The following is a 68,726-nucleotide window of genomic DNA, read 5'->3' as shown; positions in this document are numbered from 1 at the left end:
AGATAAGTTCAACTTAGGACCTTTGTTAAACACCCCCAGCGGTTGCTTTCTTCGCCTCTCTGCACGATCACTGTTTGCCACGTGTGCAATTTTGCAAAAAAAAAAAATAGGCATCAATAATTGACGGAAGGATTGTTTGCACAACTGGCTTTCCAAAATTACCCCTTTCCACTTTTGATTAGCTCCATTGCAACCTTTTTAACACCAGTATAGATTAGTCTCCTCCTAGAAACAAACATCGTGAAGCATGTAGTATATCTATCCCATAATATAAACAATGTGGCTCAGTGGGGAGGGGGTATTATGTGTGGCATATATCGTAACGACTTACTACTTTTTAGAGTTACTAAACAGGGATTACGTCTTGGTCCCTGTAGGCATTACCAGAATGGTAGAGTCATCTACATCCGGGTCAGGTATCCATGACGATGTTCCATGAAGCCTAGCTTGACTAGGGCTATGTGTCTTATCTCTTTGACTGGTCGCAGAAAGACTGTTATCGGGTATCCAGCCACACTCCATTCCAAGAGGGATGAGACAATGACCTGTGAAAATGGTTACCAGTCACAAAAATGAAAATCATGATATACCAATGTTGTTTTATTCCCTTGTCTGGTGGTTGATTGCAACATTTTCTGACTCTTTCTGTTCTCAATTACTTCTAGATCTCTGGTTTCTTGGTTTTCCAATTTTCTTTTCTGTATTAATGTTACCTCTTGAAGGAAGGAAAATATTTTTGAATAACCTCAAAGTTTGAACATTTAATTCATCCTTTTGGAGATGGCTGCCATCTTCCTTAAAGTATTAGCGACCAATATGCAGACACCAACAGAACGTGTATTTCACTCAGAAACTGAACTTTGCAAGCCTGAATTGCGCATGTTATTAGCTTCCTTAAAAAGGGGCAACTTGTAAAGTAAAGTTGAAATAATACAATGATGTTTAGACATTATTGTCATTCTGTGTGATGACATTTTCTCCTTATCAAGATAATTGTTGTCAATAATTACAAAACATCTCTGAGCAAGATGTAACAAACCTTCTCCCTCGATAGGTCTTATTTCGAGTGCAAATCCGGCTCCTATTCCTGATGAATCGGAAGTGAACCTTATCCAGACTCTGTCTGACCAAACCACGAAATCTGATGGAGTAAGAAGGCCTGTGAATCTGCTCGCGACACTATTCGTGTCGTTTGAATCACTGCCGTTTCCAACTGACAGGACGTCTCCTTGATCCGTCAAACCAAAATTGATGAATCGGAGGAGGACACCGAAACCAGGTGGTACTTCGATGTTCCATTCAATGAAGACGTTGTTTTCGTACGGCATCGGGTAGGTTGGGGATTCCAGCATATGGACATCGTTGACATCGAGAACGATTGGCACTGAGTAAGGCGAATTGAAATAATTATTGAATACAGATTTCGTCATCATTTTCATTCGATCATCTGATTGGATGCTTTGTTTGATTGTGCTTTTACCTACATGCTAGGAAAGCATGTGTATGATTTCGAGTAAGTAAGCGGGAGATCGACTGCCTTTCGAGACCTCTGGTCTACCACTGAGCCATCGCGCGTGATTTTTCATGAACACAATTTACGGTTCTGTGACATAGATAGCTACAAATAATTGTATCACCTGGCCAAACTTAACCGTATCTGCTTCAATTAATCGAAATTATGTTTTTTACATAGTAACTTACAATTAGCAACTTAATCTAACAAATATTAACCCGATAGTTGTTTATTCTAGTAATCATCCACCTCTGATGCTCTGTGTTGAGTCAGATCTCTTTTTTGTGTTTTGTATTGTGTTTTGTGTACTATGATGTTTATTTTAAAATCTTTTTTTATTCGATAATGTTTCATTTAAAATACAGGGTAAATACTTAAGAACAAAAAATACCTTTGAAGAGCGACCCTGTAGGAATATTGCATATCAAATAGCATAGAAATTCAGGAATTACTTTAAATGCATGACATATATGAAATTCATAAATTACAAAAACACTATGTTTTTAGGACCTTCTAGGAATTTTTTTAAGGGAAAAAAATTAGTCAATTATTCATTGATATATTTAAAGTGACTGAGACTTTTAAGCTTATACTTAATTAGGCAAGATACCATGGATAAGATTTATTATTGATTCACTTGATGACGATCTTACTGTTCATATGTCCCGCCCGTTCTTGCCTCAGTTAAACAAATCCCTCCCATCAGTTATGGGATTTGAATATTACAAATATGTAGTCGATTTAACCCATTTCGGAAAGAGGTGTTATGTGCTTTTTCAGAGCTTACTGAATCAATTTTAAATGATATTGCTTGTCAACTCGTCTGGAATAATCATAGAATAAACGTGAATAATAATGTATTGTATTTTAAACATTACCTTTTTGTTTTAAACGGGTACGGTTTGTCAACCATATCTAAAAAAAAGTGGTCGTAGTTTCTCTCATATCGTTAATTTCAACATAAAATCTACTTTAAATTAACTTTATTCAATATTAAAGATAAAGGTGAGTTCTGGTAAAAAAAAAAAAATGAATTCTCACAGAATCAAACGAAACTTGTCACTGAATGTTCAAGATTACAAATAAATGTTTTTGCCAAATAATTTGGGTAGAAAATTTATACTGGCTGAGTAATGATCATAAAGAGATAAGGAAATCAAGGTAGGTAACCCCTACACAATTTGTGAAGTCCCATACACATCTTTCTGCGCACAGTGCTCGTTACTACCAAGACTGGGCCAAATTTATTATCATTTTGATGACTTCAGAACTTTGGAGTACACACCAATACTTACATGCTACATAATCAACTTTGTCTGATCCACTCCACACCTTTTCTTTCACAATGCAATCGGATGACCAGAACTCACCTTTATCTTTAATTCCTGTGTAATAGTTTTCGATCGGTTTTGATAATAGGTTTTATACTAATTGACGATGGAACCTAAATGCATTATTCCTGAAGAATTGCCAACTTACGTGTTATGGCGGAGATTTCTAGTTTGAATCCCTCATTCCCGTCTGTTCTGTCGGACGCGAAGTAGAGGTAAATGGCGTTTGTCTCGGTGTAGTGAGCAGCTTGGAGTCCATTTACAAGAAAAATCACTGTTGGATGGATGGATAACTGGTTTATTAATGAAAAACATAATCGCGGCACAGCCGAATTGCGATGATTTTACAAATATTCCTTTTTAAAAATGACATAAATACATTTGTACAAACGTTTAAAATACATTGGTAAGTATAAATTCAAAAACATATTGCATATATTCAAACTGCATCAAAAATTGATATTGTTATTATGATAATACTGTGGAGTGGTAGGATATAAGTTTAAAGTTTAAATTTAATATGTTGGTAAGTAATACGGTAAAGAAAGTTTAGTAAAAAAAAAAAGGTGTAGGAAGAAGATGAAGAAGAAGGGGAAAAGGGAACAGGAGAAAAAGAAGGAAAAGAACAAGAATAAAAATAGGAGAACAAGAAAAGGGGAAGAAGAATAAGAAAGGAAAGTAAAGAAAAAGAAACAAAAACAACATATTGCCTGAATAGTGGTTAACCTCCCTCCAGGCGCGTACACAGGGGGGGGGGGGGGGGGGGGGGGGGTGGAGGGTTAACCCCCACCTTTGGTAATTTTCTGTGTGTAATCCCCCCCCCCATAACCCCACTAAACCCCCCCCCCTTTGTTTTTTGTTTTGTTGTTTTGTTGTTTTGTTGTTTTTTTTATGAAAAAAAAAATTATTCCCATGGCTGACCTAAAAAAAGGTGACCTTAACCCCCCCCCCCCCCCCAAGGGAGTTGGTTTGTTCAGTTCCTTAGCAAATTGAAGCCGACAGATCTGTTTTCGTCGATCAACAAGGGTACATATATTCAGCAGGGTGAGAGCTTCATCATAATGTGTGAATTCACGTCCAAGGATGATTTTCAGTGCCCTTTTCTGGATGTTCTCATAAAGTTCCAACTGTGTGAAGATATTTATCATCATAGTAAAGCTAATGCCCGTCGCACATGAGGCGTCATCAGGGACTCTTCGATTTGCACGACGAGAACGTGGACTGCAACGTGGACTTCATTTTAAGGCACTACCAGTGCCTTAAAAGGACGTCACACGTCCACGTCCACGCAAATCGAGAAGTAGTTTATAGGCCAATCAAGATTATAAAGGCAATTTAATGCACACACTTGGACCTTGTTTCATAAAAACCTGTTATCGGTAACAAATGCTAAAATTCTATGATAGATTAGTTCTTAACCAATCAGATACCACGATTTTACTAGCTTATAACAGTTATTGTGACTTGTTATTGATAACAATTTTTTATGAAACAGGGCCCGGATATTCAACGCAATGTACAATGGCACTCTCACATGTTGAGTCAAAGGTAAAGGCGATTTTTGTGTCACAAGTAAGATGATGAACAGCCATCGTTGTCGGAAAGATATCATCATGATAATAAGGCTTCATTGCTTAAATGTACATGCCAATCGTAATATACTTGAGACGACAAATAGAGTCCAAACTAAGCAAATTAAGCAATGCTAGAAAAAATGGGGGTCTTACCACCAAATATGATTTTTTTTAAAAAAGAATTCCGCAGAGTCTAACCCCCCCCCCCCCCAGGTTTGGAAGTCCGGGAAAAAAAGACCTACACCTTACAAGAATTTGTACGTAACACAAAACCTCTTCCCTGCGACCTCGGAGGAAAGAATTCCGCCCCTATTCATTCAGTTCTAGAGATGCCACCGACTATGGAACGTTGCATGTGCCATTCTAGTAGAATAATTTGGAGGTGGATTAATTGCGGGGGGGGGGGGGGGGGCTTGGGGATTCGTTAATGGGATAAGACCGGTTTACTAACATATTCAATTTGTATACATACTTTTTAAACAAAGTTTGTTCTTGAAAACATGAAAAGTATCCCGAAGCTTGCCCGACATAGGATCAAGTTATTACGCAGACTGGATTCCAAGTTGTAGTTCATTCATTAACAACGGGTTAATCGAATAACTCGTCGCAAGGTCCCTATAAAAGAAACACCCATAAATTTGAATATGTTAGTAAACCTGTCGTTAAGTCAATAGGGACATTTAGATTTGCACGTCGACATAGTGGACTGTGTCGTGTCATGTCCTTTTAAGGCACTGGCAGTGCCTTAAAAGGACGTCACATTGCCTTAAAAGGACGTTACATGTAGCAGTCCACCTTGTCGACTTGCTAATTTAAAAGTTCCTAATATCAATGTTTCGCCTGTCTACCTGTTTGGATATTGAATCCGTCACCGAGTCTAAGAATACTATTCGGCAGTCGAAGGTCTAAAAACCTGAAGCGAATGATGTATCCTCTCGGAGCAGCCACCACCCAGTCTCGTTGAAAGTTGTTCGGGTACGGACCAGGGTAGTTGGGTGATGTTAGATAAACTGTTCCTCCAGCAGGGACGAGAGTCGGGGACAATTCACCTTTAACATAAATAATTCAGTTACGGCTTGTTCAGATTGGCCGCGGTAAACCGCCGCAAAAAAGATCTACCGCCGCGATTGTTGTTTACATAGATGAATGACAACTGCGCAACAGAGGAAATGTGCGTATTCCCTTAGCTCTGCGTTGGTTTTTAGGACGTACACCTACCCCATGGACATCCACCCCCGGATAACCACCCCCAGTCAACTATCCCCTAGGACAACTACCTTCTAGGACAACTACCAACTAGGGCAATCACCCTCTAGGACGACTACCCCCGGTACAACGACCCCCCCCCCCGTTAACTACACCCAAACAACTACCTCCTAGGACAACTACTCCCGGACAACTACCCTCCAAACAACTACCCCCTACGACAACCATCCTCTAGGACACCTACATAACGGACAACTATCCTGGGGGTAGTTGTCCGAGGGAAAGTTGTCCGGGTGGTAGTTGTCCGGGGGTAGTTTTCCTAGGGGGGGGGAATTTTCTGGGGTAGTTGTCCGGGTGTAGTTGTCCTAGGGGTAGTTGTCCTTGGGGTAGTTGTCCTAGGGGGTCGTTGTCTGGGGTTGTTTATCCGGGGCCCGCCACCTCCCCACTCAGTGTTATTTAGGTTACGCATATGCGTGTTCCCAGCGACCCCCCCCCCCCCCTTTTTCAGCAAAAGTCCGGTGTGTAATGTCAATAAGCCAGTTCACGGTTGCAGTCTGAGCATGAGCAGATAAAGGTCATTGCAGAACAAATTTTGAAATACACGGAGACGTAATACTGGATGCGTGCTCATGAAAGTTATGTGATCATTTTTCATTCATGCACATTCAGTGCACTCCATGATACACAGGTGGAAGTATTCTTTGAAAAGGGGAAACAAAGGCTATCTATATATCGCTGTAGGAATGATTATTTCAAAATGTACAAAGTGGGACGTCTTCATGTTTTGAAGATCTGTGGATATTCGGGGTCATTGCAGTGATGTGCTAACCGTGAACTGGTCTATACGGGTAGACCTTTTTCTTTTGTTACGAGCCGGAGAGTTTGGGAACACGCATGGTATCCGTTCACGGAGTGGGGGATCCGGGGGCTGGATGTCCAGCAGGTAGGTGTCTGGATACGTCATCACAAAAATGTCGTCATATCTAAACGAGGACTAAGTCGGATGGTGAGAGAAAAATGGAAAGATTAGTCCAGATAGCAATGCTACGTTGGACTACTAGAACATAGACATTGGTCTATAGAGTCTAACAATATCAACATGTAAATTGCCTTTAGATTGCAAAGACTTTAAGAAATCTAATTTTCAGGGTAATTTCAATAGCCTATTGATTTGATTTTAGAAAGCGTGTTTGGATTATGCCGTTCGCACATTTCAACAAGTAGCACACAAGACTACTGAAATCACCTAAGGTCGATTCCTCGAAAATCTTTGCGATCATAGAATGGTGAATTGTGACGTCATCAAAAAAAAATCTATTTTTGGAATTTCTCAATTGTTTCTTCATTTTCCAATGTTGTGAACTAGAGCACTATAACACTGAGTTCCCATAGGACATATTTTTATTCACATGGTCATATCTAAGCTAATACTCAACATATTCATTTGGTTTTTAAATTCGGATATTATTTTTGATGCTCTTTTGGAAAATGAAGACAAATTGGGAAACTCTAAAAATAGATTTTTATGATGTCGCAGCTTCGGTACTCTATGTTTTATTGTTTAGCGTACTTTTAATTTGACAAATAATACTCACCGGGTTGAGCCGCTCTCGCAGATACATTTATAACAAAAGAACCGTTTAGTGTATTCGAGGAGGCCCCGAAGACAATGTTCATTCGATTACTGAGGGAAACGATGTCGGCAGGTAGTTGGTTCCCGGTATACTCGAAGTGATACCGCTCAAAATTGAGAGTGCGAAGGCCATCAAATACCCCGAAGAACTCTAGGTTAGTGGCTAGATTGAACTCCAGGAATCGTATATCTATGATGGTGTCGTCAGGAGCTTCGATTCGCCATATTGCAACACTGAACTGACGATATGAGAACTCAAAGTTCGAATAGGTCGAATAGATGGTGGTGGTTTCGTCAAGGGAAAGGCGAATGTCGGCTGTTGATTAAAATATAATTCTTGGAGTGCTCTTATATTTCATTTTGGCAAAGGATCAATCGATCATTTTCGTATGTAACCAAATCTAATGCATACGTCTTTGAGAAGTGCCTCAATAAAAAATATTTCATTCACCTGTTAAGAATAATTGTATCTCAATAGTCAGAATGTGAATTACATACAATATGGGTTGCTAGGTAGGGTAAGCCATAACATTTGTCCTACCTAACAGCACATAATATATGTATTTTGCATTCTGACTACTGAAATACAATTATTGGTAGCAGGTGAATGACATAATTGGTATCGAGGCGAATCAAAAAGACATATGCATACATTTGATTACATAACGAAAATGGCCTATTGTTATATCATAAAGAAAGATTGGGGTGTAGGGGATCTTGTAAATGTCCTTCTTTATTCAGTAAACAGTTTGTTTCTTAGAGAAAGTGGAATGTTTGCGCTGTAGATGATAACATTTTTGGAGTTTAATGCTGTTGTAATTAATTTTGCATCGCATTTCATTTCATTTCATTTCTTTACCATTTCCATACATTTTATTTTATCGTATTTCCTTTGATTTCCTTTTTTTCCTTCATTTCATTTCGGTTCATTTCATTTATTATTCTTTTCAAACTTTTACATTGACATGTTAAAATAAAGGAGGCGAGGATTCCATAACGTAAATGCTTGCGTTGGGCGCGCCTCGATTCAATGCATATACTGATACGAAATGGAAGGTAAGACAAAGGTCGTTAATTTCTGTTTTTCATTTACGTTATTCCCTTTCCTTTTTACTAGATAGAGCTTACACAGTTCTTATCAGTTTATATTAGAAAATTTCATCTATATTGAAGTGAAGTGAACTTGTAAAACAAGTTAAGAAATAATTATACCAAAGTCATACTTAAGTAGATTCTTCTAAGTCAGATAATTTAAAAGGCGGTGTTTAGTGGGTCTTCCTCCGAACAATTACGTTTTTTAGGTTAATAGGGAATGGAATATGGAAATATCTTGAAAAAATGATGTCGCACAAACACATTTACCACTCCTGATTAATGTATCTTTAGAACTTTATTTTCGTAGATATATAGGCTAATGATGTTTCTGTTTTATTTGAGATTTCATGGCCGATAGCGATCTTGCCAAGAGTGGGCACAAACTAAATTTATATAAACTTTTGCTGGGATCGAGTGTATGTCTTAATATGTCAATCACATCGCCAAGCCGACTACAGACCAACTCGAAGTTGAACAGTTATTGGCCACAGACATAATGTAATGTATCAGGGCCCTGTTTCATAAAACCTATTATCAATAACAAATACTAAATACTTATTACAAATTTGCTCTCAGCCAATCAAATGCCACGATTTCAGAATCTTATAACAGTTTTAGTACCTTGTTATTGATAACAAGTTTTTTGAAACGGGGCCCTGTTCAGTCTCCTGTCGGTCTGGATCCATCATAATGTACTGTGTCGTTTCTGTTTCGTCTGTTGTCGGCCTGGATTCGGTCTCGTCGTTATGGCTTTGGTACAAACATGGAAATACCTCAGTCACACCAACGAGACCGACAACAGACCGACAACAAACCGATCAAACAATTACATTACCCCCAATAGCAAAAGGTCAGTCGGTTTAAGCTATGGTCACAAATCAGAGCAGCGACCGGCCGATCAGTAGCCTGCTCGGTCGCTGCTGGAATTTAGGCATCGCCCAGCGATTAGGTCGGTGCCGGGCGGCGACCGCCCAGGTGTGACTGAGGTATTGCGATCAAGGAAAGTAATATTTACGTGTGACTAATGCGATCGTCATATCGTATCCAGCTCCGGTGTTCTCATAATCGCTCACGAACATAACCCAGAGCCAACGAGTTTTAGATTCTACGGTTGCACGTTTTCTGCTCAAGTCTCCGGTGAAAGCGTCACGTAGTGTATCTCTTTTTCCAAGCTCTGTTCCTTCCCCGATGAACAGAATATCTTTCCTGCAATAAATTGACAGTAATTTTCACTATAAAAAGAAAAGAAGTTAACTATTTAAAACCAAATATTTCATGAGATGGTACTGTATTGAAATGTGGCGCTCATTAGCGATTTATATCTGTTTTCTTACTTGAAATAATGGGTATAATACCACATTCTCCCCTAAATGGCCTTACAATATTAAAAGGCAAGTACTTGTATGAGTTATGAGTGTACATGTAAATTCGACAAGTGAACAAGTCCCAGTGAGAAAAATCATATTTATTTCATCAATAAAAAAAACCCTAACCCACGGAATAAGTTGTATCGTTTTCACAATGATACAAATGATTTCAAACACGACTCATGACTATTTGGGTTTTTTTTAAATATTTTTTATAACCGCTTTTTTATGCAAGAGGGTCCTTTCGTGTGCCAGAGTCGGCACTTGGACGAAGATTTAGGAGCCTTCGAGAGAATCTCTGATAAACGAAACCAATGAGTTAATTGGACAGCTCTCAGCATAATCCTGGGAGGACATGGATCGTTTTAATAAAGACAAAGACGACTTCTGACTTTGGGGGAATAACTTTTGATAACAACCTTTTCAAACTCTAAAAGAAGCCCCAAATTTATCTAGCGGTAATACTTTACCCGTTTTCTGTTTCAAGAAACGACACTCCGACGAAAATGTAGGAACCCTCGGGAGCCTCAATGATGTATGAAACCAAGGAGTTGTGAGAGTAGTTCTCTGAATGATTCAGCGAGGATATCAGGAAGGTCTGGTCATCCTGTGACTGAAAATCCAGCGGAGATATATCGATGGTGTCCTCTGTTCCCGAATGGAAAACGATATTAACATAATTAAATGTATAATTTTTAGATTTCGTGTGAGGAAAGCGTACTGAAAACTCAAGCATTTCCAATTAAAATTGTAAAGGTGTCTTGGTATAGCGCTTCCTTCAATTGATTTTTAATTGAAGGTTCGAATTCAAGCTCAGCACAATTGCCACTCTCCACCAAAGTGTAAATGAGTATCTGGCAATTGATGGGAGGGGGGGGGGGTAATCAGGCGCGGATCCAGGGGGGGGGCCGAGCGGGCCTTGCCCCCCCCCCCCGGCAAAAAAAAAAAAAAAAAAAAAGAGAGAAGAAAGGAAAAGAAGGGAAAGGGAAAGAGGAGAGAAAGGGAAAGAAAGAAGAGGAAGAAGAAAAGAAAAGGGGGAAGAAGGAGATCGGGGGGGGGGGCGAAAGGGCCTTGCCTCCCAGGCTGTTGCCCCCCCCCCCCAATCAAAAAAATAATAGAGAAGGAAGGAAAGGGAAAGAAAAAAGGAAAATAGGAGATACTGGTGTACTGATAAAGGGGGGGGGGGCTTGGGGGAAATCAAATTCAAACGTGTTTTATTTCTAATTCCATAATTGTGGATTACAAATAATGCTGAAATTACATAATTTCCGAGATTTTTTCTCACTTTTTAGTAAATTTAGTAAAACAAGATTTTTTTATGCATTTGTTGGAAAATGACAAATTCCTAAATTTACAGCCAGGCAAGAAATATGATTCTTGAGATTCCTACATGTCAGGGCCCGAGGAACGGCGGGAATTGGGAGCCTCGAGCCCCCCCCCCCCCCACACTTTAACAAAAAAAGTATATTAAAGAGAAATTAAAAAAAGAAAGAGAGCAAGAAAGAAAGAATAGTTAACTGCCAGTGTTAACAAATAAAGAGGCATCAAAATATGATCATCTGACCGTGATTAAATGCCTAAAACCCCTAAGCTTCCGGGGGATCTACCCCCTGGATTCCACCTAGGGCCCTAAGGTGGGCCCTTCGATGCTCATCTGACGGTTATTTAATGCCTAAAACCCCTGATTTTGGGGGGCTCCGCCCCCTGGATCCCACGCCAAATAGTGTCCTGCCAGTGACACAAAATAATAAGGATTATAAAAAATGCTCATCTGACCGTAATTAAACGCCTAAAACCCCTGAGCTTCCGGGGCTCTGCCCCCTGGATTCCACCTTGGGCCCTAAGACGGGCCCTTCGATGCTCAGTTGACGGTAATTTAATGCATAAAACCCCTGATTTTGGGGGGCTTTGTCCCCTTGACCCCACGCCTAAGTGTCCTGCCAGTGTGACAAAATAATAAGGATTATAAAAAATGCTCATCTGACCGTAATTAAACGCCTAAAACCCCCGAGCTTCCGGGGGCTCCACCGCCTCGACCCCACCAGGGGCCCTAAGGCGGGCCCCTGAATGCTTGTCTGACCGTAATTTATTGCCTTAAACGTCTGAGCTTCTGGGGTCGGACAAGGTATCAAAATGTGTTAATCTGACCGCAGGCGCGTAGCCAGGGGGGCGGTGGGGGCGGTACCCAAACAATCACCGCCCCCACCCCCTAAAAAAAGAAAGAGGAGAGAAAAGGAAGAGGACGTAGAAAAAAAAAGGAGCAGACAAAGAACATCTTTAAAATTCAGACAAAGATTAGTGTAGAGAACGGTACAACGCATCGTCTTCTTTCTCTAATAATTTAATGAAACGTAAAAGCCCCCGCGCTTCGCGCGGGAGGGGGGAAACTGAACTCAGACGAGGATTAAGCATCGAGAACGGTACAACGAATCGTCTTGTTTCTCTAATGATTTAAAGAAATGTAAAAGCTTCCGCGCTTCGCGCAGGAGGGGGGGGGGTGGGACTGAATTTAGATAAGAATTAAGAGTCGAGAACGGTACAACGAATTGTCTTCTTTCTCTAATGATTTAATGAATCGTAAAGGTTCCGCGCTTCGCGCAGGAGGGGTTGGGGGGTTGGGACTACATTTAGACAAGAATTAAGAGTCGAGAACGGTACAACGAATCGTCTTCTTTCACTAATGATTTAATGAATCTTAAAAGCTTCCGCGCTTTGCGCGGGAGGGGGTAACCTGTATTCAGACGAGGATTAAGAGTCGAGAACTGTACAACGAATCGTCTTCTTTCTCAAAAGATTTAATGAATCGTAAAATATTCCGCGCTTCGCGCAGGAGGGGCCGGGGGTGGGGGGGGGGGCGGTGAAAATGAATTCAGACGAGGATTATTTTCGAGAACGGTACAACGAATAGTCTTCTTTCTCTAATGATTTAATGAATCGTAAAAGCTTCCGCGCTTCGCGCGGGAGTGGGTAACCTGTATTCAGACGAGGATTAAGAGTCGAGAACTGTACAACGAATCGTCTTCTTTCTCTAATGATTTACTGAATCTTTAAAGCTTCCGTGCTTCGCGCAGGAGGGGCCGGGGGGGGGGGGAGCGGTGAAAATGAATTCAGACGAGGATTATTTTCGAGAACGGTACAACGAATAGTCTTCTTTCTCTAATGATTTAATGAATCGTAAAAGCTTCCGCGCTTCGCGCGGGAGGGGGAAAACTGAATTCAGACGAGGATTAAGAGTTGAGAAATGTACAACGAATCGTCTTGTTTCTCTAATGATTTAATGAATCATAAAAGCTTCCGCGCTTCGCGCGGGAGGGGGAAAACTGAATTCAGACGAGGATTAAGAGTCGAGAAATGTACAACGAATCGTCTTTTTTCTCTAATGATTTAATGAAACGTAAAAGTTTTCGCGCTTCGCGCGGGAGGTGGGAACCTGTTTTCAGACGAGGATTAAGAGTTGAGAAATGTACAACGAATCGTCTTGTTTCTCTAATTATTTAATGAAACGTAAAAGTTTCCGCGCTTCGCGCGGGAGGGGTGAACCTGAATTCAGACGAGGATTATTTTCGAGAACGGTACTATGAATCGTCTTCTTTCTCTAATAATTTGATGAAACGTCAAAGCTATCGCGTTTCGAGGAGGGAGGGGGAAACTCGCCCCTCCCTGCACCCACCCCCCCCCCCGCATTACGTCACTGCTGGTCACCATTACGTTCCAATTTTTGGCTCGCATAATTTCAAATTTGGGCCCCCCCCCCCCTAAGAAATCCTGGATCCGCGCCTGGGGGTAATAGTTATTGAAGGGCCCTCAAGATCAACATCATTGATGCTGGCGAGGCTTCCCTGTGTAAACAAACTCGTCATATTAATGATATTAAGTGAGCATGCAAGTGACAGAAAGCAAAACACTTTCTACATTGGAGTAGCGTGGGCCTAGCCTCCCAAGACGAAAATCCAATTGAAACCAATTGAACACCAATTGAAATTTCAATTGGTTTCAATTGGTTTCAATTGGTTCCAATTGGTTTTAATTGGTCTCAATAGGTTTTAACAGGTTTCAATGGGACTTTAATAGGACTTCAGATGGTTTCAATTGGTCCAGATTGGCCCATTGGAAAAATTGGCCCCATTGGCCTATGCCCCATTAGACTTTAATGGGTCCCCAATTAGATTCAATTGGACCAATTGGCCTTAATTTGGATTTCATTTGGTCCAATTGAAACCAATTGAAATTCCATTAAAGTCTAATAGGGCCAATTGAAATCAATAGAAACCAATAGGACCAATGCTAAATTGAAACCAATTGGACTAATAGAAACCAACAGAAACCAATAGAAACCAACAGATCTAGGCATCTCATGAATATTCATTATCACTTTACACATGTCACAGAAAAATAAATTTATCATGATTTGTTAAGCAAATTATGACAATGCACATCAATTATTATGTGATTTCTATTTTCCTTCGGCAATTATCTGATCATGTACCAATAAATTACATTCACATTTTAGCAATAGATATATGGATTATAATGATTACTAACCAAGAAACAACATGCATATTTAGTATATATAACGAGCCTGTGTCACTGTAAATATAACTCTTGAATTCACGTCAAATGATCTATGTGATGAAGCTAATGCAAATGAGATTGGAACATACCTTATTGGTGGACAGTTGCCAATATCGATTATGAAGTATCAGTAATTTATCACTGGTTCTTCTAACTGGATCGATTTACCAATTGAATCCCCATTGAATGCCCCCATTGAATCCCAATTCAATACCAATAGGCAATTTGGAGTACATGGAAAGTGAAACAATGGGTACCCATTGAAACCAATTGGCAATTGATCCCCATTGGAACCAATTGGCAATTGGTTTCAATGGTTACCCATTGTTTCACTTTCCATTTACTCCAAATTGCCAATTGGGATTCAATGGGGCTTCAAATGGATTTTCGTCTTGGGATTGTGGGCGGTCCTACCACGGGAATGGCTACCGACTTTCCCTTTCCACCCCCTCCTCTCTCTCTCTCTCTCTCTCTCTCTCCCTTCCTCTCTCTCATATCTCTCTCTCTCTCCCCCTCTCCCTCCCTCTCTCGCGCTCTTGCCTTTCCTCTCTCTCTCTCTTTTTATTCACCTTTGAAGTGATTCGGGGGGGGGGGGGCGTGTCCCTCGTGCCTCTCCAGCTAAACCACTGACGTGTGTTAAATTTAAACCTTATATTACAATGATTTTCTACCTGTTGTTTCTGTTTAACACATTTACTACACTGTAGGTAATGGAATAACGCATACTCGTATATAGATTGAATGTCATTATGATACCCGAAGCAGAAAAGTAGAGGAAATATTCTATGAAAATTGCCGATCAATTGCAATGTACATTGATACACATCAGCGTGCCGTTTTAAGGTATCTGATCATTCTAATACCAATGATATGCCGTTCTTGTATAGCGCATATCACATTATGATATAACGTCTCTACATGCATGCGCTTCCAAAAAGGCTTTGGATGTTATTACTCCGTTTTTAGATTCCGTGTCCAATACGTACGTTACACAGTAAACATTAAAGTGGACATTCAAAGAAAATCACAAATATGTCAACTAATGTATCACTAGATACTGGTAACTGGTAAGCTAACAGATGGCCATCATGCAAGTTTTAGGTCAACTACATATCTGATGATTTATGAAAATACAAATAAAACCAACTCCATGGCATTTGGGATATACGAGAGATTCGCCAGTAAAATAACGATGTTTTAATAATGACGTCACATAATGCACAGATACTGACCAAGCAGACGACATCCCATAAAGAATGAACATAATCGCAAAACTGTTATTTCTCAAATTATAATGAGTTTAGTGTATATAAATGTGATGGCATTTCAATATTCAAAAGGGGATATGAAACCGATTCTGATAACTAAAATCTTTTGCTTGTAAATACACAGGATAGGGGTTATTAACAATCAAAGAAATCAGACTTCCAAATTGAAAAACCCCCGGAATAATATTAAGGACGGTATTTGTTCCATCTAGAAACGCCGAACATATACCGCGGTGTGTGCAGCTGAAAATACAATGGCGTTTTATTTTGTTTACAAGCGACAGATTCCTTTATTTTTGTATCGCTGCATTTGTCATCAAAATACAAACATGCGAGGGTTTAGAGTAAGACAATAGATTATACATTAAGCCTGACGGTAGTGAAGTAAGAGAAAGAACTCAAGAGAAGATGAAAAAACAGGCACTGAAAATGTGTGAGATGTCATGGGACATCGTCTGCTTGTGCAAATCATGTCCATCCTGTGATGTCAGACATCTCAGCAGCGTTCGGGAGCCCTTCAGGTGCTATGCCAGGGCTGTATTTTAGCGTTTTGTAATTTATAATAATCATTACTTCGAATGTTTTCAAGCATTGAATTGTGAAAACCTTGTCAAATCAAAGTTTCATTTTTGCAATAATGAAATTAAAGTTAGTTTTTAAAATCAATGAATATCTACTTTAACTGTCTCTGAAAGTATCACTTTACTTTATGTTTGTTCTGACCCAAGCTCTTTTTTATAGGGCTAACAAACATCATGAATTCTGCTAGATTCATTACGACGTTGTATTGGGTAATATATAGGAAATAACATTATAGAATTGACCTTTCAAGCAGAGGAAAGAAATAGGAGACTATGTGCTTTGTGACATGGAGACGACCTAGTTTAAGGTCGGTAAACACGAGATAAAATGTGTGCGTCTATTAAAAATCGAGGGAAATGTAATTACGACCCGTTTTCAAGTAGAAAATGGATTGATGCAATATTTCCCTTTCATAGTTACTCGTAAATTTAGCTGTCAATTTCTTATGGTTAGGCCTAATAACTTAAAGTGCGGGTTAATAGAAGATCACAAATAATTATGGCAAATAGCGTAGTACTAGAAACTGGTAAGCTAACAGATGGCCATCGTGCAAGTTTTAGTTCAACTACATCTCGGGTGATTTATAAAAATACAAATAAATCATCCTTTGCAATAATGACATTAAAGTTAGTTTTTTAAATCAATGAATCTTCTCTTTAAGTATTTTACTTCTGCGCCACAACCGAACCCTTACAAGATAATTCATTTGTTTATGAATGCCACTTTTGGTATCAAAAGATGCTCAGGACAATATAAGTCAAAAAAAAAAAATCATCTTAAAAACTATGAAAGTAATCGCAAAATCCGCCTAGCAGGGGGAGGGGGGGGGGTCTTTTTCAGTTCAATATCATGACTTGGTGCGTTGGTTAATTCTAATTCCCGTGTGAACGGTCTGACAGGATGGAATGGTAATTGTTCCCTTTTCTTTCTTCGATTAAAACCGCCGTGGGGAATATAGAATTTAATAACTGCATTATTTGATAAGTGGCTCACTTGAAACACGATGCATGGACAAGACTTTCAGGAAATCAACGTACAGTAATTTCAATAGCCTTGTGAGTCTAAATGAAATGTGAGGACCTGGAAATAAAATATTACGCAGACCGAAATAGACTTCTGTCTAGAAGTAATACCAAAAGCATTAAAGGCCAAGTTGGTTTCTTGAGAGTCTTTGTGACCTTGGTTTGGACAATCCGTATTTTTGATCTCTTTTGTTACTCACCTTTCCCGCGGATGTCGAGCAAAAATCCCTCACCGCCGATTGCAGAGTCTGAACTAAACTCCATCCAGGCAATCCGGTGTCGGGTGTTAATCTCTGTTGGTAAGGTGCTACCACTCAGTGTTATCAACCGAGTCTCCTCCAATCCCGAATCATTCCCGAAACCGACCTTCAAATAGTCGTACCCAGGTTCGATATCAAAATCAGTGAAATTCAAAATGGCGCTGTTGCCATAGGCAACCTCAAAGATCCACGTGACGTGAAGGTTGTTGGGATAGTTGTTTGGGTTGCCGGGAGAGGCTACAACAACCGATTGGTTGATGGACAATCTGATGTGATGGATATCGTCAGGGGAGTTGTCCAGAGTAACTTGTTATAACAAAGATAAGGGGAAATCAAAGTAGGCAGTATGCATATTATCTCGGATTCGAAGATTAAATTTACATTGAATAAGTCAAATATCCGCATTAGGCCCCGTCATATAAAGAAATGAATTTACTCGATTCGACTTACATTTATTATTTATTTAAAAAAATTGTTTAAATAAAGGCCAATGTACCCTAAAACTCAACGTCATCATCCTTACCTGCGATAACGGTTGTTTTCGTAGATGACAATAATATGATTTACTTATTTGTATAATCTTTAATTTGATTTCTTTTTCGAAAACAAATTAAGTTTAATCGGTCAAATCAGTGCCGTGTAACGTTAGTAATAGTTCACGTGAGCTTATTGATGCAGAACTTGTGTAGTAAACGGAGGACATCAAATGTCACTCCAGAAACGGCTGTCTTACTACCTGGCTAGTGTATTCATCTTTAACCTCAGTAGCCTGTTGAGTTACAATACATAAAATTAATTCATGTATATATATATCAAGGACCTTAAACATAACTTGTGTATATACAATTATAATATAATTTAACAAAAATACATTAAAGCCCCTCTAAAGTGTTAGGAGCTCCAAATTCGCCGAAAATTTGATGGCAAAATTTCACTTAAATTGCATCATAATGTAAACGAGGATGCCATTTAAAGCCCCACTGTACTACTTGTAGCTACTTGCTCCCTCACAATGCCTAAACTGTGCCTGTTGGTCCCCCATGATCCTCTTTTTCTTATGTTAATTGAGAGCTGAGTTGGTGAGATAACCACCTGTCAGTGACCACGCTAATCCCTCTAATCCCGCCTAGCCAAACTAGTACAGAGGGGCTTTAAGACGTTCTTCTGCAAAGATTTTCCCCCGAAAAATGTGTTTGAAGACAAATATTGGTAAGAGAATACATAATTTGGATTTTCTGTTGTATGCAGAAAAACTTAATTTTGTATTCTTTCATCAATATTCGACTTCAAACACATTCGTTTTGAAAATCCTTGCAGAAATGTGTCTTGATATCCTCTTTCACATTTTGCCATCAAATTGTTGGGGCTTCCAACACTTAACAGGGTTTTAAACCGTACTGGGGGGGGGGGGGGGGGCGTTTCATGAAACAATTAGTCGGTGGTTTTCACCGACTAATATCATGTTCACCGACAATTCTTTTGTCACCGACTATTTTCCAGGCCTGTGATTGGTCAAATTTAGTCAGCGCTGACTAAATTGTCGGTGAACATGATTTTAGTCGGTGAAAACCACCGACTAATTGTTTCATGAAACGCCCCCTCGTCTTCCACAGGGCTCTGCATGAAACACAAACAAATATTTACATTTTTCATTAAATGCACCATGAACTACACTTAAGGCACAAGTAAATGCTACAGCTTTAATCGATAGGAATGTAAAGATCGAAAAAAATATGAGTAAGAGGGCGGAGAGAGATAATTACGTGATAGAACTGTAGAAGGAGGGAGATACGATAAGACTCATCTTAAAAGAGTAATGGCCACTCAATAGTAAAACCATTAGTTCGCTTCCGCCCATACTGCTTGTTTGAACTTACAAAATGAAAGTAAGGCAAATGCCTGTCACGTCTTTCCTGCCATTTTACCGTTGAAAGGATTGCAAAGAATACACATCAATTACTTAAAATCATTGCCCCATTAGTAATATTTTTTTTTAAATTCTCATTTTGATGTTCCAGATATCGTCATGCGTCCTGTTTTTTGTTTGATATAGCTTACTTCAGGTGAATATATTTATCAGCATAACTTGATCGCTCTTTGACAAAAGGGTAGGGTAAGTTTTTTAAAATATTTTTTGCTTAATGGCTAACATATAGCGCTCTTATGAGATATTACATTTTTCGTTTCGTTACACTTGCTTGAAACTAATGGAAAATTGATATCCGACCAAACTCGAGCATTTTTTTTCTTCGATCAAACTAAAGTCTACTTCTTCTTGTGTTATTTCTAAGAATTTTTACTATCAAACACATTTATATGTACTTTTAATTTTCTTAAACAGTTTGTTGTGTATCCTAAGAGGAAAGGAATTAGTTTCGCTTTTACTTCTCGAAATCTAAGAAAGTTACAAGGTCATTTTCCTTTAAACCCGTCGGAACTGGGAATGCACAGTGTTTCATAAAAGTTTCAAACGATATATTTCATCTATTCTATTATTTCTAGTTGGCGTAGAAATCAAAAAGTAACATGATAATGGCACAAGTAGCAATTATTTGAAGTGTTTTTTTTTCTGCTGAGACGACGCGTATTGAGTGGTGAGGTATCTCCAGTAGTAGTATAGTAGTAATAATAATAATGATACAGTGCTTTTATAGCGCATAATATCACTGCCCTAGCGTGCTGTAAATGCCTGACTGTAACTCGGTCAAAATCCTGTTTAAACAGTTCTTTCCCTCTAAAATCTTATTGACTATTTCTTCCACTGTGTCATTTTTCTATAATTGCTTTTTTTCAAATCATTCAGCGATTGGAATCAAATGGCACGCACACAAATATATAAACCTAAAGATGTTCTGCTTCACCGACATTTACTTGACAAACTCCTATTTGAATAGAAATTCACTTAAAAGAAAAGTATTTCAGCGTTCGTGTTCCTATAACCAAACAGCAGATTGACGAATGTTTGACGTCTTTGCTCATTAATGAACATTGACCTTCAAAAATCGTTCAATTTGAACAAAGCTCCCATAATGAATCCAATGCAAAAACTATATGGTATGTCAAAGGTCAATTGTAGTTGTTTCTCTGGTCCAGCGTTCTCGACCGGGGCACACGAGATGCCGCAACACATGTTTATGGTTGCCGCGAGAGATTTTAAGTAATTTGTATTTTTTTGTTAACTATCATTATTTTGGAATAACGTCTTTCGTGAAATCAAAATAATAGTATACAAATATACACTGCCTTGAGAGGTTCTGGTTAAAACTATGCGCAAGAGGTGACTCCAATAGTACTATTTGCTGAGGGGCGCAGCCCCGAAGCAAATGGTACTTTTGGAGTCTCCGAGGCCCATAGTTTAACCAGAACCTCGAATAGAAGGCATGTTATATTTGTTTTATATCCTGCATCAAAAATTTATTTAAAAAAAAAAAAAAAAAAAACATTTTGGGGGAAATTTTTTTAAGAAAAATGTCAATTTTTATCTAAAAAGATTTAAAATATTTTGTTTTCATTAAATTAAGGTTTGAAAAAAAAATTGATTCAATTCAAAAAAAAAATTCACATTTTTTTTTCAACTCCCAAATAGTAAACCAAAATGGTACTCTCATATAGTACTTTCTAAAAATAGCTCAAATATTTTTGGTCATGTGACGAGCTCTCAACCAATCAGAAGCCAACAAATTTTTCATGCAGGATATAAAAACCGTTATAGTAGGTTATTTCAGAAAATAGCAAATTGAAAGATATATGATGATTTTGGGGCAGCGGATTACGAGGATACCTCCATATTTGAGCAATGATGTGCACGAATAGCCTTCTACTTGACAGCGATGTGCCCGAATATATATTAAATCTTTAATAATTTATCGAAATGACCATTTTTTAAAACCACGTTTATTTGCATCACTCGCTCGCAACTTTTAGAAAAATTATAGTTCTAGGCAATGAGATACCTGTATCTTTCCATATTTGTGCATCAAATTGACAGCATCTTTTGATTTATGTACAGTGCGTCTCAGAAAAAACGAAACCGAGAATTATCGATGTTTTATCATAACTTAATACTCAATAACCAAGCTCCACAATATTTGTATTCCTGTTTGAATTTATATACACCTCCCAGGGCAATTAGGTCAGCCAGTGATCCTCCCTGTCTCACATATTCAGTTACTTGCACATTAGCCGGTGATAGGACACTTATTGTATCTGCTTTAAATACAGGAACAACCCCCTAGGACAACTGTCCCCGGACAACGACCCCGGCCAACTAACCCCTAGGAGGTAGTTATCTGGGGAGGGGGGGGGGGTAGTTGTCCTGGGGGTACTTGTCCTAGGGGGTAGTTATCTGGGGTAGTTGTCCTATGGGGTAGTAGTCTGGGGGTAGTTGTCCAGGGGTAGTTGTCCTTGGGGGTAATCGTCCTAGAGGGTGGGTGCCCTATAGGGGGTAGTTGACTTGGGTGGTTATCCGGTTTTTTTTTCAGTCCCCCCCCCCTCCCTCCCGCGCGAAACGCTGAAGCTTCGACATTTCTTTAAATTATTAGAGCAAGAAGACGATTCGTTGTACCGTTCTCGGCTCTTCATCCTTGTCTGAATTCAGTTTCCCCCCTTCCGAGCAAAGCGCGGAAGCTTTGATTTTTCATTAAATTATTAGAGAAAGAAGACGATTCGTTGGACTGTTTTCGACTATTAATCCTTATCTGAATTCAGTTTTTCCCCTCCGCGAAGCGCAGAAGCTTTGATTTTTCATTAAATTATTAGACAGAATGAAGACGATTCGTTGCACCGTTCTCTACTCTTAATCCTTGTCTGAATTCAGTTTTTCCCCTCCGCGAAGCGCAGAAGCTTTGATGTTTCATTAAATTATTAGACAGAAAGAAGACGATTCGTTGTACCGTTCTCTACTCTTGATCCTTGTCTGAATTCAGTTTGCCCCCTCTCGCGCGAAGCTCGGAAGCTTTGATTTTTCATTTAATTATAACTCTTAATTCTCGTCTGAATTCAGTCCCCCCCCCCCTTTCGCGCAAAGCGCGGAAAATTGACATTTTCATTCAATTATTAGAGAAAGAAGACGATTCGTTGTACCGTTCTTTACTCTTGATCCTTGTCTGAATTCAGTTTCCTCCCTCCCATGCGAAGCGCTGAAGCTTTGACGCTTCACAAAATTATTACTCTTAATCCTTGTCTGAATTCAGTCTTCCCCCTCCCGCGTGACTCGCGGAAGGTTTGACGTTTTACAAAATTATTACTCTTAATCCTTGTCTGAATTAAGTTTCCCCCAAGTTCCCGCGCAAAGTTTCATTAAATTATAACTCTTAATCCTCGTTTAAATTAAGTTTCCCCCCGCGCAAAGCGCGGAAGCTTCGACGTTTTATTAAATTATTACTCTTCATCCTTGTCTGAATTCAGTTTCCCCCCTTCCGAGCAAAGCGCGGAAGCTTTGATTTTTCATTAAATTATTAGAGAAAGAAGACGATTCGTTGGACTGTTTTCGACTATTAATCCTTATCTGAATTCAGTTTTCCCCTCCGCGAAGCGCAGAAACTTTGATTTTTCATTAAATTATTAGACAGAATGAAGACGATTCGTTGCACCGTTCTCTACTCTTAATCCTTGTCTGAATTCAGTTTGCCCCCTCCCATGCGAAGCGCTGAAGCTTTGACGCTTCACAAAATTATTACTCTTAATCCTTGTCTGAATTCAGTCTTCCCCCTCCCGCGCGACTCGCGGAAGGTTTGACGTTTTACAAAATTATTACTCTTAATCCTTGTCTGAATTAAGTTTCCCCCCCAAGTTCCCGCGCAAAGTTTCATTAAATTATAACTCTTAATCCTCGTTTAAATTAAGTTCCCCCCCCCCGCGCAAAGCGCGGAAGCTTCGACGTTTTATTAAATTATTAATCTTAATCCTTGTCTGAATTCAGTTTATCCCCTCCTGCGCGTAGCGCGGAAGCTTTAACCTTTTCATTCAATTATTAGAGAAAGAAGACGATTCGTTTTATTGTTTTCGACCCTTTAAAGGTAATACCAAGTTTTGGGAAATCTTGAAAATTGGGTGGATAGTGATTCTTTACAAATTTGATTTATTGGGATACCCCTGCGGATGTATTATAAGCACTAGAAGATTAAGCCCCTTAAACACTTCCGCTTTCGAGAAAAATAGCGCCTACGGTCGTACAATGGTAGCTGCGACAATGAAAATTTCAGAATATGTTGTTGTGATATATAATTTCCAAACGGGAATAGCTAATCGGTCGATTTTGGTCAAGAAACGTTTTTTTTATTGCTTAATTAATATCTTGACATTGAGAGGGAGCTATAAAACATAAACAGTCAATTATTTACAATTTCATAACTTCAGACTTAATTTCAACCGCGACAACGATCACTGAATATTGTAGGATCGCATATGCTTCCAATATGTTCATTTGAACCAAATTCATGACCCCGTACCAAAACTTTGCAATACCTTTAATCCTTGTCTGGATTCAGTTTCCCCTCTCAGCGCGGAAGCTTTGATGTTTCATTAAATTATAAGAGAGAAAGACGACGACTCCTTGTACTGTTTTCGACTATTAATCCTTGTCTGAATTAAGTTTCCCCCTTTCCGCGCGAAGCGCGGAAACTTTGACCTTTTCATTGAATTATTAGAGAAAGAAGACGATTGGAGTAAAGTTTTGGGTTAGGATTAGGGTTAGTGTTAGCAAATAAGATTGGAATTTTAATTTCTAAGATAAATCGTTGGTCAATATCTGGGCCCTTTAACAAAAAAACTACAATTATTGTATCTGTACAATAAATAGCAACATTTAAGTAATCTCATGTTACATAATAATGCATGGTAAGATATCATTATTGTAGCAAGACTAGAGATAGATTTTTGTTATTATTATTTTGATTTTATGTTGCAGTGCCCTGGACATATTGCAAAGAACAATTTTTTTCAAGTTGCTCAAGCTATAGAATTGCCATATTGTCACTGTTTTCCCCTCATTTGGCGAAATATTCCTCCTCGTTTTTAATTAGGCCTAATACAAGTTTCGTATGATAATATTCTCACTATCTTGTATGTTTGTTAGTAATTCTTGTTTATATGCGCTTTGAATCTAATGAACATGCGCTTTATAAATGTGATATTATTATTAATATTATAAGTTTCTGTGGCATAACTCGTCACATCCGTTTGAACAATCACCTTTATCTTACAACCATGCGATCGAGAAAGATCGCAAAACATCTTGGACTTACCTGCAAGCGTTTCTCTGCGGAATAAAACGCATAAGAAACAGCTGATGGCAACCTGAAATCTAACTGAAGGGGAAAAAGGCATGATTAATCCTCTCCCTCCTCTCAGCGACAGGAAAAAGGTTCCTTGTTCGATATTTCTCTTCCAGATTTGCCAGGTTTTTTTTCTTCAATAAAAGCTACGTTTGAAAGACTTTGAATTCAGCGGCGATGCATACTTTATCGCTTTCTCGAGCAGATCGATGATTCTTCACACAATTACGCATGCGACTCTCGAATTCATTTGGAATAGTAAAAGGTTGGTGAACGATAAATTGAATGTTCTTTCTCATCTATATAGTTGTAAGCCTGGAGGAGAATTAATTCTGATCTTCGCCGGTGAGCTAAACCTCTGAAAGGGAGATTTGAGTTGCAATGAAGACTTTATATCGGAATTATGGGTGTCGGTGTATAATGCGCATGCGCTGTTTGCAATTAGAAAAGAAAATGCGGTCCCTTGCGCCGTGACACCCCTCCCCCCACCACATTCTTTCAAAAGCACATGAACCAGTGTCAGAAGGAACACAATTATGGAATAAAGTCAATCTTTTCAAGTCGATACCTTGATATTGACGTGATTTTCACGTGAATTTTTTTATTAGGCTAGAACCGTAGAGCCCCCCCCCCCCGGAAGATAATCGCTGGCCTAGCATGCAACAGAATCGAAGCCCCTTTGTTTTCAATCTAAAAATATTAATTCTAATATTATTTGTCTTGGCCGGTCGCATGCTACGTCGCAAAAATAAATGTAATTTGTCAAAGTGTGTTGGTAAAATGCAATGAATGCTATCAATACGTATTGAATGTTGCGTTTCCGGCTGCCCCCCCCCCCCCCCAAGGAAAGGCAAGAAAATCGCTGACCTTGCATGCAACAGGAGCTCATCGTTTTCATTATTTTAACAAAATGTTCAATCTAACACCTGTGGTTCCTTCTAGATACTTTCAAATGTTGAATTCATTTCATTTGATGTGATTTGAGTTGATGTTAAGTTAGTTCCATATAGATGTACATCACTTTTATACACCATTTTGGTTAGATTTTTGTATCTGATTGACTTATTTACCAACAGCAAATAATTAAGTACCATTCATTTCATACAACGATATTTATAAGTACAAACAGAGAAAATATTAGTTGGTAAAAATTGGCCGGATAATAGCATATTATGTGCTATAGATGATCTACGCCTTACAGCTAAACAATGTACACGAATGTATTTTGTACAAATCACCTTCAGAAAACAAAACAACAACAAAAACAAAGAATTTAATTCATCATTACAATCAATCAATCACCATTACAATCAATACAACAAAAAATAGATAACTCTAACAATGTCTTACAAGATACAAACTGATAATATCAAATATAGTTTGTGTACATAATTATACAAAATATTTGTATGGATTTCCGATTTATGATTTTTTCAACAAAATGTGTTGTAACAGAATCTGACACTAATAGGTAATCAGTAACTAACCGCAAGAGACAACTTCTTGTGGAGTATATACACTCTAGAACACAGCAATCTATCAAAATATGAGGCAAATTTGTATTAAACGGATCGAACATGAAAGGAGTCGAGCTGTATGAGTTCTTCACTCTTTTTATGCAAAACAAAGCACGAACTGCCATTTTCTGTGAATACAATATGCTTATTGATAGGCTATAACCTTATATTGCTTTCCCCCACATGACGGTTTTATCTATGTTTTATATGATAATGGATAATGTCAAAATGCGCCTATAGGAACAAAATGTCGCGATCTAAAAAACACTCTAACTTTCATGATACACTGATTTGCATAACGATTATGACTATTCAATGACAGATTTTTTTATCATAAATTGCAACATCAACCTTTTTGATTTCCTCTCCAGCTATTTTCAATTTATACTGGGTAGTAATATTCCCAACAAAGATGCATGTGTTCTCTTTAATCAATGTTTGGTCAATTTGTTAGGCCCGAATTGTAATAATGTATATTTAAACCAGACGCTGGATTTAGACTTTTGTCCAAAAGGTTGGTTTAAAAAGAAAATTGGTCTGAGATCTGAGTTTTCTTTTCACATGATATTATGATAAGGCTTAAATGAACAAGAGTATACCTTTATTATTTTTCGAGCATATCTATTGATTGTGATTTTGTTTAAAACCAAATGACAGGTACTTGTTGGATTACAACAACCATAAGTAATGACAGGAAGTTGAATTATTAGAGGTGCATGGACAAAAAAATCCCATACAAAATGGGTATAAAAATCACCCTAAACATTATTGTTCCCACACCCGGCATGGGACAATTGAACCAAGTTTAAGTGGCAATAATTAAAAAAGAAGGGATTTTTTTCTTGCTCGCTACGCTCGCTTGCAAAAATTAAATTAACGTCGCTAATAAATGAATGTGCCCATCCCCAACTTGCAACAATACCGGTTCATATACCAAACGCTACTTCAAGATATTTTTTTGCCCGCTCGCTCGCCAGAAGAAAAAATAGCATCGCTTTTTTAAAAAAAATTCGGTCGCTTGCATCCCCCCGCCCCCCCCCCCCCCCCCCCCCTGACGGAGCCTGCCCCAGATACGCCACTTAACCTATTCCGGTTTGTCCACCAGCTGAACAATTAAGAGAGAGAATTTAAAAAAAAATCCACTAAAGTAAAAATGCATCGATTTGTTCGAATTTCTGTAAGTACATCCCCAGTTTTTTCCTTTTTGAAGGCTATCTTATATTCCTCGTCTCTGTAATCTTTCAGCATAATTATTTATTACTTTCTGTACGCGGATGGCAGAGTTCCTTATTTCCTGGAAATGAAAAAGATATACTTTACTAGAGATATGATACAATTTATTACAAAAAAAATTCCAGCAGTATTGCCGGATATTCCCATAAAAATATCATCCATGTCTCTACTTTTTGTCGAAAAAAGGGAACTCTCTTTTCGTTTATAAAGCCCCTTGTAATTGTTTGTATCGAAACTCTCTTTGTTTATTACATAACATCGTATATTTCATCCTTGTGATTTTTTGTGAATGTTTCTTTCAATTCCCTCATTAATTTACCGTCTGTATATACACGACGTAATCTTTTAAAAATAAATCCCAAGATATTCGCTGCCGCGCGCGCGCCATCTAGCGACAACAGTCATATGATCACATGAGAGATCTTTTTTCACAACAATCTTTGACATAACCGAGGCAAGGTTGATCAATAAAATAAAGGTAATAATGCTTTTACGTAAACATTTTCCATTTACCGCTAAGGCTTTAGTTGTGAATTTGAAAAACGATGTTGTTAGTATTCAGAATTGCCACCGGTGGTATTTGTGGTGTGGTCTATTTTGTCTGGTTTGTTTTGATTGAAACATTATAGGCGCTCGCGGTGCGGACCTTCCCATTCATCAACGTCGTCCCCGAAGCTGCAGGGCAGCGCGCTGACCACACATACTGTAGCTGCATTACTATCCTGGCTGTGTATTATTATTAAAACTGTTTTTCAACACCACTGTACAAACCTCAACTGATTTCACTCAAGACAATTGATGACACCTAAATAGCAGTAAAATACAATTTTTTCAACTGACTGATGACGTTGTTAGAATAATTTGAAAATTCAAATTGTGACGATAGACTAGACAGTAGATCTAGATCTAGACTAGTCACATCGCATCGTATTGTGTGCATTTGTGTGTAATGTGTGTATTGACTTCATGTGTGCAATTGCTGCCTATAAGCATGTAGTACAGCGCTAGAGGTCAATACGCATTAGCATTGACTCTCTATTCTTTACTGGAATCAGGGGCGTCGCTAAAGGGGGGTGTGTTGGTTTGGGGGGGGGGGGGGGATGCGACAGATAAAAGAGAAAAAGGAAACAAAAGAAACATGGGAGGGGGGAAACTGAATTCAGACAATTAGAGTTAAGAGTCGAGAACGGTCCAACGAATCGTCTTCTTTCTCTAATATATATTTAATGAAACGTCTAAGCTTCCGTGCTTCGTCCAGGAGGCCTTTCACCCACCCCCCTAGAGAGTGTGCTTTGCAGTTTGCACGCTCTTTAATTGATTCACTTGCTCACTACCGCCCCCCACCCTAAAATAAGATCCTTGCTACGCGCCTGCATTTACATATATAGCTACGACGCTGACTAAGTTGACAAAATAAATCATATATTTAGATCTATGTCTTGGAGGAAAATTACCATGTGCATATATACATGTAGTACATTGTACATGTATGTAGGCCTACGCAAGACAAATTAATACTGGTAGATAGTTCATAGGAAAAATAATTTAGCCTTCAGCGCGGGTTCATAGGGTTAAATTTGTAGACATTGGGACAATATTTTGTCGGTAATTGGTGGCCTCTACACCCCCCCCCCCCCCCCCCCCCCCCCCCACTGAAAAGGTCTAGCGATGCCCCGGGCTGTCACCCGCTCATTTGATTACCTAACTCCAGGGAGCTTTGCTCATAGACGTAATAGAATGGACTATCGACGAAGCAGTTTCTTTGATCCTATGAGTTCCACCGGCAAGGTTTAAATTTTGCGCCGATGCAAAAACCCAGCGGTGGTCCCACCGCAACCCGACAGCTGGATGCGATCACTTGCGCAATCTTTCATAATCGCAACAGCAAGCTCGCGATTTGGGGTTGTTCGCTGCTCCTTCAAATCGTTGAGAACCTAGTGTTAAATAGTATCAGCGCTCTCCGCCATGCGGTCGTAGCGAACATGTTTTCGTCTTTGTGCCTGACGATATTATTGTTATTGTTTTCAGCGTTGTATTTAATACTAACAATTATTATTTATTTCGATGTGTGTATTGTTCCATAATACATATTTTTCTCGTACTCATGAGTCATGTGTTGTTTATAAAGTAATTAGAAGAGCAGGATTATCATTAGATGACATAAATAAGGAAGAACGTTATGATTATGATGGGCAGTCCATATATCGACATAGCAGACGACGGAAATGTTGAATATTTTGCAATGGTCAATTCCCAAATTTACGGTCACAGATATTTATCCTAATTCCTAGATTCTCAAAAAAAACGTACACATATAGTAAGCCTACATCAAGATAAAATAAGATAAAATCTGAGAGAAGAAAAAAAAAAGCAGTCACTCTCGGATTAACAAGTCCAAAATATAACTTGAAAAAAACATGCACCCGCCGATCTCTACCAATGGGACTACGTGTGCAATTTGGATTAGACAAAGGCACGGCAATTTAGTGGTCATAATGCGAAGAAGTCACGCATTACCACAGATTTTCTGAGCACTCACGAAAACAACCCCATTCTTCCAATGCCTATAAAAAAAACGCACGCAAACGCAACAAATAACGAATGATTGTATTCGACAAACGAAGGATTTGTGATCACCACACCGTCGTTGGTTTCACAGAGAAATTAACGGAAACAGGAGAAAAAAACACTTTTTAAACTGTATTTTGTAAGCTCTTGTGGTGACTTTCCTTGCTTATATGATGAGTTTGCTACACACCAACACAAATTCGTAAAAAATCGAAGAAATCACCGATTTCAACGGCTTTTTTTACAGATTGGCGAGCATGAACAGGACGTAAACCTCATGTTTACATCCGAGGCACTATTGACGTAGTATTTAGCTGCGCATGGGCAGAAGGCTCTCCTGTCACGATTCATTCATGAAATGAGAAGCGCAAATCGTGGGAAGCATTGGTCAGTGCGAAGCGACTTGGCCGATAGAGGTCGGCAAAATCCCGGTGGATCTCATAGGACCAAAGGACCCTTATCGGAGCTTATCAAAACATGCCCGCAGCGTTGCGGTCAGACTTAAAACATAGAAGAAAGTAAGACATAAGAACAGGTGGTAGCTATCATTACTTTTACTACTCTTGCCGTCGAAAGTCCATTAGTATTACGTCTATGCTTTGCTGCAGCGAAGGCGTCGGAGCGCCAGCATAGGAAAACGATTCAAAGGGCGGGTTGGGTCACATTTTTTCAAAATGTAAATAACTAGTAATTACAATTTTGACTTACATGTACGATGTTTTTCAACTCCTCTTGGCATCCATTCAACCAGTATATTTTAAGTGGTTGAAAGGATGTCTGGAGTTAGGGCTAAGGCCAGGTGTAGACTGCAAGCTTTAGTCTCTGATATTGTCGGTTGTTTCGCTGAGATTACATCTGGCTCCTCTGAATGCCTCTAATGTTGACAAATGTCAGTTTTATTAGAGAAGGACCCATAGCAGACGGTTATTTCTGCCTACATGTAGGCCAGATGATGTCATGAAATATGATATTGATATCATAATTGGCACCCATATACCCAGCTGTTGTGTGAAGATGGAGATAAAACCTAAAATGCGTTCGCAATCACCACTTCCCGTACTCGATAAACATTGTCATATTGCGCACTGTCTTCGGAGTTTGGTACAATGCTAGTGCAGCAGGCTCTTCTTTCTTCTCACACTAGTAATAGTCATACAGTACACAGCACTTTGACATCCGTCAAGAAATTAATTAAAAATGTGAAATTTTGATACTGGAGTGATAGCAACTTGCTTATCTTCTACATGTTTATGATGATTAGGAGCTAAGATACGATTTACATTACAAAAACGCTGACATATTACGAGAGTTTGCGATTGATGTTGGTTCTGCCTGAAATGCAAATACATGTAGAATCTGAACGTGGTACATGCACACACAAAAACATTTTTTTGCGTTTGAACGCATGGAATTTGCTGAATTTTGCAAACTCCCTGCCACGTCTTTTTACACTAATCACTATATCGTAAAGTAAGTATCGAATTGGCGACCCGATACCATTTTTGGGGGCGTCTATTATCTTAGTTGTCATCAGCATCATTAATATTATTACTATTGTCTTGAGTTTATTGTAATCATCACCATCATCATCATTGTCTGATGATCATCATTTGTAAATTTCAACACTTTTTATGCTATCATTTTTTATCTCGTTCCAGTTTCAGTCATGGACTCTCTTAGTACCAGCTCGGGTATAGTCCAAGAGAGTACCCTTGAGAGATGGCCCAGTACCGAGGTCCCGGGTTACAGTATCTCTGGGGATGAGAGAGAGTCCAGATTCTCTTGTAGACCAGATCTTAACAAGAAACTGGTTTTGTGGTGAGTCAAAGAATCTACGTTTCCCATGTGCTTGCACATCAACTTAGCAAACGCCTGTCCATCAGACTTTTTAAAGACGCACAATCCCCTTATTCCAGAGGGCGTTGGCGGACGGTGCTAGCTGCCTATTGACACCAACAGAATACGGCTCTTACGCAGATGCCATGTTCCAAATGCCGGAACAATGCTGATTATTGCATAAATGTGCCGAAGTAATACCACTCGCAGTTTGGCTCGAAGATTCGGCTGCTGTTCAAATTCATTTCCACCCACTTTCGTGACGTCATATAGCTCCAGCTGGCCAGTGCAGACGCGACGATCGGGAGTGATCAGCTGGCTTGATTGACAGCTGTAGGCAAATTAGAAGTAGATCTTCGGAACTAAGATGGTGATGACTAGAGCACCGATAACTACACTAGCAGGATTGTGCGCCTTTAAATAGCCGGCCAGTCTGTTGCCAGGTGTATTTGTTTATGTTAGGCCATTGTACATACAATTAACTACAGCCACATATTGAAATGATCCCATGAAACAAACAAATAAATTAATAAATACATTACAAATTTAGAAGGAAAAAAAGGAAAAGAAAAACATAACTAAAAAATGATTTATGAATGAGTGATTAATATATATTGAATAAATCACTGAAGTCACTTTCTATGTAGCTTTATAATCTAGAATCCTATTTTCTTTTATTGATAGCATTAAATATTTCTTTCCTGTGAAATGTGTAGCTGATATTGATGGAAATTGTAAGTCTTAAATGGATAGTTGTCATTTTAGAATTTTCTGTTTTTTTAACTATTTAAAAAAAAAGTTTTAAAGTGCATTTCCAAGGAACAAGATATCCGTAGTTTGGACTCTGTTGCCATCATATCATATATCCACCCAAGTCTTTAGTAGAGTTACACCCAGAAGCTAATTCTCCTCAAAGGGTACTTGCATTAATTACAAGAATTCCAAGATTGCTCAGAAAATTCTCATCCAATTCCTTCTGTACTTGTCGTAATTGCTTACTTTCCAGGGAAGGAGACATTTGTAGTTTGGACTCCATTGCCATCGTACATCCCACAAATGAATCGTTAACAGAGCCATGCCCCCTCACAAATAAGATCTTCTCTCGAGCAGGCCAAGACCTCGTGCAAGAAATCCAGACGTCGTTCAGAAGTAAGTTGATCTCCAGAAATTTTGAACCACATTCTTTTTTTATGATGCATGGTAGAGCAGTGATCTCGTAATCCGGTGACCCGGGTTCGAAACCAAGACGATGCACTAGTGCCCTTTGGTAAGGCATTAATCCTCATTACCAGGTCCCTCGGAGAGGACCCAAAGCCGTCGGCTGTCTGGTTGCTTACTTACAAGCATTTATCGTCGGTGGAGTGACAAAACCTCGTATCTCAAGTTTTTGAGATTTTGAATTTTTTGCATAATTGTGTACCTAATGGCCTACGACACCACCTGATAAATCCATGGAACGCCCCCTGTCTCGGTTTTTTTCACAAATTCCACACAAAGGACGGTGTCACAGCACTAAATCTATGGAGACAGGAAAGGTTTTTTTGCTCTCCTGAAAATTCATGATTTTTGAGATACAAGGTTTTGTCACCCACCGACGTTATGCTTTCTTAGCAGTCAGGTAAAATAACCACCTTATCTATTTATATGCTGATGCTAGGGCTGTATGATAATTCAGTAATATAAAATTTGTGTGATATTAGGAAAATGAAATACAGGGTATAGAGTTTTGTTACTATGCATTTGCCTTCAAACAATATGTGTTTTTAGTTTGGACAAAAATGCTATGTTAGCTGATTTTAGAGATGATTACAACTGTTGTAAAATAATGAAGTGAAATCGATTTATGACATTTTGTGACATCTGGGGATGACAATATCATCTCATCAGGGACTTCAAAATGCAATGCAGTCCTAGCAGAAGCCTTACGGTACATGTACATGAGGCAGGGCTTATATTTATTACCTACATGATGCACCACGCGTTACCCCGGGGTACCGTAGTACCCCGGGGTACCGCGTTGTGTAGCGCCATCTCGCGTCCACTCGAGTACAATGTATGGAGTGCGTGTACATAGTTCCGTGGTATCTCTATGGTGTATACTATGCATGGTGTGCATGCATGCACTGCTCGCGCTATAGCGCTCGCTCACGATCACAAGCGCACTACGGTGGCTATCGCACACTATAGTGCTAGCTAGCTCCGGCGTCCGGTCCCGACCTGCGGCTATTTTAGAACTTGATGTTATTGCATGTACGTACCGTACCTGTATACTCTTTCGAAAAAACAACAACAAACAAACATCGCATCATCGACATAGTTAACGCGCGCGTTACTGTCAAACTTTCAAACTTTGAAAATGCCATGGGTGGAAGGTGATGGTGGATACGGGGATTTACTGAAAGGGAAAGGACGTAAAAGAGGGAAGATTACAAGGGCCGAGAAAGTTGAAAGAGCTCGATCTCGTAAAAAAAATAAAAGATAATACCACTTCATAATGTGATTTTCATTTTTATTATTCAATTGGAAAATTTGTTTATTCACAACACATGAGATTATCATGACTGCTGTACACAGATAGCATCATAACACAAAATAGAACTTTCATTTATAATTAATAATTTTAATTATACCACAATAATAATACAGGGTGTATCATAACAGCATGAAATGATATCAATAATAGAATAATTACTCATAACAACAATGAATTTTAGAAATACAGGACTTAAAGGATTTTTTACAAGAACATTGGACACAATTGAAGGTTGAAAAAATCACACAAAAATAATTTCCCACTTTTTGGTAACCCAGGGTACATGCAGCCTTAAAAAAAAAAAAATAATTCAACAAAATGGCCGAATTTGTTTTGGTACCCCAGGGTACCATTTATAGGGACACTGATTTTCCGCGATCACGGAAAACGAACGGAATTCACGGAAATGACCATTTGAAACGGAAAATGCAATTTCGAACGGAAAATCGCGGAAAAACCCCTTTTACCTCAAATCTTTTCATTTTTCAAGAAGAAAATTGTAAAACACTATTTTTGTGACTCGTTATGCAGTGAAAAAATATCAGGCCCAAAATCATGGTTAATAATTCCGAATATTTAGCGATATTCGTCAGATTCTTAGGAGACAGGGTGCTGCCATTTGTTTCGCTGGACCAATAGAGATCGTTAGGGGGCGCTATTACGTAGACGTAATACTAGGCACACACATGCCAGCAGCGGACGCTAAGTGCGGCAATATTTTACACATTGTACACACGCTGGCATGTGCGCCTAAAATCGATTGATTGCTGACATGACAGCCAAGACTGAAATGTTTTCGTCAACGTCGGTAGTACTGTATCGTGTTTTGACACATTCCGCTAACTTTAGTCTGCTTGTCTAAGTTTGAATTTGAAGTTGGTAAATCTAAACATTTGATAATTTTTCGTAGGTCTAGTCTAGACCCTAGGGGTCTATATTTTCACTAGTATTTTGCATCAAGTTTATCCAGTCCCGTCCATATGTTTTTGAGTAGTTATCAGTGGCTTGTCAAAGGTAGCGGCTTTAACAGAACATTTGTACCCTACAAGTTCAAGTTTTAATGAAAATCTTATGTAAACAGAATTTTAGTTTTTTTATGTGTTCAAAGTCTATGGCAAAACGGAATTCCAGATTTTCTGAAACGGAAAAGGCCATTTTTTGAAATGGAAAATCAGTGTCCCTACATTTATGTCATCACATGTAGGGACCAACAGATATATTACAGTAAGGTCTACATGTACATGTATAAAGTAAAGATGTTGTATTGCCCTTTAGGTGCCAAAACATCTTTTTATTTTTATAATTATTTTTTGAAATATTTTTTTTTTACTCCCACTTTGGGCTGATATTTCTCAGTTTTGAATGCTTTAAGACATATTTTTTTAATTCATTAAACATTTTTCCCCTAAAAAAAAGGTAATGAAATAAAAAAACTTTTTTAAAAAGCCGACCATAGATTTCAAGATTTCTCGGTCGGTTGCAAAGGGCAATACAACATCTTCTTTTTTTTAATGCCTAATGCCCGTCATTGGCTGCATTTTCCCTCCCCAAACAACAAGCCTTATGACCATTGTACAAAGAAGTATATGTATTTCAATAGTAATAATATTATGTGTGATTAGGCAGGGCAAACCATTTTGTTTGTCCTACCTAGCAACAACTAATGTATAAATCAGAATTTTTTACTGTTTAACTACATTTATTTGTAGCAGGTAAATGAAATAATTTGTAATGAGGCACTAAGCGAAGACTTAGGCATTAGATTTGATTACATTACAAAAATTGGCTAATGTCACCAGAGCGTTTTAATCACGCCAGATACTTTACGTAGAGGTGTTGTGGTCGAGTGGATACGTCACCGGATTGTCGATCACAAGGTCCGCGGTTTGAGTCCCGCCTTGAACTAATGTCCTTTGGCTAGACATTGATCTACATTTGTTGGTAGGATTATTCCTTGAAATGCAATGTGCGCTGATAAGGCGGCCAGAGCTAAAGCTAGGGTAATAAATTTCAAAGCTCTTGGGAAGCGCATAGAGATGTTATTTCATAACGTATTATGCGCTATACAAGAACTGAACTACTTTTGTTATTATTATTATACTAAAGTTCTTACCCTTTCTCTCTCTGAAACCAAAGTTTGTCGGACGGGTGATGCCAAGCTCACCAAGGGCTACCAGCTGCCCTGCAGGTATATCATCCACACGGTCGGCCCTCGTTACAACATCCGATACAGGACAGCCGCAGAGAGCGCCCTCTATAACTGCTACAGGAATGCACTGCTCCTTGCAAAGTAAGCTATGAGTTACGATCGATCCAAATCAATCCCAAGTCCTCCAATCAATCGCAAGTTTGCAGTCTCCTATCTCTTATGTACATACAGTAGTTGCGATTGATATCAACTCTTTGTAAGAGTAAAGTTGTGAAACCGAGCTGAGATTCAAACTGAGATTTAACCTCATGAATAAATTTAATGTTTTTTCATTGATAACAGCTTTTGTGATCACCTGCATAAAGCAATCATTCATTTTTTTCATTTTCATAAAAATACAATCGAAGCAAATAAACATTCATATATCATAACAATGCAAATACAGAGTAATCGTTATCATCTGCAATGTATAAAATATGTTTCACTTACTTTACAATTTATGTAAAATGAAGAAGAAGAACTTTTAAAAAAGCCTGTGTCTTCTATTTTGATGGATAAGAAAGCAAAGATCCATGAGACTTACATCTGTAAGTCCTATCCGAGGGACAAGGTATGTTCAACTGAGGATGAATTATTCACTCGAGGACACTAGGTGGCACCGACATGTTTTTGAAACAAAAATGCAAGAACTGCAAACTTAGTTCAAACACCATTTGGCACTTCTTTTAAACCCTGCTCTGATTCGACTTAAAAAGAAGTGTAAGCAGAAAACTAACAAAAAGTAAAAAACACCTCATCCAATAAGTTCAATGTATAAATAACAAGGTGTTTAATTTATGGTACATGTATGTGGTGGTCTGTATGATCTGTGCATATATAGATTTCTGTTACTTTAATAATTCTAAGTGGTTTGCTGTTTAAAATCTTTAAAATCAGAGTGTAATTCTGGGGTCCATGTGCGCCAGAATTATGTTAGGCTCAAACCTTGCATTATAAATGAAAAAGCATGGAATATTGGTGTTACTTTTACATGAGTATACATGTAGTAATGAGAGCTTAACTGTAATTAAATTTTGTGTCAGAAAAGGAAATTTTTTCACTTATAATTACACATGCTCTAGACCCTTACATACAGTACTTTAGTACAATTTTCACTTAAAGGGGAATTTCACTCTGATATTAAGTTGGTTGTAATACGAGTAGAAAAATAAGAGTATTTTTTTGGTGAAAAATTTGAGCAATATCCGGTTGAAATAATAGGAAAGTTGTGAATTTTTTATATTGTCACGAGTGAAACACAGTGACATACATGTATCTTGCGAGCTCCTGTCCAATTTGCTCTGCACAGAAAATTTCATTAACTTTAATTTTCTTAGTTATTGATGACAATAGATTTGTTTCAAACAGGGGTTGTATAAAAACATATTTGCAATAATTATATTCAGGTGAATGTATGATTGGAATTTGGAAATTTATTATTTATTGATGTTTTTTAGTACAAGGAAAATAAGAAGGGACCTTGCAAGACACATCTCAGAGTTGCAAGTTTTTGTTTGATAGCTTGCACTTTCAAAAATTCATGATTTTTTTTCTAATCCGGCTTTTGCTCAAATTTTCACTGGCCTGTTTCTCTCATTTTTTATTAAAACCAAGATAATATCAGGGTGGATTTCCCCTTTGAGATTATTCATGTGAGCACTCAAATTGAAAGCAATTTTCAAAAATATTTAATAGCCTTGTTGCCATATTTGTCCTTTCCATTTATTAACAGGAAACACAAGTTTGTACTTTTAATGTCACCATTCCAAAGTTCACTGCTAAATGTTAGATTCAGTTATTTCCTTTTAGGTCATGTACATGTAGTGTAGTCTAACCAGGTCTCTACACTACATGAAACTATTTATCCTGTTACTCTGAAGCAAAATATTTTTAAAGCCCCTCTAAAGTGTTGGGAGCCCCAAATTTGTCAAAAATTTTACTGAAATTTTGTCATAGTGTGAAAGAGGATGTCAATTTAGACACTTTTCTGCAAAGATTTCTCAGAGCGAAATGTGTTTGAAGAGAAATATTGATGAAAGAATACATAATTTAGGTTTTCTGCATACAACAGAAAACCCAAATTATGTATTTTATGTCCTGGGAAAACACGACATTGTGATTTGGGTGATATGTATAGAAAAATACAACATTCCTGTCTTCAAGTGTATTCTTCCTTGAAATCTGTTATCATTTAGAATGGAATATGTATCAATAAAGTATTTAAGTGGATAATCACTATAAATATGGACTTTACTCCTTGGTACATATAGTGCTACTGGGTATCTAGATACAAGGATTTCTATTTACATGTATTTTTGTAATTAGTCTATGTTTTGGACTTTCATTTCAACCACCAGGAAAGGTATGTAATTGAGAAGAAAAGTTCCTTCCTGAAAAGGCAAAACGATTGTGGTATTTCTCAACACTGTGCATCATAACTATATCGTTTGTAAACATACATGTAAATGTATCTCATTTTCAAGAGTTTAAAAGCATGTTGAGTTTTAATAACCATGTTTTGCCATCATTGTTGGTAATGTGGAGCATTTTTAAATTTAACACAGAATGAGATAAGAGGGTGGGGGGGGGGGGGGTGGAAAAAAAACTTACCCCTTCTCACAATTATATATATACATTTTAAAATCTTATTTTGATATCATGAGCTTCATACTAAATTAATTTTGCTCATAATTTGCTTGATAAACCTGAATGTTTCTAATATGTTTAGCATAATAATGCCAATGTACATGTATATACAAAACCCATGTACCAACACATCCAAGTTAATTAGCATGGCTCTGTCTCCTTTATTCCCTCTCTCTCTTCCTTTTGTTGTTGTTAAAGGTAAAGACCAGTAATGGTCATGCGATTGCATTGTGAAAGAAACGTTGTGGAATCGATCAGAAAAGGTTGATCATCTAGCATCTAGCATCTGCAAGGTTCTGGAATCATCAAAATGATAAGAAATTTGGCCCATTCTTCGTAAAGTTACAAGCACTATACACAGAAAGATGTATATGGGACTACCCTATCTCTCTCACACGACCATGAGAGAGATAAATTTACCAAATATATGAATTAGTAGGCGGTTTCCCGGCAAATTTTTTATCATCATGTATTAGTCAAAACATATTCTTTCACATGATTGGTAATGAGAGCTTCCATTTCATTTTTTGAAATTGGGGCGTTACCAATACTGGTCTTTACCTTTAAAGATTTGTTTTTTATTTTAGTATGCACACTCTGCCATCACCAGTTGTATAAAGGTGTAATATCTACATGAGTTTGGGTGAATAAAAACTAACTAAATATGAAACTGAAACATGTAATCAACCATCAAGCATGTTACACTGATGAATATTATTTCAATTATTTTTGTTTCAATATCACTGTTAACAATCATGATTATTAACAAAGAAAGTTTGAAGTACATGTACATGTAAATACACTTGTATAGATACTAGAAAAGAAAGAAAAGTAAAAGTAGAAAAGAGAAAAAGCCCTGGTGACGTCTAGCGTCCATTTCTAAGAAGGTTGGACAACTAATAGCATGTGGACTTCTTTTTGGTCCATTTACTTTCTCTTTCTAGTTGTACGTTAAGACCCCCCCCCCCCCCCTCCCACTCAGTGTTATTTAGGGTATGTGTAACTGTATGCATGTCCCCTCCCTTTGAAAGCACCTCCCTAAGTCTGGTGTGTAAAGTCAATATGGGCCGATTTTTTGTGTATTAAGAGCAGGACATTGCTGCGTGAAAAGAACCCCTTTATGTGAGATTTTAGGAACATGAATGCGGTCCCTCCATTCCCGGAGTGGGGGGGGGGGGGGCGGGGTTAAGACTTGAGACAGTGGTTGGCAGTGTCATCTGCTTTAAGTTTCCTTGAAATATGAGACAAAGTACCTTCAACTTAAACTTGTTAAAAATCAGAGAAGATTCAATGTTTTCCATCATACCATTCTTAATTTTGATTAAAAGATAGTCGCATGTTTTGTTGGAAGTTTGTTCGAATGTTACCAACGAGCCAAGAAACTTGTGATTCTCTTGCTTAAGTGACGATATTGAATCTTTTCCGATTGTAAACACATTTTGAACAGGTTTGAACAAAATGGATAAGGAACTGCCTTTCGGCGTTTTGAGATGTAGTCCCATTGAATCCATGTGTTTACTTATTTGGTTAATAAGATTTTGATGCGTCGATCCTCTTATTACCACTACCAACACAAAAATCATCCGTAAATGATGCAGTAACGACTTTGTTTTACATTTCCATTTTCCTCTACAAAAATCATCCTCAAATGGTGCTGTAACAACTGTACAACTTTGTTTTGCGTTTCCTCTGTAGGGAGCAGAAAATCACATCAGTGGCGTTTTGTGCAATTCACACGGTGAGACGGAACTATCCCCCTGAGGAGGGCGCTCACATAGCTCTGAGTAAGTTCACACGGAAGCATATCGTCTGTTAGGAGCCAGAAGGGTCTTAAAGGCGTCGTTTAAAGGCCCACTGCACTACTTGTAGCTACTTGCGCCCTCTATATAACAAACCATGCCTAATCGGTGACCATTTGTCCCCCATGATCCTCTTTTTCTTATGTTAACTGAGAGCTGAGTTGATGAGATAACCACCTGTCCAGTGACCTTGTAGGGAGGTCTAATCCCTCCTGTAAACTATGGCAGATAAGCTTTAACAATGTTAAATCTGAGATGCATGCATGGCCCTACATGTACTTTATCGGTGTCTGTAATATGGTGTAATATTGAAGCCCTAAAAAAGAAATCGCGCTTCACAATGATTAATACTGGTAAGTGCCTCCAAAAAATAACAATCTTTGAGTGATCGGTTTTACCATACTCGTTTTCCCCAATAGACTGTAGTGTTATGAAAACGCAATATTTGGTTTCGATTTCCAATCATAAATATCTTGATAATCACTAATCAGACAGGCGATCGGCTTGTAAAAGTCATGGAGTTCCTGACTGACCTAAATGTTTATAATTATCATTGGAGCATGAGCTAAATCCAGGATTTTGTTTCAGAATCTGAGGCAAAGTTACGGATCCCTATGTTTCATTTGCAGGCCCAATAAATGAAAAGGTTAAATTCCAAAGGCATTTGAAAGATACTACTCCTAATTTTAACTTCCCTCAAAACAAAAGGGCTTAACAAAGTCTTTTTGTGGGAAAATAACGACTGTTAGTTGTGATGCGCAAAGATTCAGTCAGTTTAATTTTGGCCTTTACAAAAAGGAGGTTATTTATGTACCGGTAATCAAATGCTCATGTACTGTACCCTCTACAGCTTATTTTATGTATGTTATTACCAAAGGAAATAAAGAAGTCAGTCAATCACTCAATAGTGTCTGACAGTGAAGTTAGAAGAAAAAAAAACAGGTTTTACAAAATATTTTCACAGATGCTAACGGCTTTACATAACTGTTAAGTCCAACTTAGAGTTAAGTTTGACCATTAGGATCTTTGTGAAACACCCCCAGGGGTAGTTCTTCAGGAGTAAATTAGGAAGAGGTACAGTAGGTTTCCTTGGCATAACATTCTGATAATTGTCTTAATAATAATTGTCCTCAAAATAAATTGTTCATGAGGGTAATTGTCCTTGGGGAACATGAAACTAACATTTGGGGAAGTTCCCCCCCCCCCCCTCCTCCCAAGGGATAGTAATCCTAGGCCTAGGAGCCATTTGTCTAGGCCCTCTAGGGTGATAGTTGAGGGGCCAGCCTTCCGAGTACAGTTGTCAAGCAGTATATTTATAATGATGGATGTATTTTGTACATCGCCTTTCGTTTCCCCTTTCAGGAACGATCAGAAGATTTCTAGAGAAGCATGGGGAATCTTTTGAAACCATTGTATTGACGATGATGGGAGTTGACGAGGTAAGAATTGTGAAGAGTCACAGAACATTTATTTTTCCTTGTAGACGTAACTTTAAAGGTAAAGACCAGTTTTGGAAACGCCTCCATTTCAAATTATGAAATGGAAGCTCTTATTGACGGGAAACCGCCTACTAATTGATATATTTGGTAAATTATCATATCAATCTGGCCTGGATAAATATTGCATAGTCCCATATACATCTTTCTGTGTACAGTGCTTGTAACCTTACCAAGACTGGGCCAAATTTCTTATCATTTTGATGATTCCAGAACCTTGCAGTACACACCAATACTTATATGCTAAATGATCAACCTTTTCTGATCGATTCCACAACGTTTCTTTCACAATGCAATCGCATGACCAGAACTGGTCTATACCTTTAATAAGAGGAGTTGGGATTATGAGAGTTGTCACTAAACTTTTTTTTTCTTCAAATTTGAATAAGGTAAGATTGTATTCTTTTATGTTGCTCTTTTTCTGAGTTGTATTTTGAAACATTGAACATTGTACCTTTAATATCAATGAAAATAATGGCAGAATGAAGGCCTACTGGTAAGTGCATTAAATAATTACATGTTAGATGAGTAAAAAAATAATAAGCAACATGACACTTAAAGTTTAAAGGGATAGTTGAGTTCTGTTTTCAGACCGCAAATGCCTTCAAAGTGCATGGTTATTGCTCTTATTCTTATCTATGACATTTATAAGGTAATTTTAGACCCCAAAATGTGTGAAATTTAGCCAATACGATCATACCAATTCATCTCCACCTTAAAAAAAAACACGGTGACTGTTGATTAATTATTTCATTAAAAATAACAATACATGAGCTGGCTAATTGTGGGTAATATAATCAACACGAAAATGCCAACAAAAAAGCTAACATCGGCATTGGCTGAAATACGACGTAAAGGGCGTTATTTCGTTTTTGTCAACAGTTTTTTCAAATTTTTCAAAATATCTAATATTTGTGGTGGTACACAAGCATTAGAAATTGTTATATTTTTATCAAACAAAGTTGATTTTGTCATTTAAATATTATGTTCTTTCATATTTGACACTCAGTTTTTGATTATCTCACAAAAAAAATATTTTGTGTAGCGCCCTCTGCAACAGAACTCAACTATCCCTTTAAGTATAAGCTCAGGTACAGTACATCAAACATGAAGTGCAATTTGATGCTTGGGTTTATAATGTACATGTACATAAAAGATTGAGTACTCTCGGTGAAACTGCTTTTTAAAGGTAAAGACCAGTTATGGTCATGTGATTGCATTGTGAAAGAAACGTTGTGGAATCGATCAGAAAAGGTTGATCATCTAGCATCTAGCATCTGCAAGGTTCTGGAATCATCAAAATGATAAGAAATTTGGCCCATTCTTTGTAAAGTTACAAGCTCTATACACAGAAAGATGTATATGGGACTACCCTATATCTCTCACAGTCAAATAGATATAATAATTTACCAAATATATCAATTAGTAGGCGGTTTCCCGGCAAATTTTTAATCATCATGAATTAGTCAAAACATATTCTTTCACATGATTGGTAATGAGAGCTTCCATTTTATTTTTTGAAATTGGGGCGTCTCCAATACTGGTCTTTAACCTTAAGAGTAATTATATAAAAATCCTTCACAATAATGGAATGTTTATGTAATGGATTGTTTGAAGCAGCAAACTGAAAGCAAAAGCACAGGGCCAGTATTCAATTCAATACTTAAGTTTGAAATATAAGTATATTACTTGGTTTTCCACTTACTGGTAGATAAAATACTTGGCCAATGTTGGCATTCAGTTCAAACTTTTGGCTAAGTACTTAAGGGTACATGAAACAACATACTTCATAGGTTTACATTAAAGCATGTTCTTTCCTTCATGCGCAGACTCATGGAGAGGGGGGGGGGGGGGGCAACGGGGCCAGGCTGCTTCCTCCCTGGCCAAAAAAAAGACGGACCCCCCCCCCCCCCATCCCTGCCCCCTAAAAAGTTTTAAAATAAGATGGTAATCACCACAAATATCCACTCTCGCTTTTTATCTGAATGTATCATTTCATTAGTCCTCCGTTCTTTCAACACCCACCATCTCTTGCATCCTCTTTCTTCCTCTCATTTTGATCATTCAGATTCATCCACATTTTCATGCAAAATATTTTCTTCATTTTTTCTCAATCTTTCTTCTACTCTTTTTACCATCTTTAATGAGGCATCGTGTCAATCAACACCAACGTTTCAAAACACCGCGTATATTTGACACTGTTACGCGCCTTTGTTCTGAGAGCGCCGACTCAGGACATATTTGTGGCGGCCTCGCGGGAATGTCATAATAAATCTGTCTTCATTCTTTCTCAATCTTTCTTCTACTCTTTTCACCATCTTTAATAAGCTGAAGAAAAGAAAGAAAATCAATTACAATATCTCCGACACTTGAGAAATAAATAGTGAGAGAAAGAGAGCTAGAAGCGAAAACAATTAAATATCGCTGATGTTACCGGAGTTTATGACAAAAATTAAGCCGTCGGAAAGAAATCAAAGTAAGTCCATTATCACCTGTGCTCGAGAAATGCAAAGAGCGACCGATCGCGGGAGAGACAGAAGCGAAACTAATTAAATATCTGTTGATTTCTATCAATTCTTATGGTGCATTCTATATCGAAACTCTTCCGGCACGCAATATCAAGAAGGTAGTCGCTGCCGATCGATCTCGCCTTCGTTTGGATGGCCTATTCATGGAGCATTCCAGAATGCACCCACAATGCGCCAATTAAGTCGTTAAGTACCGCATTCTAGGTACATTCTAGGTACATTCTGGAATGCGGATTAACAGAACAATAGATTCTGAATAGGGCATTCTACATGCATTCCGAATGCCAGTTGAATAAATCCGTGGCGCCTTATGATTGACCATGTAATGTCATATTGCTTATCAGTAAGTATTTTACTCAGATTTTGTCTTACGTATGTAAGTCTAAAGGCCCGGTCACACAGAGGGGACGCATGCGGGACGCACGGCCGGCGCATGGAAAATTTCCAATTTTGGCCAGTGCGTTGTCGTTCGCTAGGCGTGCGTCATCACTCGTTACTCGTTCGTCGAGCGCGCTGGACCAACGCTGGACCAACGCTATGCATTCGTCGTCATTCGCTGTGTGCGTCGGGATTTTTTGAGCATGCTCAAAAGTGTGCGCGGAGCTCGACGCATGAATGTACACGCCAAAGGCACGCCAGACGTGCGTTGAGCGCGCTAGACCAGCGCCAGACATACGCGGGGCACACGTCCTGTATACGCACAGCGCGCTAGCTACACGCTGTGCATTTTGTGTCAGCTCACTAGCTTTTCCAAAATCATGACAAAAGTTAGGCACACGACCTTTTCCGATTTCCAATGCGCTGGCCGTGCGTCGTAGAACGCGGTGCATGCGTGGACCATTCGTCCAGCGCGCTAGCAACACGCTGTGCATTCGTGGAAGTTGTTATCATGTGCGCTCTGGGTACGGTCTGTATGCGTACTGTATGCGCCCTGTATGCGCTCAGCGCGCTAGCAACACGCTATGCATTTGGTGTCAAAAGTTGGGCGCACGACAACGCACTGGCCAAAATTGCAAATTTCCCATGCGCTGGCCGTGCGTTCCCCATGCGTCCTCCCTGTGTGACCGGGCCTTTAAATGCGATTTGAATACGAGATAGGTATTTAGTTCTTTATAGCTTAGTAATTTACTTAGTAAATTTCGTACTCATTGTAAGTATTGAATTGAATACCGGCCCTGGTTCTTATACCTGTCTTGTTATTTTACTCTTGCTGTCATATGTTGTAGCGACTTTACAGTGAGTCGCTCCCCTTTTACTTCCCTCTAGACAACTTTAGAGGAACAGTTTTGAATTAGATGATTTGCCAATACATTCATCTGTCTTGACATATTTTTTCTATCATTATCATCCCTATAGCCATTATTCAGCAAGTTGATTGCCCTGCTACATTTTGTCCACATGCGTATATTTCTCTTCTGCTATCATCCTCTCAAGCAAATACTGGCTGCCACTATCCCTCTCTGATATTGTCATCCCTTGTAGCACCTATACAGTGAGTTGCTGCCACTGTACTTTCCGAGGACAGAGCCTAAGGAATAGTCAGGAATTATATGGCCTGTTAAATTAGGTCATTTTACATGTACAGTCAAACCTGCTTTAGTGACCACCTGTCTACAAAGAACACCTGATTAAAACAAGCACATTTTTTGTTTCCCTTGGGCGGTCGCTTTACACAAGTTTGACTGTATTTCTCTTCTACTGTCAATCCTCTCAGGCAAATAGTTGCTGCCACTCTCCCTCTCTAATATTGTTCTCATTGTCGTCCCTTGTAGCACCTATACAGTGAGCTGCTGCCACTGTACTTTCCGAGGACAGAGCTGGAGGAGCAGTGGGCTATCGACCTGGTCCCAGAGAACATCGGCAATGAGGACGGAGAGCCTGTAATCGCAGAGCGAAAGATACGCATCATGGGGGGTCCTACAAGAAAACAATCAGGTGAAATATCCAGTCTGCTGCTTCGTAGATAACGGTTAATCTTAAATTAATCTTGCATGGGAAACAGTTGAATAATCTTGAATCCTTTGGTATCTATGCCATGTATTCATGTGGCACAGGGAGATTATTTGTGTTCCATATAAACAGTTCATAGAGGTGTCGTGGTCAAGTGGATATGTCACCGGACTGTGGATCACAAGGTCCGTGGTTCAAGTCCCGTCGCGTCACTAATGTCCTTTGGCAAGACATTGATCTACATTTGCCACTCTCCACCCAGGTGTTAAATGGGTACCCGGTAGGATGCGAAAGTTAATGTGGTTGGATTAGCAAGTGGCGCTTGTAAAATGGCAACTGGCTGGAAAGGAATGCTCCCCAGGGAGTAGATAATGTACATACATTGTGTTTCGGGTGAGCCTGAATCTGATGACGGGGTAATAATATGTGCTGCACCTAGAAACAAAGTATTAAGAGCATTATGAATGTGAGCTATTATTATTATTATTATTCATAGCAAAATCGTTTGAACTTTTACAGAGGAGGAGGAGGCCCATGAGCAGACCCTTGCCGATGAGCTGAGGGGGGACAGGATCTCTAACGGAGCTCCGTACGAGGTGGACCCCGAGCAGGACGAGGAGGAGCTGGAGATCGGCAAGCACGCCTTTACCGCCATGGAGAAGAATCCAGACTCTGTGAAGAGGCAGAATCAGAGGGAGAAGAGATCGGTCATACCGGCAGAAGCGGAACAGAGGCAAAGGTTGGTCTGTTTTAAAGCCCCACTGTCCTACTTGAAGCTACTTGCTCCCTCTATATAGAAAACTTCCCCAATCGGTACCTGTTTGTCCCCCATGATCCTCTTTTTCTTATGTTAGTTGAGAGCTGAGTTAATGAGATAGCCACCTGTCAGTGACCTCGCTGTGTCGTCTAATCCCTTCTGGCCCAGTAGTATTGACAGTCTTTAAATGACTTGATGACTTTGCCTAAGTTTCTGAAACAAAATCCTGGATTTAGCTCATGCTGCGATCAGAATTCTAAACCTTTAGGTCAGTCAGGAATCCCATGACTCTTACAAGCCGATCGCCTGTCTGAGTATCAAGATATTTATGATTGGAAATAGAAATGTCAAAAACCGTTTTTATAACACTACAGTCTATTGGGGAAAATGAGTATGGTAAAACCGGTCACTCAAAGATTTTTACTTTTTTGAGGCACTTCATGATCATTTTGAAGCATAATTTTTTTAGGGCTTCAATATTACACCATATCACAGACACTGATAACACGTAGGGCCGTGCATCTCAGATTTAACATTGTTAAACGATACCTTTAATAGGAGATAACCCCCCAATTTCATAATAATAATAACCTAGGCTTCCACAGCGCATATCATTTTCAGAAAAAATATCAATGCGCTTTACAATAATAATTTTTTTTTTTTTTACTGTGAACATTTTACTGCAAAATTTTCAATGATAAGAATTTGTTTTAAATGTCTCAGCCTAGAGCACCTCACATTTCTGTATCTTGTAACAAGGATTTTTTTTTTTTTTATTGTAAACAAAATTGTATAATGTTATAAGATTAATTATCTCTTAAATCTACATGGGACTTTCAGATGGTTGATAAGTAAAGAGCACAATGAATAAAGATAAAATATCATTTTACACCAAGGTCTACAAGGAATACAATTTGAATTTGAGCTCTCTTTTGTGCCTGCCAAAGATTATGCAAATCCATCTGCTAGTCACTCGCTAGTTTTGTTTATGCCTATTTAGTTTCTTTTATGCCTATTTGGACAAGGTATGATTGTCCAAGGCAATCTACATTGTAATTTCAATATTGTGATTTGCAATATCTCTTAACAGAAGTCACTGTTATGTATAATGCTTATATCCAGTAATATTACCCTTGCTTTCATATTGTCAAACTTGGAAACAGATACGAAAGGTTGCTCAGAAGAGCTCGTCAGGAAGACTTGTCAGACATCGCAGCTCATCGATGCATCTACGCCACAGGGCATGACATCCATGGGCGGCCGATCATCGCCTTTGTGGCAAGAAATTTCCCTGCGCATTCCATCGACTTAAACAAGGTAAGAAGGAAGTTCATCATCCAGGGAAGAAAATATTTTAAGAATTTGTGGGGCTAATTTTTCAAGCTTGCTTGCATGAAAATATCACTCTTTAATTTGTTTTGCATTGAACTCTTTTTGGAGGCTCTTTCTCATGACTTTCAGGGGCTCTTTTAAGCATTTTGGGGGCTAATTTGCCCCGAGCCCCCGTGTACGTTTTTCCCTGTCATCATCATGCCGTAGTTTGCAGGGACAGACTCTTATTTAGACATTTTACCACGATTCCCTTAAATAACCTTGAGGAGAGCCTGTCCCTATCAGTCTCCGGCTGTGTAAAAGCAAATATAATTCATCCTAAAAGAATTAACATTTACATTTTGACCTTTTCCAAATGCTTTGAATAGATCATTTAAAATGTAAGGGCATCTCAAGAGCAATCCCAGTCAAATGGCACTGCCACTTTGATATCCATCCACATAATGATAACAATAATAATTATGATTAATTTGCACCATATCCACAAATCCAATGCTCAAGGCGCACCAGTGCTAAAGATGAAATCACGGGGGCGTTTCACAAAACTTGTCATCAGTGACAAATGACAGCTTTTGTTATAAGCTACTGAAATCCTTGCTTCTGATTGGTTATCAACAGATTTGTCACAGATTTTTCATCTCAATCACCAGGTACTACTTTTTGTCATCCACCTACTCGACTCCATAGTCAACCAGGACTTCATTTTAATATGGATTATTTTTTAACACTTCCACTGAAACATTTTTTTTTTTTAGTGCACACTTTCACCCCTGATTCATTTCAATCACCAGGTACTACTCTATGTCATCCACCTACTCGACTCCATCGTCAACCAGGACTACGTCGTCGTCTACTTCCACACGATGAGCTCTGCCGACAACCAGCCTGAACTGAGCTGGTTGAAGGACGTCTATCACATGGTTGATAATAGATATAGAAAGAACCTGAGAGCCATGTACATCGTCCATCCTACTTTCTGGTCTAAGGTGAGTAGGAGATCACGGCCCCATTTCAGAAAAATTGTCACCAGTGACAAATGACAGGTTTTGTTATAAGCTAGTGAAATCCTTGCATCTGATTGGTTAATCAGCAGATCTACGAATGTGACTACCGGTATTATAATAATAATAATAATAATAATAATAATAATAATATAGAATATTTAGGAGCGCTAAAAGCAATAAGTACCATAGCGCTTACAAATACAAATAATGAAAAGAGGACAAAAATGTACAGTACAGGAAGTATATCACATAGATCATTGGGGAAAAGATGAGTTTTGAGGGATCTATTGAAGGTGGCAAGACAGGTAATTTTCCTTTGGAAAGAGGGATTCTGTTCCAAGTCTTTGATGCAACTACTGCAAAACGTTTTTCAGCTACCAAGAGTCTAGATTTGGAATGATAAGTTTACATGTGTCGGTTGCTGAAGGAAGATTTCGAGTTGGTGTATATATTTGGAGGGTGTCTTTAAGATATTCAGGTGCCAAATGATTGAGTATTATTATTATTGTTATTATTCTTCTTCTCTGACCAGCTTGTGACCTGGTACTTCACAACATTCACAGCTTCCAGCATCAAGAGTAAGGTCCATTCGACGGGAGCCGTCCATTACCTCTACAAAACTATACACCCGGACCAACTGGACATTCCTCCCTTTGTCATCGAACATGATATGAAGGTAAGACAAGACAATAGGACTGCATCTCTGATATGCCTTCCACCCTAAATTCAGATAAGGAAATGGATGACATTATTCTTGAAATATGATGAAAACAAGAAGCCTATTATTACATGTCAACTAATGACCATGACCTTTGACCTACGTACTCCAAAACCTAATCAGATCGTATTTCTATGGTGATACAAATTGTTCATACCTCAAGTAGTTATTGAGATATCGTGATAACACGGCTTATACCTGTATTTGGTTTGATTTGCAATTATATTTAGAAGAAAAAAAACAGAAGGAATATTTAAACAATTAATGTTAGTATACCAAACATCAAAAATCTTTGTCTTGCAGATTTTCAAAGTTATCTTCATACCGATGTTTTCAAATGCATACACTCGTTTAGGAACTCATATTTAAGTGCAGCGTTTTTCAACTTTGCCATTTAACGTCTTTCGGATGATGATGTTAATAGTCGGTCCCCAGGCGTAAAAAATCATATCTGATTGATACAAGTTTGTAAAAACCCAATTACACACACACTTTGCCATTTTCCAGATTTTCCAACACTCCAGAATGTAGTAAAAAAAAGTTTGCAATTCTCTGAATTTTATCCTCGTAGTATGTACCTTTTGTCAGTGTTATACCTGTTTTTAATTTTTCTTTGTTTATCTCTGAATTTTCCACCATTTCATAGATATGTAAATTTGTTTTACTTTCTTTCTGCAGGTGAATGGTCCTAACTACAGGGACATAGACGAAAGGGATGGAAGCGGAAGTCTCTGATTGGACGATATCATCAAGATTCCTCCAACTTCTAAAAAAAAACAGTACTGTTCCGACCTGACGAAGTGACTTGATAATGGGCCTTTTCACATACGATGCAGGAAAACCTTGGCAGTTTACAGCAGCGACTTGTTTTGTACGAGTAAATGAATATCGAGTAGGGATGAGAAACTAGTTTGCTGTGCCCTGAGTACTCTCACTATCTCACTATCTCACTATCTGTGTTGTGAGGTACAGAAATGTGAGGTGTATTTATAGGCATGCGTCATTACAGCAACAAAAAGACTCTGGTTTACATCAAATGTGAACCAGCCAAAGTGTCTTTCTTCTTCTTCTTCTTCTTCTTCTTCTTCTTCTTCTTCTTCTTCTTCTTCTTCTTCTTCTTCTTCTTCTTCTTCTTCTCCTTCTCTTCTCTTGCTTCTCCTTCATTTTCTCCTCCTCCTTGTCCTTCACCATCTTCTTTTTCATCTTCTCCTTCCTTTCTTCTCCTTTTGCTTCGCCTTCTACTTCTTCTTTTGCTTCTTCTTCTTCTTCCTCACCTTCTTCTTCCTTTTCTTCTCCTTTTCAATCTCCTCCTTCTGCTTCTCCTCCTTCTTCTCCTTCTTCTATTTCTTCATCTTTTTCTTCTTCATCTTCTCTTTCTTTTTCTTCTCCTTCTCCTTCTCCCCCTTCTTTTTTCTTCATCTTCTCCATCTTCTTCTCCTCCTCCTTCTTCTTCATCTACTCCTACTCTTTCTTCTTCTTTTTTTTTCTTCTTCTCCTTCTTCGTCTTCTTGCTATGTGTACAGGCCACCGTCTGGTGTATTCTTTGTGCCAGTACATGGTCACATCTGTTACAAAGGAGTGCTCAAATAATTTTATAATTGAGGATTACTAGTTTGTTTTGAAATTGGTCACAAGATGCATTTACCAATGAAAAGATTGTTATGCAAGCCAATATTAACTTTGTAGTTTCCTATCTCTTATTTACACTCTGTAGTTGCATGTCAATCGCGAACAAATTGAGATCAATATCAACTGTCTTTAAGACAGGGCCCAGGACTGTACGCCCTAAATTGCCAATACTTGAGAGTTAAAAGGGCGTTACTGGTATTAAACTTGTATCACTTTACCATGCCAATGCCCTATAGCTCTAAGCACACAATTATCTTAAATCTACTTAAGTCTTCCAAAGATAAGTTTATATAAAGGTGATGGTAAGAGACTTCAAGTCTTGTAGATTCTATTTTTGTATGCAATAGTTAGAGTATGTGATGGATATATTAATATTGTGGTGGTATATATTCTTGATAAATATTAGATGATATAAGACAGCAGTGAAGAAAAAAATTGGATTCTGTAAACGCCGTTATTTTCACGTGATTCATTTTTTCGCGCTGAGCAACCCCAAAACAATTTGCGGGTTCTTAAATTTGCGTTGCACGCAATTCACCCCTTCAAAACACGCATAAGAATCATGCTTATATTTTTGCGAGTTCTAAAATTCGCGCTTGCCTATCTTAGCGCAAAATCCATGAATATTTCTGCGTTTACAGTAAGTGGTTAGTGATTTTGCTGCAAAAAGCTCCAAACTAGCTTTCTAATTAATGAAAGTGTTGTGAATCATTACAATGAAATGTTACTTGTTCTGTAAAATTTGTTTTCTTCTTTCCGTTGAAAACAGGCGGACTGTGTGAAGGAGCAGTATGTACAGTGTACAAAGAATAGCTTGGCATAAATACTTCAGGTGGTGTAGTAACGTTAAATAATCAATCATATTTTAGCATTTCAAAAGGCATTGTTTATATTTACGTTTTAAAGAGGCAAGCGATGGGCTGGTTTTTCTGTATTTGCAGTCTGTACTTCTTCTCTGAAATAGATTTGTACAGGAGTATTAACAGAGAGCGGAATGTCTACTTATTTCAAAGTATGGGTTGAAATGAAATGTTTTCAAAGTTACTATTAAAGAACATTTCAGGGTGAAATAAAGTGCATTGGAGGTGTAGATAAATACTTATCAAAGTCCAATACTTGCTACCATTATTTCAATAATGTACTGTAGTTGGTTTGTAGTTGATTTTTCTCTCTTCAATAACAATGTGCAATCATTTATGTGTATTAGTGTGTATCATGTCATAATGCAGCTAGATTGTTGACTAGCATATCATTTTCTCATTGAAACAATTCTTGTCTCCATCAAATGGCATGCTCATCCATCATTTGCACATTGGATCTGTTGTGTTCTGTTATACATATATTTTATGTTAACAATTGTGTACAGCCCGTTTCGCAAGAAGTGTGGAAGTTTAACTCATTTGTTTTGTTGTTGTTTTAAAGACTTGTTTTCTGATAACATGATAAAATCTATTTACTCTGCGGGACTCTTGTGTACAAAGTTAAACTCAAATCACAGCAAGCATTATCAGATGGCTGTCAGAGTGCTGTCCCCCGCAAACTTTGGCTAGCCTTCATCGCCATGGTTCGCAGGCATCCATCTCAAAAGGTCAATAAAATAAGGTTATGTAGACCAGGGCCCCAGTCTTATGAAGCCGTGCGATTGATCCAAATAAGTCGCTAGTCCTCCAATCAATCGCAAGTTTGCAGTCTCCTGTATCTTATGAACAAAGTTGCGATTAATATCAACTCTTTATAACACAACACAGGCCCCTGAAATGAAGGCTTAGTGGTACTGGAAGTATGATGGCTTAGTTGTAGAGCAGTGGTCTCGTGGGCTGAGGGTCTCGGGTTCAGTAATTAAGGCGTTGATCCTTGTTACCTTAACCCCCGGATAGGACTTAAAGCCGTTGATCCCCTAGTTGCTTTAAACTTACAATTATTTAGTGACCACCTGTCTACAAAGACCACATTTTTTGTTTCCCTTGAAAATGGTTTCTCATTGAAACGTGTACTAAAGGAACCTGTCTACAAAGACCACCTGTCTATAAAGACCACTTTTTTGTGTTTCCTTTAGGCGGTCGCTATAGACAGGTTTGACTGTACATGCTTTCTTAGCAGTCGCGTAATAAAACAAACCAACAATTTTCATCAACCCTACCAATCAGAATCTTTCTCCAATGACTTTTGTAACCTTTGACCTTGCCAATGCATAGTGTAAAAAGTAATAATACATCGGACATCCTAGTATATCTGCAGCTTTTGCAGGTGGTGTATCGTGTAGAAAGATTTATAGGAAGTTATGGGAAAATCATGATGTGACTGTTGTTGAATTAATAAATAAAATATTTAATTATCAGATTTATATTACATGTATATCATGATTTATTGAACTTTTGTATTATATCATGATTTAATTGAATCTTTGAAAACTATCTTTGTGCTACATGTTTCTGAGATTTATACAAATATCTTGTTATCTAATAAAAAAGAGATTAACTCATATTAAAACAGAGGTTCAACAAATGGATGAGTTCTTGACTTTATTGCATTTCAAAATCAGTGTTGACTATGTACATGTATGGTGTCTCGGTTAGATGGTTAAACCTAATTTTAGATGTTAAAGGAAAATAGAACCCTCATAGGCAACTACCCTAACAGAAAGCAGAAAAATCAAAGAAGCATATATACAGTAACTGAAGACATAAACTACTACCAACACCAACAACAAAAAAGCAGACTGGTGAAAGTTTGAATGAAAACAGACAAAACCTAAATATGACAGTTCTAATCACTATCTACAAGCACACCAAATTGGCTGAATTAGAAATGTTACTGTGATGTCGTGCCAGACAACCCTTGCCTTAGTTTCAACACACAAAGTGACTAGAATTGTAATTTTTTTAAATGTATGTATCATGAGGGTCTTATTTTTAGAGGACCTATATACTAATATACGATCCACAATAGATTTTGAATAGTGTCCCAAGGGAGAAGGGCACTTGAAAAACATGAATTATTAAAAACTTTGTACACAACAATTGAGAGAGTTTATCCACGACTACATGTAAGTCACAAATTCACTGACCAAATTGCCATTTTGAGATTTGTATAGATTTTAATGATCTCGTCTTTCAACATTCAGAACTCTCTTAATATTGGTCCAATTTATTTCAAACTTTCTCCATACTGTTTCTCTCATTTTTCTGCTTTCATAAAAAATGGAGTTATTACTAAGGTTGGATTGCCGTTGAGTGTAGATGCGAATCCCAGCAAAATCTTACTCGACATGATTATAATTTTTGGTGTTTTTTACCAGCATTTTGATTTACAGGTACACAATTTCATGTAAGAAAACACACAGTCTATCTACACTACCTACTTAAAATTTGAGGGATCCAGTCTTATTAAATTTCAATTGCTTACAAATGCAAGGCAGTTTAGAATTCAAGTGTGCTTACAGCAGGAAAGAATTTGTAAGCAATTGCGTTTTAATAAGACTAGATTCCTCTGCAAATTTCTAATAAACATTAACACTGGATTAAAGCTACATGAAAAGTTAAAAATACATTTACAAATACACTTCTAGACAAACACCAATTGAATATTGTATAAAAAAAGCAATCACACACAAAATGTTCTCCAATTCTAAAATGCAGTATTTCCCAATAAATAACCTAGCAAAAAAGAGCATAGAATGTATTGCATGGAATAAGCCAACTTTTTGTGACGTCAAGCTTTCTGAGCTTTGCGGTCACACTGGCAAAACTTTAATACAGGAATTGAATTTCAAGGATTTCAGTTCCTTGCAATTATTGTTTTGGACACTATTTTGTGCATTTTAGGAAGTTTGCAGTCAAATAGGGAAACCTATGGGAATCGAGGGGCTTCTCTATTTCCTACGAGTATGATCACACCTGATAAAGTCGACTGTAAATCCTAAAAGACATCAACTACTGGTAGAGATAAAATCTGTTCAGCCTGGTAATATATACATGAATACATAAGTAGATGACATTTTAGGATGATCATGCCAACTGGACGTTAAACCCTGTAAATATCCTAGGCGGAAAAACCCTGTAAACATCCTAGGCGGAAATACTCTGTATTACTTCAATAACTTTTTTGGAATGTTTAGGAGTAACTTGGAACACCAATAATAAGGTCATAATAATTGCATGGCTCTCAGGGAGAATTGTATTAATACTGGTAGGGCAACCATGGGTAAAAATTCTGTTACGAGCACATGTAGTCTTAGTACTATTACCTTTAACCATTTCTCTTTTGAAGACGGAAAAAATCAAAAGAATTCATCGGTGCAAGTTAATTTCACCCAACAAACCTGAAAAGAGGCCTAAACTTTCCGGAGCCCAAGACATCCGGTTATATATGGAGCCTAAAGAATGCTGGAATGGTGTTGGGTGTTGTGAACAGTGTCAGGCCTCACACTAGGCCAGAGCCTGCATACTGCCATCCTCTGATTAATTTAATGCTGAGTTTTGGGCAACGGAGGGGATGAGGACACTGTTCCCTCATGAAAAATAAGGATGTTTTGATGTAAGACATCCGTCCAATACAAGAGAGGCTGGTTTTATGGCACTGTCAATGCAGGCGGAAAACCGCCACTATTTAAATCTCTTGGCTGCTTTTTCGTAGTCCTCTTTGTTCAGACGGTATCCCCAGTGCTGAAGAGTCTGTCTCACGACGGGGGAGACCGCAAAGTTATCGTAGGCACAACCGCTTCTCGCACATTTTCCAATGAGGTTGTTGCGCCATCTTCCCTTTAGCCCAGTGCATTTCTTCCACCGACCGACCTGTCGCTCGTCATCAGCTGTTCTCCTTCCCAGATAGAACCTGTTGGTTTAAACATTGCAAATTAATGAAATGAAAATAATAATTACAATACGTTTCTTGTGTAATGCTGAAATTCATCACGATGTGACACTCATGCTGCTTCAACGTTATACCTCAGTTTTAGCCAAGCTGCCAAACTAACTAGCATTCAAGCATATCAGGTTCTTAGTTACATCGGAGTGGAGAGTGGCAAATTGAGATGTTATTCTTGCCAAAGGATTTTATTGCCGTCTAGGATTTGAACCCTGATCGAAGTAAAGAGAATAAACCATTCTACCATAGCATCTCAATATGGTTGGGTTTGTCAGCATTTCTGAAATAAATATATTTACTCATCAAAGTTTTCAAGCCCAAAGAAAGGCTATTTCTAGTGTAGTTCTGCATCCCGCTCTCAATGGTTGGTGATCCGAGGGAGAGAAGGTGGAGGAGGAGGAAAAGGAGGAGCAAAAGGAGAGAAGGAGAATATCGCATGATCCTGCACAAAGGATCCTGTTTGATAATCCAACCAGAAATCTCCCAAGGAAGAAGAAGAAGAAGAAGAAAAAGGAGGAATAGGAGAAGAAGGAAAAGAAGAAGGGGGAGAAGGAGAAGGAGAAGAAGAAGAAGAAGAAGAAGAAGAAGAAGAAGAAGAAGAAGAAGAAGAAGAAGAAGAAGAAGAAGAAGAAGAAAAGGAGGAATAGGAGAAGAAGGAAAAGAAGAAGGGGGAGAAGGAGAAGGAGAAGAAGAAGAAGAAGAAGAAGAAGAAGAAGAAGAAGAAGAAGAAGAAGAAGAAGAAGAAAAAGGAGGAATAGGAGAAGGAAAAGAAGAAGGGGGAGAAGGAGAAGGAGAAGAAGAAGAAGAAGAAGAAGAAGAAGAAGAAGAAGAAGGGGACAAAGAAGAACAAAGAAGAAGAAGAAGAAGAAGGGGACAAAGAATAAAAAGAAGAAGAGGAGGAGTACAAAGAGGAGAAGAAGAAGAAGAATGAAAATCAGACAAGGAAGAGGAGAAGGACAAAGAGGAGACGGAGAAGATTAGAAGATGATGAAGAAGAAGAAGAACCAGAAGAGAAAACCCAAGAAGATCTTTACCTGCAATACCACATGAACCAGCGATAAGGATCCTTTTTGTCAATCCAACCAAAGATCTCCCACAGAAGAATAAGGAAAAGAAGAAGAAGGAAAAGAAGAAGAAGAAGGAAAAGAAGAAGAAGAAGAGTACAAATAAGAAGAGGAAGAGGACAAAGAGGAGAAGAACCTAAAGAGGAAAAATAAGAAGAACTTTACCTGCAATACCACATGAACCAGCCATAAGGATCCTGTTTGTCAATCCAACCAGAGCTCTCCCACATCTCCAGGCTTCCGCCACACTTGACCTTGTATGTGTTGACCTCTGCCAGGTAAGGGCTGGACGCAACCTGTTACCATGGAGACAGAATTGCAAGTTCACTATTGGTTTACAGTCATTGGCTAGATGCTCTAATATGTTACAGTGACAAGTGCTCAAGGCTTTATTCATAAATATATAAGATAAGACAGAGCTTAACAGTAACTATTTTGGAAGGGGTTCAGACAGGGCTGTTTACAGTCTATATAGCCCTATGTAAAAACTTCAATATTATGGGGGGGGGGGGGGGGGGGGGGGGGGCGGTTGGACTTAGATTTCTGGATGCCCATGTGCCCCAGGCGCCTGTACATATAAGTGTCAAGCCCTGGATTAGGGCTAGAGTTGCAATAGAGTTTTAGGTTGTGCTAAGGGTTATGGTTATAGTAAGGGTCTAATATCCCTGAAATATTGTGACAAGTACAAAAATAAATAAATAAAGGAAACAAAGGATTTGTGATCAGAAACTTCACAGAGTAAATTAATTCCTGACAAGGCGCCTAAATGGCAACAATGTCTAGGCTGGTTCCAGCTCACAATCGCCCGTTTGAACAGAGTGAATTAATCCCTGATTGGTAGAGGTGTCGTGTTCTAGTGGATACGTCACCGGACTGTGGATCCCATGGTTCGCCGTTCAACTCCTGTCGCAGCGCCAATGTCTTTTGGCAAAACAGGTATCTACATTTGCCACTCTTCATCCTGGTGTACCAACGTTAATGTTGTTAGATTGGCATGTGTGTACTTGTAAAAGGACACCTGGCCAGAGTACTCCCCAGGGAGCGAAACTAGTGCACTAGCTATCATGTGTGGATTAGCAATTGAATCCAGTGATCGGGATAATAATATATACAATGTTAAGCGCTTACAAATGTAATATTAAACTCTATACAAATGTGACTATTTTTATTATTGTTATTGGCATGACTTTCTTACTCTACAGTTATTACAGGCTCGCACTCACCTGTCTGGGGATATCCAGACCTTCCAACCAGTTCTTTGGGAGCTCCTTCCATACACCAGAGTATTTCTCACCTATGCAAGACAAAGACAAATGAAGAATAGCCAAAACTTACGATATGATCATCATTATCTTTAAATATTTGGCATCGCCTGTGCCTGGTGGGGGAAGACTGAACTGTATTTACTGTAATGGGTCTCTCCTGAGAGTCCCCCCTTTCTTGTTTGTCTCACTCACAGATTAATTGTTTAAAGACAAGATGGTTATTCATGAATAATATTGGGATACAAGTGTGAGCAAACACCCGCACAGCTGAAAGAATCCCAATGTTTGAGAAATGAATTACGTATATAAGTAAATTAATAATTTATAAAATGAATTAAACTCCTTGTGGTTGTAAGCACAGTTGGAGCATTTTGGTATACTACTATTTAGATGCTAAATGTCAAATTTAAAGTAGTGGGGGGTGTTTCACAAAGATCCAAAGTCAAACTTAACTTTAACTTGGACTTAACTATTGTGGAGAGCCATTTGCAGCCTTAAAATAAAATATTCAAAAGCAAAATTTCATATTTTAGACCTTTCATAAATTCCACATCAAGAACATGAAATCTCCTTGATAATAGAAAAAATGAATGATTTGAATTAACATTTATGCCTTTTAAAATAAGTTTACAAAATATTTTCAAAGATGCTAATGGTTTTCCATAAAGTCCAACCTACATGTAAAGATGAGTTCAACTTAGGATCTTTGTGAAACACCCTGGTCGTTAGTCTCACCTGTGACGGATGACTTGATGGGTCTGAAGTAAGTCCCTCCAAAGCTGCCAGCCTGAAGGACCTCCTTGGGGCTCATGTTGGGTCTCATCTCGGGGTAATCAGAGAAGACCAGTTCCCCTTTGGCGTTCCTCTTGGGGAGGGGCTCTGTGTATCCCTGCTCCGCCCGGATGGCCTCCTCCTGGGAAGTGGCGTCTCCTTTAGCCCCGCTTCCTTTCACCTTCACTGTGTGGAAGAATCAGTCATGAAAATTGCACATGAATGTAGGTAAGCATAGCTATGTTCATAATGTTATTTTTTATTTCTTTAAAAAAATGACAAGCAAAAAAACTAACGGTAATGCATATTCAACAGAAGACCATTCTAACTATTGAAATGATTCTCAGAATGAAAGGTCAGTTTGTCCTTCATGGTAGAAACAGTTGACATATAAACAGATTGACATGGCAGAAATGCACTTACACTGGTATTGTAGAGTTATTAAAACATATGTCATTTACATATTAGACTGAAATTTATTTCCACTGGTCTGGAATACAATCCTGCTTATGTTATTGGGATTTGGAAATTGTAAAGTACAATAATGCATTGACTGATCATTTTGGTAAAGACAGGAGACAAATTCTCACAAAATCATACAAGAAACTTAGGATAAATGTTCACAATGTTCTGTCCCTCGGATAGAACATTAATTGATGGCCCTGTGGAGAGGAGAGTCATTACATTTGCCCGTTAAGAACCCACTGCACTATTTGTTCAAGAGTAGGGGGAAACCCTGGTGTAGTGGTCCACCTGCACACCCCCAATCAGTTATAATGGGAGGAGAGACCCGAGGGTTACAGTGATTCTGTTTGCTTTTTGCCTCCCAGGCACATGTGATGCCAAATACTTACTACTACAGTACTACTACCAATAATAATATTAACATGTGACACATGGACCAGCTCCCACGAGAATTTGGCAGACACTGTATAATAACTTAGATCAGTGTGTTAAAAAAGACAAGAAAATCAATTAAGTGTACCAATCACCGAAAATTAATCTATTTTAAATGCTTGTAGTATTTGTTGACTACAAGTTTGTTATGTGCAGGCCTGTACACCCAATAATGGTATTTCCAATTTTCCACCAAGTCTGGTGTCAGCGAAGTATGACCTTCTGCACATGGAAACTGCTAACCCATCAACTTTACAGGGATTGGGTAACTTTGTCTCAGATTCTATAACAAAATTCTGGACTAAGCTCATGCTGCAATGATAATTATAAACCTCAAGGTCAGTCAGGAACCCACTGACTTTTACAAGCCAATCGCCTGTCTGATTATCAAGATATTTATGATTGGAAATCGTAATTGAAAAATTTGTTTTTCCTAACGGTTTCTATAACACCACAGTCTATTTGGGATGATGAATATTGTGTAACCGGTCACTCAAAGATTTTTAATTTTTTGAGGCACTTCATGATCATTTTGAATCACAATTTTTTTAGGGCTTCAATATTACACCACATCACAGACCATATGACGTAGGGCCCTGCATCTCAGATTTAACATTGTTATTTGTTAAACGATGCCTTTAAGTCCTAACACTGCAAAACCTTGTACGTGTACATGTAGCCCTCTTATGTACCTTTAGCTTCGGCCTGGACTTTCTTGGTTGAACTCTTGCCAGCAGGTATCTCTGATTGTTTCTTCTTGACGACCTTCCCTGCTTTGGTGACTTTAGTCTTGGTATCCTTGGACGCCTTACTTGCACCAGGAGCAATGGCCCTCGCAGCTGATTTTGCCATGGTGAAGAAGAAGAGGGATGACACTGGAACCCTGTGTTTGAACATTACAAAATGAAGATAATTTATGTATTCATGGTCCACAAAAAAAAGAGGGAAGAAAGCTAACTTTGACATTTGCAGATCTTGTAAAGAGGATCTTCTCTCCAACATTCTGTAGTAAACAAATGGCCCCCAAGTACAACAGTATTTTAACTACTGATGGGGCTAGCCTGCTGAAATAAAACGAAATAAATAAATAATAAATGAATAAAAACGTGGAACAAACATGTGATGCACTTGAAAGTTAAATTAAAAGAAAGCCGATTTATATTTGTTAACTTTCATAGATAAAGTTGAAGTTGGGAATGTTTGATAACATTAGGAACTTAGGAAGGTTTTGAGATTTCCTACAACATTTGTTTAATTGTAACATGAAGACACGCCATAGAAAGAGGAAACCTCACATACCCAAAGAATAAGTGTAGGCATTCTGAAAAAATGAAAAATGAGATATATAAATGAAGATATTCTTGGCATGATGTGATGGTTTATGACGTGGCGCAACCATTTTCTTGAAAATGTGACGTACCAGTTGAAGTTGTACATGTGTACCATGGTAACCATGCACCAAGCAATAACAAACCTTTACTTTAATTTCATTGAGGAAAAAATCATAGCTGAGAAGATGGACATTATATTTGGTGAAAAATAGTTAACAAGGGAACAAACGTAACTTATTCATTTAAAAATACTACAATATAGCAGTTGACAAATCTATTTGATTTCATTTATGAGAAACCCTCACCCCAGAAGCTACACCAAATTATTTATGCAATTTCAATATCATGTGAATGAAATTCTTCATCACCACACACACCTGGGAAGGAAGCATCCATAAATCGTAATACATATACTTGATAAACGACTTCACATAGTATTAGACTATTACTAGATCTAGTATTAATTAGTACGTCACCTCGGTCACGCTAGAAAATGGTGATACTCATGTCGTGATGAGAAAATCATTTTTGCTTTCCCTCGGCCTCAGTGGGGAATCTTGCAAATTAATGGATACGAATATGTAATACAACTCTCAGAAAAACTTCAATAAGTAAAGTTATTTCTTGGGGAGAACTATATAAAGAGGTTCGGGGCGTTTTGCAGGAAAAAAAGCACCAGGACTCGAGCTCGGGAGCAATCATGTTCGCGTTTTGGTGAAACCTCGAAACTAGTGTCGTGAAAACCCTGAATACATTGTACAAATTAAGTTCACAAACCTTATTATTTTGGGTTCATCTACTTCTTCCAACAATTCTTACAAGCGTTGATCTACGGGATTTCGATGATCAAACGTCCTGCCAAATGATGCTTAGATTTAACAACAGAACTAGGAAGAACTCTCATGTCTTCTGAAGCTCAAATGACGCTTGTTATGCAATTCCGAGATTTCGCTGGTTTACAAAATGCCTGTACCGTTGTGTGCTTTTTGCGGTAGCAGCGGAAACTGTAGGTACTTCCCCTTCTGTAGACTCTACCCCAGGTACTGGCTATTTTCATTTGATAATGGGAAACCACGAAAACGGACAAAATATATAATAATAATGATAATAAAATGGTGCTTATAAAGTGCTTTCCACTAAAGTCTCTAAGCGCTACACAAACAAAATACAATGAAAAAAAATTATACATTATAAACAAAAAATTACAAATAAACCCACACTGAATTACATATGAAAATGTGAAATATTTGTGAACAGAGTGATTTAATCATCAAAAGTATTTTTTAATTGGTTGTCAGTCTGACAGTTTTTAGACATATGGATATCATTAACCCCCTCCTCCCCAATTATTCTCGGCATGAAAATCATGTATACCTATAATCTACAGACTTACCATTCGCAGGCGCGGGGGGGGGGGGGGGGGGGGGGGGGGGGGGGGGGGGGGGGGGGTTGAACCCTCCCCTTTGGTATTTTCAATGTGTGCATTTTAGACGAAACCCTCACCCCTTTGTTTTGTTTTAATTTTATATAAAACAAAAACAAACAAAAAATTAAAAAAAATATGCAAATGGGTGAACTTAAAAAGGTGACCTTATCCTCCCCCCCCCCCCCCCCCCAACGGACCGAAAGGTCGATCCGGCAATTTTCAAATTTTGGAACCAAAAAAAAAAAAAAAAATGTCCTCTTACCCCCCCCCCCCCCCCCCCCGGCATTCTCGGCATGAAAATCATGTATACCTATAATCTACAGACTTACCATTCGCAGGCGCGTACGCGGGGGGGGGGGGGGGTTGAACCCTCCCCTTTGGTATTTTCAATGTGTGCATTTTAGACGAAACCCTCACCCCTTTGTTTTGTTTTAATTTTATATAAAACAAAAACAAACAAAAAATTAAAAAAAATATGCAAATGGGTGAACTTAAAAAGGTGACCTTATCCTCCCCCCCCCCCCCCAACGGACCGAAAGGTCGATCCGGCAATTTTCAAATTTTGGAACCAAAAAAAAAAAAAAAAATGTCCTCTTACCCCCCCCCCCCCCCCCCCCCCCGGCATTCTCGGCATGAAAATCATGTATACCTATAATCTACAGACTTACCATTCGCAGGCGCGTACGCGGGGGGGGGGGGGGGGGGGGGGGGGGGGGGGTTGAACCCTCCCCTTTGGTATTTTCAATGTGTGCATTTTAGACGAAACCCTCACCCCTTTGTTTTGTTTTAATTTTATATAAAACAAAAACAAACAAAAAATTAAAAAAAATATGCAAATGGGTGAACTTAAAAAGGTGACCTTATCCTCCCCCCCCCCCCCCCCCAACGGACCGAAAGGTCGATCCGGCAATTTTCAAATTTTGGAACCAAAAAAAAAAAAAAAATGTCCTCCCCCCCCCCCCCCCCCCCCCCCCCCCCCCCCCCCCCCCCCCCCCCCCCCCCCCCGGACTGTACAGACTACCTCCAACTTTTTGTCTCACCAACCCCTTTCACTTAATTGTTTATTTCTGAACTCTAAATATGATATCCATTTTCCTTCGCTTGCTTTTATGTCAACCTCAACTAGCAATATCATTTTGTGGGTCTTGTTTCCCTGTTTAATACTTTTTTTCTTATCTAATTACCATTCTTTCGCTCAAAATCTATCACTATCACTAACATAATGGCGCATAAAATGTTAACGCAACGTAGCCGTAGCATGAAAGGCGAGTTTGCATGATAGAGATGGGAGAGGGGAAAGGGGGGGGGGGGGTCTAGGAACAAAGGGGAAGCGTCGACCCGACAGTTGTTCGCGACATCCATTCAATAAACTACTGTAATTATGCTGCATTATTGTAGAGCGCTTAGAGACTTCTGACAAAGTAAGTGTTAGGCGCTATATATGCACTGTAATTATTATTATTACTGTTTAATGCGTGAAGTTGGGCAAAGGCAACATTGAATGTCCGAGACACCATTAATAATTGCTACCTCTATTATCAAGTACACTATATTTAAAACGCTCTAATGTATCGGCTTTGGGTAAACGATGGGGGTGACTTAAGTGAAAAGAGCATTTCAGTCGTCGGCTTTCCAACTATTTAATACAAGCCGTTATAACGCTATATACTAAGCTGAATATCAAGGACGAACATATTGGCCCGAATTCACAAAGGGGGTTTGTCGACAAACCTTGGTTTTCGTACGTCATATGACGCGTTTTTACGCGTTTTTGTAAAAATGCGTCAAAACGCGTCATATGACGCACGAAAACCAAGGTTTGTCGATAAACCTCCTTTGCTCATCATTGCTCTCCTGTCAAATGGTTGACAGTGAACATTTTACACAAAATAATAATACGATGCGTTTACTTCACTGAAACTCGATAAACGTGTTTAATCACAATGTCAATGAAACGTAGATATTATTATGGTCATAATCGAGAATGTGCCTAGATCGTTCTATCTATAGTTAATCAGTAGCAGTTCCAGATACAGGCCTGCACATGTTGCAATTATTTTATGTGCTCGTATTTGCGCAATATGCGCCGGGCTTCAAGTTTTCAATGATTGTTTTCAAGAAAATGTTGTTCTGTTGCGCATGAATTATACTCCACCTGGCGATCCACTCACATTCGGATACCAACATTTAATTACGTTCTTTATCAAACCATAATTACATAAAGTGATCCAAAGTTTTCAGTTTATAAGAAAAAAATGCCATTCTTTATCAAGAAAAGAATCAAGCTAAGAAAAGAACTACAAAAGATAAAATCTCATAACGTTTGAGAGGTTCATTTTGCCCTTGCGTTGTAGTACCGAAGCTGTGACGTCATACATATCTATTTTTTAGAATTTCTCAATTTTTTTCTTCATTTTTAGAAAGATCATCAAAAATAATGTCCAATTTACGAAAAACCAATTGAATATGTTAAGTAATGGCTGAGATATGACCATCTGAATGAAAATATTTCCCATAATTATGAACTCAATGTTATATGCTCTGGCTCCTAACCAGGAGCCAGAGCAAATACTCAAGAATTACATAAAAAAATCATTTGCCAAACAATTTTGGTAGGAAATATATACTGATTGAGTAATGAGCATAGAAAGATACGGAAATCAAGGTTAGTAGCCCCGACACCATTTGTGTAGTATGTGCATTTTTATGTGTACAGCGCTTGTTACTTTACCAAGACTGGGCCGAATTTCTTATGATTTTGATGACTCCAGAACATTGCAGTACACACCAATAATTACATGCTACATGATCAACTTTTTCTGATCCATTCCACACCTTTTCTTTCACAATGCAATCACATGACTAGAACTCAACTTTATCTTTAAGAAGTTGTTTCTATGCTGTGAGTTTGATCAATGTAAAATTCACATCGCCGGAACATTATTTTGAAAGTATTTAAACATAATTTAAAGCACCTTTATTACTGTAAACAAAAAACTACAGAAATATTTTGGTTCACAGTGTTTTAAAATCATTTCAAAATGACAGTAATTTCATTGGCTGCATGTATCTCTTTCAAAAAGTGTTTGAACTAACTATAACAATGCCATTTCCATTCAAATTGTATTTAAAATGTCTTGATTTGCAACTGTCCCGTATTACCTACACATGTAGGTAATGAGAGACCTTTGGTGATGACGTCGTTAATCATCTTATTAATCAGTTACATCATGACCACAAATTTGTTACCAAATAAAGAGAAGAAGTTACTGAAGAGAATACAAAACTTTCTGTATGTGTAACATTTTTTATGTGTATGTAAATTATGCAAATGTACTTAAGGGTCTCCAATTAAGGGTCTACACCTACCCTATTGATAGCATTCTTTGCGGTCTACCTACGCACTCTGTAGTTTGAATGAGCACACTTGCAAATTTAAGTCCATTTGCCCGTCCGCTAAATGAGATAGACAGCTGGTTTTAGCCCAATTAACAAATTCACGTGAAAATCACGTCCATATCAAGGTATCGACCTAAAAAGATTGACGTTATTCAAAAAGTGTAATTGCGTGCGTGGGTGTGTGTATGTGTGTGCGTGTTTTCAGGGGATCCAATAATCCTTCAAAGTTGAAAATGTTGTCAGTTTTTGCATTTCTCTGATGTACAACCATAAGTGTTCCTTCTGACACTGGTAAATAGGCTTTAGAAAGTATGTGGTGGGGGGAGGTTGTCACGGCGCGAGGGACCGCATTTTTCTTTTCTAATTGCCAACAGCGCATGCGTGTAAAACCGACACCCATAATTCCGATATAAAGTCTTCATTGCAACTCAAATCTCCCTTTCAGAGGTATAGCTCACCATCGATGATCAGAATTGATTCTCCTCCAGGCTTACAACTATATAGATGAGAAATAACATTCAATTTATCGTTCACCAATCTTGTACTATTCCAAATAACTTCGAGAGTCGCATACATAATTTTGTGAAGAATCATCGATCAGCTCGAAAAAGTGATGAAGTATGCATCGCCGCTGAATTCAAAGTCTTTCATCGTAGCTTTTATCGAACAAACCGGGTAAATCTGGAAGAGAAACATCGAACGAAGAATCTTTCTCTCGTCGCTGAGAGGAGGGAAAGGAGTAATCATGCCTTTTTTCCCTTCAGTAAGATTTCTGGTTGCCATAAGCTGTTTCTTATGTGTTTTATTCCGAAGAGAAACGCTTGCAGGTAAGTCCAAGATGTTTTACGATTTTTCTCGATCGCATGGTTGTAACTAGATAAAGATAATTGTTCAAACGGAGGTGATGAGTTATTCCGTAGAAACTTATAATATTAATAGTAATATCACATTTATAAAGCACCTGATCATTAGATACAAAGCGCATATAAACAAGAATTACTAAAATAAAATATTTTTAAAAAATAGGGAGAACATTATCATACGAAACTTATATTAATTAAAAACAAGGAGGAATATTTCACCAAATAAGGGACAAAAACGTATTTGTTTTGAGACATATCTTGAAAGCTGTGAGAATATGGCAATTCTATTGCTGGAGCAACTTGAAAAATTACTTTCTTGCAAGTATGTCCAGGGCACTGCAACATAAATAAATCAACTTGCGATCGTGATAAAAAAAAATGTATCTTTAGTCTTGCTGCAATTGATGATATCT

General features: G+C 38.4%; 2 protein-coding genes across 3 annotated transcripts; one reads left to right on the top strand and one right to left on the bottom strand.

The window, feature by feature from the left end:
- The first annotated feature begins 27,822 nt into the window (after positions 1-27,822).
- LOC587395 (protein GDAP2 homolog) lies at positions 27,823-51,863 on the top strand. The gene is made up of 12 exons (XM_030994528.1): positions 27,823-27,925; positions 31,674-31,833; positions 32,858-33,000; positions 36,521-36,674; positions 40,914-41,002; positions 42,380-42,456; positions 46,814-46,976; positions 47,511-47,730; positions 48,912-49,065; positions 49,872-50,066; positions 50,617-50,760; positions 51,481-51,863. Exons 2-12 carry the CDS (start codon positions 31,682-31,684, stop codon positions 51,535-51,537), a joined length of 1,548 nt encoding a protein of 515 aa, XP_030850388.1. The 5' UTR covers positions 27,823-27,925; positions 31,674-31,681; the 3' UTR covers positions 51,538-51,863.
- A 3,064-nt stretch (positions 51,864-54,927) lies between these two features.
- On the bottom strand, positions 54,928-63,590 carry LOC575783. 2 transcript variants are annotated; one of them, XM_011671974.2, is made up of 6 exons: positions 63,403-63,590; positions 61,987-62,177; positions 60,362-60,583; positions 59,585-59,655; positions 58,527-58,657; positions 54,928-57,264 (listed from the first exon to the last, which is right to left on the bottom strand). In XM_011671974.2, the coding sequence occupies exons 2-6, from the start codon at positions 62,144-62,146 to the stop codon at positions 57,036-57,038; spliced, it is 813 nt and encodes a 270-aa protein (XP_011670276.2). In that variant the 5' UTR covers positions 62,147-62,177; positions 63,403-63,590; the 3' UTR covers positions 54,928-57,035. The 2 variants fall into 2 exon arrangements, with proteins under 2 accessions (XP_011670276.2, XP_030850387.1); XM_030994527.1 differs by lacking the exon at positions 63,403-63,590 and adding an exon at positions 63,102-63,263.
- Between the last annotated feature and the right edge of the window lie 5,136 nt (positions 63,591-68,726).

This window comes from Strongylocentrotus purpuratus, unplaced genomic scaffold (assembly GCF_000002235.5).
Source record: "Strongylocentrotus purpuratus isolate Spur 01 unplaced genomic scaffold, Spur_5.0 spur5_scaffold_21, whole genome shotgun sequence".
Classification (NCBI taxonomy): domain Eukaryota; kingdom Metazoa; phylum Echinodermata; class Echinoidea; order Camarodonta; family Strongylocentrotidae; genus Strongylocentrotus; species Strongylocentrotus purpuratus.
This window is presented reverse-complemented; position numbering and strand designations above follow the sequence as displayed.

What these genes read in the sequence shown, in the direction of transcription:
- LOC587395 (XM_030994528.1), top strand. Translation starts at nt 31,682, where the DNA reads ATGGACTCTCTTAGTACCAGCTCGGGTATAGTCCAAGAGAGTACCCTT. An exon ending in AATGCACTGCTCCTTGCAAA is followed by an intron (nt 36,675 to 40,913) that starts GTAAGCTATGAG and finishes TTTCCTCTGTAG; the next exon opens with GGAGCAGAAAATCACATCAG. An exon ending in TCCTACAAGAAAACAATCAG is followed by an intron (nt 46,977 to 47,510) that starts GTGAAATATCCA and finishes GAACTTTTACAG; the next exon opens with AGGAGGAGGAGGCCCATGAG.
- LOC575783 (XM_011671974.2), bottom strand. Translation starts at nt 62,146, where the DNA reads ATGGCAAAATCAGCTGCGAGGGCCATTGCTCCTGGTGCAAGTAAGGCG. An exon ending in AGTCCAGGCCGAAGCTAAAG is followed by an intron (nt 60,584 to 61,986) that starts GTACATAAGAGG and finishes TCTTCCACACAG; the next exon opens with TGAAGGTGAAAGGAAGCGGG. An exon ending in TGGTTCATGTGGTATTGCAG is followed by an intron (nt 57,265 to 58,526) that starts GTAAAGTTCTTC and finishes TTAAACCAACAG; the next exon opens with GTTCTATCTGGGAAGGAGAA.